Below are 72,089 nucleotides of genomic sequence, written 5' to 3'. Positions count from 1 at the left end.
TTATCCAGCAAAGCTTTCATTTAGAATGAAAGGGCAGATAAAGTGCTTCTCAGATAATATCAAATTCAAGGAGTTCATCATCTCCAAGCCCTTATTATATGAAATGTTAAAGGGACTTATCTAAGAAAAAGAAGATAAAGAACATGAACAGTGAAAGGACAGCAAACTCACAATTGTTAACAACCACACCTAAAACAAAAGCAAAAGCAAACTAAGCAAACAACTACAACAGGAACAGAACCACAGAAATGGAGATCACATGGAGGGTTAGCAACAGGGAAGTGGGAGGAAGAGAGAGGGGGAAAAGGTACAGAGAATAAGTAGCATATATGGTAGGTAGAAAATAGACAGGGGGAGGGCAAGAATAGTATGGGAAATGTAAAAGCTAAAGAACTTATGACACATGGACATTAACTAAAGGGGGGAAATGTGGTGGGAGAGGGTGTGCAGGGTAGAGGAGAATGAAGAGGGGGAAAATGGGACAACTGTAATAGCATAATCAATAAATTATATTAAAAAATAATAAATTAAAGGGAAGTGTAAAACTTTTACTGTGAAACTTACAAAACATTGTTGAAAGAAATTAAAGACTAAATTAGATGGACCAAAACACCCAATAATTCTGAATTAGAATATATAATAAGGGTAAGATGGAATTACTACCAAATTGATAGACAGATTCAATGTAATCTCTATCAAAATTGCCTTGAGAGAGAAGAACAGAGTTGGAAGATACACTTCTTCCAATTTCCAAGTTTACTGCAAAGCTACAGAAATCAAGGCATGATGAGAATATGTACATATAAAATGTTCCCAAATTGATTGTGGTAATGGTTCACAAAGATGAATATACTGAAAATGAATTAACTATATAAATAAGTAAATGGTATGGTATATGAATTAAATCTAAGTAAAACCATTAAAATATGATTATGATGTGGGAAAAAAGCTTCAAAACAAAAAAATGTATCGATAACATCTAAGAATGAAGCAAAATCTGAATTACGAAAGCTAGGAAGGGAGTTATCTGAGGCAGACATAACTTATAATTTGTGCTGGAACTCCTTTACCATGTTAAGATTGTTTCTTGGGGTTGGGGAGCATAGCGCGATGTGATGTGAAACGAGATTATCATGGAGACACAACATCCCAGTTGGGGTTCCATTTTAGAGAAGGAAAGCACTATGTTGAAACAGGGCACTATGGCCCTGTAGTGAGAAAAAGTGACAAATTCAAAGTTCTATCTTTCCAGAGAGGCCTAGAAAGTGGAGTTTCACAGCAAGAGAATTGGTAACACAGGCAGAGACGCTGTGACTGTGGACAAAAAAGAGGAAGATCTGAGAATCCTAGGTCGAAAAAAACTATACAAACATAAACAAGATGAAAATAAAGCAAATGGGGGTCAGAGCCCAGGGAAGAGAAATGAGGTACGGTTTCCTTTAAATTTCTATAAACAAAAAGGGTTCTCAAACATGGAAGGTGGTTTTAGCTTCCTCATTCACTGTCACAGCTCTGACACCACCTCTGACTAGAATGTGATTTCCCAGCCTCCCACCTTGCTTGTGCTCACCCCCTCACCTGGGCAGACTACATGGTGCGGGTGCAGTTCATCCTGTACTGCTCTCAGTTCTTCCCTTCCTTCCAACCTGGACAGTGTGTCTGGTTTGCTGGCTTGATATCCTGCTTGTGAAAAATGAAAGAAGACTTAGACATACTGAACTGGGTTGATGTCTGTCAAGAAGGGAGAATGTTACATTTCACAGAATGAACAGCTTCGCATATGTTCACATTAACAGCTTCTCTCTCCAAAGAGGGACATTATACCCTGTTGTCAGGGGCAAAAGAAAGGTCTCAGATTCTACCATTTGAGAGAACTGTAGTTATTCTGAAGAGTTAAGTACCTGAGAAAAAAAGAAAACACTAACAGGGCACTGTCTAAGTGACACTAAGGAGCTGTCCTCACCCACTGACACCAGGTTGCTGTAGTTCTCCAACATCACGTCCCTGTACAGGTCCTTCTGATTGGGGTCCAGGAGCTGCCACTCCTCCCAAGTGAAGTTAACAGCTACATCGTGAAATGTCAGGGATTCCTGTAACAGCATTGTGCTGCTCAATGGCATGGTGTCCTTTAGATGAAAAGGAAGAAATGTTAGTTTTTCTGCTCATTTTCATGTTATAGGCTGCAAATATATATATATATATATAAAGTGGGGTTTATTTTAATATACAGTTTAATCATCACCAGCCTAGTAAAATACTATTTTATAATTATTCATTTGTCCATCCATATATTCAACCAGTTAGAAGTTTTTTATAATGAGAAGTTAAATATTCTTATTTACCTAGAAATACCACATTCATACATTTGACAGACAAAAGGTATAGTCCTCAGATTAACAAATGTGTTTTTTCTTCTAGGCCTCTACAAATTTATTCATAAAAAAGGAAAAAAATAAATAAAACCAAAGTCACCTGAGCCTGGAGCATTTTCTTCTGATCTCTGAAAAGAGCTGGCAACAGGGAGGTTCTGTCTTGGTGTGTTCTAGGTCTGCTCTAAATTTCTGTTCAGATCTCTGTTTTCAGTCAGGTGTGTCCCCAGAAATACTTATACCCACCCGTGTAACTTCTTCCAGCTTCACATGATTCAATAGCTCTTAGAGTCCTCATCAGAAATGTCCAATCCTGTAGAAAATTTTTATGAGTTTACTTGAGCAAAATTGACAGCAATTGCTGGGAAACAAAATAACAACAGATTAAGAAAATGCTCCATAGCACTTTTCACCTTATTTTATACATTAATGTCAAAGGAATGACATAAGAAGGTTACCTGAAATCCATTGGTGATAGATTAGGGAGGTGACAGAAAGCAAGAGAAAAATCTCTGGGATTGGAGAAAAAGTATAAAGAATAGACACATATTTCTTTTACATAGGTGGAAATAGGACAGTTAACAATTAATGCAATAACTATAACCATGAAGGGTTCTGTAGAGTCTTGGGCTTGTGGGAGATTGTGCCCTGAGGGGACTGGAAGAAAAGAAGTTAATGTGACATTCTAAAGGTATGTTATTGTGGATACAAAAAGAAAATAGGCCCAGTTAAGGTAAAGATTAACCTTTGTCAAGGAAAATACTGCTCTAAAATATGACTACCCACCATTACTTACTTTCAGTTAAAAAGTTTTAATATCAGACCTGGCTGGTGTGGCTCAGTGAATTGGGTGCCTGCCTATGAACTGAAAGGTAGCCTGTTTGATTCCCAGTCAGGGCACACACCTGGGTTGTGGGCCAGGTCCCCAACTGGGGACTTGTTAGAGGCAACCATTTGATGTTTCTCTCCCTGTCTCCCTCCCTCCCCCTCTCTATAAAAATAAATAGATATAAAAAACTTTAAGTGCAGTGCAGGTATGCCTTTATTCTGCAGCATTTATGTGGAGTAACTGTGAAAAAAGATGAAGGGAATGATATTGCTGGAGGCAGGAAAAAAATTTTTTTCCCTTCTAGATTCTTTGGTCTAATAGTTAAATTGACAGAACACAGATTAACAGAGAAAAAATAACTTAAATTGTTAATAACATGTATAACTCTTATACTGATGGAAGCAACTCAGAAAACAAAGTAACGGGCAAAAATCGTAGCCACCAACACTTGAAATAACACTTTCACCTAAAGTCAAAAGATGTTGGCAGTGGAGAGTCACTTGCAGAAGGTTACCGATAAAGGCACAGTAAACAAACAGGAAGACTGTTATGCAGATATAAGTCCTCCTTCTTCCACTGATAGTTATGGGGAGTGTGGTATAATGAGGGAGATCCCTTTTGGTTAATCCCTTACAGATGAGACTGCTCTTACAAATGTAAATGTCCTACTTCACAATGGTAACTTCTAGTAGGTTTTCTGAGCTTCTCCCAGGGCTGCAGTTTCTTCAAATTAACCAGCCTAAAATAACCACTACCTTACAGAGGTATATTTTAACGTGGCAAACTACTCCTTTTCAGATTCAAAGAATTATATATTCAAAAGACAAAATTTTCTCCCCAAAACAACACATTTTCACATATACAAGGTTTGCCAACACATGCTCTCACCTCTTCATATTGATGCAAAAAGAAAATGTATATATGCTCCCCAAAATGGAATTTGTTTATAAAGGTGTATTTATTCTTACATGTTTAAACTTCAGTCACCTTCAAAGCATCCTCCATTTCATACAATACACTGACTGAGACATTTTTCTCTACTGCTCAAAACAGTTTCTGAACTTGTCGATTTTGCTATCTTTTAGTACTTCTGCTGTTTTTGTTTCACTTCTCCCACATTGGCAAAATATTTCCCTTTAAGCCTTTTTTTCATCCAGGAGAAGAAAAAATAGTCACTGGGGGCAAGATTAGGTGAACAGGGTGGTTGGGGCACAGGTGTCATGCTGTTTTGGGTTAAAAACTGCTGAACACTCAGTACAGTATTAGCAGGTGCACTAATAAGTCACTCATCATAAAATGGGCAAACATGTTGAAAGAGTCTTCAAAAAAAATTTTCAGTGAAGCCGAATGCAGCCTCTCACAACAATGCCAGTTGGTACACTGATACAGATAAGTTCCTAGAACACTCACCTAGAGGGGGAATCTTGTACTACAAGGGGTCCACCCTCCAGAAGTTAATTCCAGGGGGTTTTGGGGGTCCCTCCTCGTATCATTGGCTAAAACCACACAATGTATCTAAAATCATTTTACAGTAATTCAATCAGTGGTGATGGAAAATGGAATCCCTACGGTTGACTAAGACCAAAACTTACTAACACACTTGTATATGGGTCACCTTGCCAGAGGGATGGATATTAAACAAAATGGAAATTCTGTTAGCATAAAAAATGTATGAATGCATTTCAGGCAAATAAGCAACGATGTCCACTGCTCTATATGAAGAGGTGAGAGCAGGTGTTGGCAAATGTTGTGTGGAAGACACAGATAAACATTTTCCACTTTACAGACCAAAACTTATGTGTCACAACAGCCCAATTCTGCCTTGCCACAGGAAATGTGCCACAAAGGCTACATTATGAATGAGCATTTAGTCCCTGGATATGTAGTCAGTTGACTTCTGGATTAAAAATTGAAAACCAGATGGCTTGGAGCTAGTGCTCTGGGCCCTAACACCTTCTGTCCCCAGCAGCAGTGGAAGTTGTAACCTTAACCAAATACCAGTGGTTCTAAATGTTCAAAATTTAACATTCACAAGCATCTCCTGACCACAGACGCTGATCACACTTCCTAATTAATTGGAATCTAGGCCCTGATGGTTATGGCTCAGTTGGTTGGGCATTGTGGTTCAGTACATCCCTGGGTTGCAGGTTTGGTCCCCAGATGGGATGCTAGGAGAGGCTATCTCTCTCATAATGATGTTTCTCTTCCTCTCTCTCCACCCCTTTTCCTGTCTCTAAAAAAATAAGTAAAATTTTTTAAAAACAAAGGAAACGGGGCCAGACACCATGTGATGACCAGCGACACCATCCCCAACATCACTGAGCAGTGTATTAAACCTGACTCCGACTTAAACCTGACACTGTGTTCATCCTAAATGCCACCTGTACCCTGTACAGGCGGGGTGACATGCAGAAGCCTATACCCTGAAGGACCAAGGGTGTTACTGTAATGGGGGGATACACACCCCTGGATATGGGGGCAGGGTTTGGGCTGGGCATGACTGGCGACTTGCCCCCCTTGCTAAACCTGGAAGCCAGAAGAGGGGCAAAGGCAAATATGGCTGATACTGGCCCTCACTGGTTGGAGAGCCAGACACTTCCACTGGCTTTCAGCATGCATGGGGATTATGAGTGAAGACTTTTGAAATAGGGTGTGCATGGAAGCAGTCAGTTGATTCTTTCCCCTCCCCCTGCAAGTGGTATGCCAATGGTGGCCAGTGAGGGGCCTGTGAGCAGAGGCCTGGGGGCACAGACTCTAAAATACGCCTAAAGATAGACAGTGACTGGAGACCAGCTAAGCCACTTACGTTTATGATTTTTTTGGGTGGGAAAAGAGGTTTTCAGTGCAACCTTGAACTGAGCCGGCAAAGGGTGACAAGGCGACTTTTCTCTGTGTGTCTTAGAAGGAACAGGGTCTGAGGCAAAAACTTGCCATTATTTCCAAAGACATTGGTGATAATAGCACTGTGCACAGATTTATGTTCTTGTGTTATTTTCAGTTCTTGAACCTATGTGATAGTTGTAATAACAAATATTTAAGTAGCTATTTTTGATGTCATACTCTGATTTTCCTTTCCCCTTACTCTTGTAACCCAGATATTTTAGGCAGAAACTTATCATTAAATAAAATACTCCTTTACTTTCCACTGAACTCCATCTTTGGAAATTTGCCTGGTGGCCGCGGCGATAGTACTTCCCCCGGTCGCCCCCCCCCCCACACTCATTGGGTTGGGTAACATTATTTCTATGCATTGACCCCCAATCACAGACAGACACCTCTGGCTCCCCTCAAATCCGATTTTCACATCGTTCCCCTTCACTAGCTCCACCTATGTGCTTCTACCCTCCCCCTCCGACCCAGTGATGATTCCGTGCTCCACACGACACACCATGTGTCACCTTGTGAGAAACAAAACTTGCACTGTGACGAAAAAAACTTCCAGAGACAAAACCACATACTTACCTGAACTGTTCCCCAGATCCACGCGGAGAATGAAAACGTCGCACTTCCTCAACTCGTTCTAACTTCGGCACCAGTCCCGGTCCGTCTACGGTGGGTGAAGAGGGTCTCAGGCGTTTGAAGAAAGGCAGGTAACGATTTCCGGTATTAGATGGCAATATGTCCGCGCCCATCCGGAGGTGGCGCCCTGGGGGCTGCCATGTTGGAATGCTTGACTGCCGAGCAGAAGGAAGAGCCGCAGGTTTAGGGACATTAGTGAGAGAGGGCGAGAGTGAAAAGTTACTGACATTCTCCCTTTTTCTGGCACTTCCACCTTTTGGAAATTGGGTACAAATTCAGAGCTTCACGATGGTGCGGGCAAAGTTGCCTTCATCTCGCTCTGCAGAAAAGGACTTAAATCGTCAGAGTATTATCTCCACTTTGTGAATTTATAAACGTTTCCAGACAACTAGGAGTTTAGGTATAGCAGAGCGGGGCTGGGGATACTCCTAAAAAGGGACAAGATAATACAGCTGGTAAATAGCACCCACGAACTGGTAAGAGTTGCTGGAAGCGTCCTATAGAAACAAACACTGGTACATTGTGAGACTGACTACCAAGTAGAAGAGAAGACCGACTGGGAACAGCGAGCCTAAAAGTGACATTGAGGGTGTAGACTCAGGAAAAGGCACTAAGATTAGGCCAGTATAAGTCTGGAATCAATGGCAAGGGCATAACCTGAATTCATTCCATTAAAAGGTATATTGTAAGTGTGGTGAGGTAGATGTAACCCAGGATTTAAGGCCAAAAATAATCAAAATAAAGTGTGCATCAGGCCGTATTTAAAAAGGCACAGTCCTGGACCCCAGGCCAGGACTGGAGTTTCTGGTTTAGAGAGTATGGGATATGAGTGGGGATTTGCATTCATTTATGTTTCAGAGACAGGAAGGTTGTTACAATCGTTAGAAACAGCCCTGTGTTGGGGTTAATTGGAGATCATCTTGTAAGTTATATATACGCCTAATCACTATGTTGTACATCTGAAACTAATATAATTCTGTGTCAACCGTAACGGAAAATTTTTTTAATTAAAAAATCAAAAGAAACAGCCCAGGAATGTACTCTGGTTACAAATGTGATTGGTGACTCCTCTCCGTGTCTGTCTTGGCTCAAATCATTTCCAGGAAGCCTTACATTGGCAAGAGCAGGAATAACTCCCCCACTCCCATTACAGCCTATGCATTACTATAAATTACTATCTATGAGTTACAATAAATTATTAACTATTGTTTTTGTTATGGGACTCATCATATCCTGAGGTTTCATGATTCATTTTATAGTTTTCCTCACTAGATTTTAGGTCCACAAAAGCAGTTTTTATGCCTGTTTTGTTCACTGATGTAACCTCAGTGGGTAATACAATGCCTGGCACAGTGTTGGTGCCTGAAAATGTATTTGAAGAATTGAATTACCTAGAACCCAATATTGGAGATTGAATTCTGAAATAGCCACCACATGACAAAGCAAATTCCCATTTTTATTCTGATGAACAAGACTCACTGTTTATAAGTTGGATAGGTGGGAAACTATGGGACAGTTGTGAGATTAAGAGAAACTACACTGAATAGTGAGAGTACAAGAACCTCACTCCCAAGAAATAGAGAAGGAAAAATGAAGAGAAAGCACATGTCTCAATTCAGCAGCTAACAGTGAAGCTGGTGGCAGCTCTCAAGGGTGATGGTCCTGTGCACAGATGCAGAGGCTCTTCTCCATGACACCTCTTAAGGATTTCACCTTCCATCTCCCATATTCTTCATTCTTAGAGTCTAAGATTCCTGTCTTCTGTCTTATCCTACCAAAGATCCTTTCTTTTTTTTTCTCCTTTGCCCAGTTTATATTCAATTGAAGTCCCTAATCATACATAATTTGGGGAGGAGACAACCATATAGTTAGCTACAAAAGTTTAATTGTTGCACTGTCAGTGAGATAGCCACCAGTCACATATGGCTACTATGTACTTGAGGTGTGGTGTAGTGCAACTGAGGAACCGAGCTTTTATTTGTTTTTTTTTTAAATGTAAAATATAAAGAGAAAAAAATTGTCAAGGAATTTTTCATCTACTTGGAGAACACATGAGTATTAAAAAAAGTAACTTGTTGCCCTGGCTGGTGTAGCTCAGTGGATTGAGCGCGGGCCTATGAACCAGAGGATCGAGGTTCAATTCCCAGTCAGGGCACATGCCTGGGTTGCAGGCTGGTTCCCTGCAGGCCAACTCCCAGCAGGGAACACACAAAAGGTAACCATACATTGATGTTTCTCTCCCTCTCTCCTTCCCCTCTAAAGATAAATAAATAAATAAAATCTAAAAAAAAATTTTAAAAAAAGTAACTTGTTGAGGTGCTTAAAGTTTATTAAGAGTATTCCTCGCACTCCCTCCAAATAATAAGCCCCTTAATTTAACTCCTTAAAATAATTACTCCCTTTTTTGCTATAGAGAGAATGTTTGTCTCTCCCTCAAATCCATTCATTGAAGCCTAACCCCAAATGTGATGGTCCTAAGAAGTGAGCATTTCAGAGCTGACTAGGTCACAAGGAAGGAATCCGCATGAACTGGAATGCTAACCTTATAAAAGTCATCCCAGAGAGCTCCCCTGCCCCTTCTTCCACATGAGGACACAGAGAGGTCTTCTGTGAACCAGGAAGTGGGCACTCAATACACACCCATCTGCCTGTGCCTAGATTTGGCTCTCTGCAGCTTTCAAAACTCTAAGAAATAAATATCACCTTTTATAACCACCCAAGCTCTGGTATTGCTTTGTAGCAACCAGGACAGCCTAAGACTATGTCAATTTCATGAGTGTGCATTGACATTTTCTTAATAGATTCACTGGTGTGTATAGGTGTCTCTTACAGATAAGATAACCCAACTACTTTTTAACGTTCTCTCCAGGAAACCATGGCCGTCTTCTGTTTTTGAGCAACACATTGTCAGCTTGTGAAAGAGAACCAGATGCAACAGAAATACTGAATATTTGACAAAAACTCAATATAAATTAATGAATCAAGTCACTTTAACACTGGTGTTCTGTAACTCCCTCTGCATAATATAAACTTCTAAAGTTTATGGGAGACTTCCTGGCCAGTGCGGCTCCATTGGTTAGTGTTGTCCTGTAACCAAAAGTTTGCCAGTTTAATTACCAGTCAGGGCACATCCTGAAGTTGCAGGTTCAATATCTGGTCCAGGAGCTTATGGGCCAAAAATAGAAATGCCTTATGGGTACCCCAGTGCCTCCCTTTTCAAGAGATGGTCACAAGCGCAGAGCTACTACTTCAGTTTTTAGAAGCTGGTACCTATCCAAGGACAACTAGGCATGGGATGCATTGTATTCGTCAGTATGGGCAAAAATAAATAAATAAAATAAATAAATAGATTGACTGTGCCTTTGAGTTGTGAGACAGGGACACCATAGCCAGTTTCCACGAGGTCTAGTGTCCATATTGGCAGAGAAGACCCGAGACAGCTTTAAGATGAATCTTAGGTTGAATGAACTTCAGATGTGTTTTGGGAAAACCTACAGTTCAATCTTTCTCTTGTGTTTCTCCTTTACTCTCACACTACTTCCACCACCACAAAAAGGCACTACAAACATACACTACACCACATACACCACAAAATAGGGCTTTTATCCTGTATAAGTCTGCTGATGTTGGATGAGCCAGTGCTTATGTTTTACATCAGAAAAAATGTAGCTTTCTACATTTAAAATAAAATTCTATTGCTAGGCCGTAATTAATGTAATTAATGTAATTTTATGGCTTTAAAAGTTTTCATTTTTTGATTGAGCACAGATTTGCGAACCAAAGCATCACTGGTTTGATTCCCAGTCAGGGCACATGCCTGGGTTGCAGGTCAGTTCCCAGCAGGGGATGCACGAGAAGCAACCATACATTGATATTTTTCTCCCTCTCTCTTTCCCTTCCCTTATAAAGATAAATAAATTAAATTTAAAAATAATAATAAAAATAAAAGTAAAATGTATTGCTCTTTTATGTTATAGAAAAGTATAAAGAGTTAGAAAATAATATCATGTTCAAAACAGCAATAAAAGTACTGTATTTTTCAGACTATAAGACACATCTTTCTCCCATGACCCAAATTTTGGAGGAATAATGGTTGTTAATACTGCTGGTGAGTTCTGTTTACATTTACATTGGTGAAATATTATGTTATTTATGTTATTAAATATTTTACCACATTTTTTGCTTCAAAAATTTTTTCCTATTTTCCTCCTCTAAAACCTAGGTGTGTCTTATGGTACAAAAAAATAAAGTAGTCTAGACTATAGATGAAAAGCAGGGGACAAATCCATGGGTAAATGCAAACCCAAAAATGTTCTTAAAATTATATTTTTAGGGTTTCCAGGACCAGTGGCTACTGCTTTGGGAGGCTCGGCCACGGGGGCCTGCTGGTGGTGATGGCCTAGGGAGGGGTGGCAGCTCACAGGCAGGTATACTGATGCTGAAGTACTATGAGCTTTCAGACCTTCTGGAGAGACTACAAAGTTCAGGTTGTTAGGGTACCTTTAACTGGGTTCATACATTTGAAGTGGCACAGAACCAAAAGCAGCCCTGTTTTCCAAAAACCTAACATGGACAACATTGCTGAGTTACATAGTCTGGCAGTTACAAGTCCTCAGAAGGAATACATTCAGGAGAAATTGCAGGGTTGTATTCTTCAGAAAGAAGTGGCTTTGAATTTGAACTTGATATTAAAAGAAGAAATGAAAAAAACAACTTGGAATAGAAAGAAATATCTTCTTGTAATTGGAGTTTCTATCACAGGTGTCCAAAATGGACACCTACAGATAATTTTTCTTCTGCATAAAGTACATATGTAGTCCGGAGGCAAACAAAAGGGTATCAAAGAATGAAGGAAAATAAATATTCAAAATTACAAATGTCATTAAATCATTATATGCTGGTAAGATTTTTAAACGTAAACATATTTAACTTTATTTTAAAATGCTGCATATTAAGACTTTCACTCCTGAAAAATAGTTTTAAGTGTTAAAGAGGAAACTATGGTTAACAAAATAAGAGCTGTCTTCACAAATTACCACCTAAAGTTAAGATGTCTCATTTAGAAGCTAAAAATCTGTCACTGTAAAAGTGAACCACTGATTAGCGAGAGTCAGAATCAAACTTTCTGTCTCTAAATGAAGGTAACATTATACTATAGTCCTTCAGGTAGGCCAAAGCAGCTGCAACATAGCCTGGGGGGCTCTGTGTGCACAGGTTCATAGTTGTCAGCCGTGTCTGCTAACCTTTCGATCGCCCATTCCATTTTAAAGATCCTGACAACTTCCTTGCAGAACCATGTATGGTGCTTCAGGGACTATGGCTTATTCACAGCCATTCTTTGCTGTCCTCTTATTGAAAATGTTCAGAGAATAGGCTTGACACCCACCACAATCATTATATAAATACCTTTTGATCTCTGCAAAAGAAAAAAAATGTTATATTTAACATTTAACCTATATATAAATCTATGGAAATACTTAATGAATTACCTTATAATACCACCAGTTAACACATTACATATACGTTGCAAATGTTTTTCACATGGAAAAAAATCAGTGTCACTTATGCAATTTATCTGAATTATGAGTACTAGGCAAAACCTAACAGGAAAATAAGCTAAAATTTTGATAAGTATTATCCTTTCGGAACAGAACTTAAAGTGACACTGGTATCTTTTGCTTGTGTCAGAAAGAATCTGAAAAGAAATGGCCAAAAGGAGAAGAGATGCATCTTAAATAGAAAACAATCTACTACTACATATTTACCTAATAGATCTCTACATTATGCATCTCACCAAAAACTTTAATTTAAAAAATGTATATTTTAAAGACTTTATTTATTTTTAGAGAGAGGAGAAGGAAAAGAGAGAAAAAGAGAAACATCAATGTGCAGCTGCCTCTAAAGTGTCCCCTCACTGGGGATCCAGCCAGCAACCCAGGTATGTGCCTTGACTGGGCATTGAACTGGCAACCCTTTGGTTCGCTGACCAGCACTCAATCCACTGAGCCACATCAGCCAGGGCTAACATATGTATATATGTATATATTTTTTTAAAGGACCTTTTTAAAAACTATCTATTTATTTATTTATTTACCTTTAGAGGGGAAGGGGAGAGGGAGAGAAACATCAATGTATGGTTGCCTTTTGTGCGTCCCCTGCTGGGAGTTGGCCTGCAGGGAACCTGCCTGCAACCCAGGCATGTGCCCTGACTGGGAATAGAACCGCGATCCTCTGGTTCGCAGGCTTGTGCTCAATCCACTGAGCTACACCAGCCAGGGCCACATATATTTTTTAAATACTTATTTATTTTTCACTTACAGTTGACCCACAATTATTATATTAGTTTTAGATGTATAAAAAAAATCTTTCATTTCTGACAGTTCAAGAGTAAGGAGTGATTGTATTAATATAGGTAGTCATCTAGTTATTAATAAAAAAAGGAAAGAAAGAAAATAAGATATTAAGCTTCATTTACTAGAAAGCTGAATCAAATAGTAAGCTTAAGCCCTGGCTGGTGTGGCTCAGTTGGTTGGAGTGTCATCCTGCACACTAAGAGGTTGCAGGTTCAATTCCCATTCAAGGCACATGCCTAGGTTGTGGGTTTTATTCTTTTTGGGGATCCTACAAGAACCAACCAATGTTTCTCTCTCACATTATGTTTCTCTCTCTACCCCCTTCATTTCTTTCTAAAAGGAATTAAGAAATGTCCTCAGGTGACTATTAAAAAAACAAATGTTAAATTTACAAAACTGGGAAGCTAAACTAGATACTAGGACAACATTCCATTAAGCTCGCTAGGAAGCTATCCATAAACAGAATCATTCACACACTCCAAATTACCTCAGAGAAGACAATCCTCAGAGCACGCAGGAAATCTCCCCCAGAGGACTGCCAGCCGGTACTGGATTATCCCTGGAAGAGGAAGCAGAAAAGTCCTCTGATGGGCAACACAAGCCAGGTGGCAAACTAGAACTTTTTGACTTGCGCAATAGAAGTTGAGATGGCACAGGGAGAGGTAACCTTTGGTCTTGCGCAGTAAGAGTCAAAATGACCCAGGAAAAGGACTGGTTGGGAGGAGGGCCCAACTCGAATCCCAGAAGAATCAGGAAGGTGGGTTGGATGGTTTGAATAGTACCTTGTTCTTGCTGAGAACCAAGAAAATATATGGAGGATTAACAGGAGCTTCCTGGCTGTTGTTAGAACCTGCCCACCCGCTACACCCGCAAGGGTGTGTTATTTTCCTTAACATACAATAAGATTGAATACGATCTTGCCATCACATTTAAACTTTTCCCCAAATGTGCCATTTGAAATTCCTTATTCTGGACACTGCAAAAAAAACCCCACATCTTTTCACTGGCAACAATTGGGTGCCAGTACTACTGGTGAAAAATGGCCTTGGACCTCAAAGGCAGTAGGGAATGGTGAGTGTACATTAAATGTTTAAGCAGCCAAGGTTTGAGCTCTATACATACAGGCTCAGGTATCAGGGCCTCCGAACTATCAGCTCACAATGCAGCTGAACCCCAGGAGCTTACTCCCGGAGGCATTCGATCCATGTTTCTTTTCCCCTCTGTCTCCTTCCCTTCCCTTCTCTCTAAAAATAAATGAAATCTAAAAAATAGAAAATAAAAAAATAAAAATAAATGAAATCTGAAAGGAAAAAAAAGCCCTGACTGGTGTGGCTCAGTGGATTCAGTGCTGGCCTGTGAAACAAAGGCTTGCTGGTTCAATTCCCAGTCAGGACACATGCCTGGGTTGCAGGGGTGTGTGAGAGGCAACCACACACTGATATTTCTCTCCTTTCTCCCTCTCAAATTAATAAAATCTTAGAGAAAACGACTTGTGTGCACTGGCTCCCAGCAGCTAATGAGAAAATTAAAACTGCAGTGATGTTTACTCCATACAAATTAGGAAAACAGCCCAGTGGGACCACCATCTTACAGGAAGTGTAGGTGCCCCTACAACATGAACTTACTCTTGAGAATCTGAGCAGAGTTTCTGGCTGAATCTGGCTGGGAGGGACTTTTGAACAGAGAGTGTGGTTTGGAGAAGCTTTGATGGTAAAGGGGTGACAGCCGTGAGTGAGTCATGGGGAAAAGGCCACTAGAAACCAGTGAAAGCTAGGCAAGATGAGGTCCTAATGGGAAGGATGGCCCTTGGTGGAACTTTCCCTTTGGACCCCAGAGGAGACCAGTGGCCTAAAACTTGGGAAATATGCCAGTGTACAGGAGAATGTCATGTTATAGTACATGTGTCGATTGCTAATAGTGTCACCAAACTCAAAACATCAAGAGTTTGGAGTAAGGTTTATTAACTGAGGAGGCACCAACTGAAAAGAAGGGAGATCTAACAGAGCTTCAAATCCATAGTGGGACTAGTTTAAGGGTTTTTAAGCTGGAAAAGAATGGGAGGGGGAGTTAGGGTACGTTCCTGTGGTATTCAGCCTCTTGATATCTCAAGGAGCAGCTTCTAGACACCATCTAAGGTCACCTGCATCGGGGGTAGTCTCCAGTCTCTATTATTTTTTGCAAAGTAAGCTTGTAAATTATTGCCCTGTTGGCCACTTCTTTTCTATGAGGAACCAGACACATTGCACTAATATGTTCTCTAGTCCTTTAGAAACCATTGGTTGACCAGTAGGTCACAAGTTATTGCCTCAGAAAATGGTCACAATATTGCTGAGCTCCACAGTTTAAACATTAGGGTAGGTTAATATAGCTAAAGTTTAACTAGTCCTAGTTAGGGGAACAGCAGAGGGCCTAACTTGTGGGGTATGGTTACAACAGTATCAGCAAAGTCATAGCATTGTAGGTTGTACAAATAAACCAACTGAACTTGGCATATATATTGAAAGACTGGAGGGAATGGAAAGGAAATGCCTGTGTGCATGATACATAGGTATAAGGAAAGAGAAATTGCCAAACTACTTTCCAGAGTCAACATATCATGTTCAATTCCCACCATCAATATCAGAGATTCCCTTTCTCTACATACTCACCAGCAATTATTATTGTGATTTTAAAAGGAATAAGAAAAGATGAAGCTAAATTTTTAATAGCTAAATGAATAAACAGTCCACTTTTTAAAAATCATAAATACTCAAAACAATTTTAAATGCCAGTCTTACTAATATTTAAATAAATACAAAGTAAACATGAAACAAACTTTAACCCTAAAAATTCATAAAGATTGAGTGATGAATATTATTTAGAGTGGCAGGTCATGGAATAATAGCATTCTATTACACTAACCTCTTTAAGTCTTATTTTTTCACACCTATACAGTGTTGTTCACCACATTCACTTTTAAATGAAGATGTTATTATCATGCTTTTGAATTCAAAAAGTACACATTACATTTAATAAATATTATGCATTACATTTGGTGTGTTTTTATAGGGGCATGTTTGAGTCTAGAGTATATCTAAAGTAATAAAATTTGGGGGGGTATACAAGTTGAAATTACTCAATTTAAACTTTATCCCTTTGAGCCATCAATCAATTTAAATAATTGATTCAGATAATTTGAGCCATCAATCAAACATAAATAATTGATTATTATTAAGTAGATTTTTAAAAAAAGATTTTATTTATTTATTTATCTTTAGAGGGTAAGGAGAGAGGGAGAGAAACATCAATGTATGGTTGCCTTTTGTGCGTCCCCTGCTTGTAGTTAGCCTGCAAGGAACCGGCCGGCAACCCAAGCATGTGCCCTGACTGGGAATCAAACCGCGATCGTCTGGTTCGCAGGCCCGCGCTCAATCCACTGAGCTACGCCAGCCAGGGCCAATTGATTATTATTAAATAAATAATAATTTTAGATAATCTAAAATTATCTCTTTGAGAACAAACAGGTAGTAGGATATTCATAGCATCAATTTTAATAATTGTAAAAAATAATCTTGTGATTGCTACATGAACTATTTTAGCACTTCTGTATTCAAACTTTTGGGTAATATCCCCCACAGTGACTGACCAATGTATCCAACGGTATAACAGCAACACAATGCAACACAGAGAACAGAAGTTGCCTTGCTGAGACATGTTCTGTTTGTTTCTTGGAACTCTTGTAACAACAGAAACCAGGCTATCCTTTTGCAGAATGGCCACCATCCATTCTAGCAGAGGCTCAGATATGTGAAAAATCCCATGTAGACCATGCAGCCCCAGTTGAGACAGCCTACACCAGGAAATCCAACCCTCAGCCCACTAAGTAAGTAAATAAATAAATGTTGTTTTTAGGTATTAAGTTTTAGGGATGTGTAGTTTTGTGATGTAGTCAAAGGCAGCTAACACAGGTAAGAATGTATGTCAGGCAATTTGTTAAATAAATCATAGGATGTCTCTTCATGAACAATATGCAGACATAAAAAGAATAAGATATAAATTCATGTAGCAACTATGGAAGACAGTACAAAGATTCCTCAAAAAGTTTAAAAACAGGTCTACCATACAACCCAGCAATTCTAGGTAGAGGTGGTCAAAACATACAAACTTCCACTTATAAGATAAATAAGTTTAAAAACCCCATAACAACAAAAAAAGAAATAAATTGTTGACCATCATTAGCCATTATGAAAATGCAAGTTAAGCTCAAGATCATATACTACTACATACCTATTAGAATGGTTAATATAAATTATAATGATAACACCAAGTGCTGGGGAGGATGAAGAGCAATTGAAACTCATATGTGTTGCTAGTAGAATGGCTAAAATAAAATACACTTGTTTATGGCCATACCACCCTGAACCAACCCTATCTAGTCTGACCTCAGTAGCTAAAATAAAATACACTGAAAATATCAAATGCTGGGGAGGGTGTAGAGCAAGAAGACTTCACACTGCTGGTAAGAATGTAAACAGTACAGCCATCCTGGAGGAGAGCTGGGTAATTTCTTATAAACCTAAACATAATTGACCATATGTTCCAACAATCATCACCTGCATATTTATTGTAGAGAAATGAAAATTTACATTCATACAAAAACCTGTATGCAAATTTCATAGTATCATTATTACTTACAACAGCTGAAACCAGGAAAATAGAAATCTCTTTCAAGAGTGAATGCCCTTACACGAAATGTTAAAAAGACTTATTTAAGAAAAAGATCAAACTATGAAAAAACAATAAAATAGTGATAAATACATACCTATCAATAATTGAATCTAAAAAACAAACTAAGCAAACAAGAACAGAGACTGAAGCATGGATATGCAGAGGGTTTTGGTGTTTGCCTGATGCAAGGGGGTTGTGGAGGAATGGGTGCAGTGGGAGTATTACGAAGTACACACAGTTACAGAACAGCAATGGGGATGTAAGTACAGTATACGAAATGGAGTAGCCAAAGAACTTATACGCATGACCCATGGATGTGAACAATGGTGGGGAATTGCCTGAGGGAGTGGGGAGTGGGGAGTGCTGGGTGCGGCAGGCCAAGGGCAAAAAATTGGGACAACTGTAATAGTATAATCAATAAAATGTAATACAAAAAAAGTGCAGAGCTAAACAAACTGGTTCAACTACTATATATACTATTCACAAATACAAGAAAGACTATTTCAACTCAAATAATTCTTAAAAGCAATTTTTCAACTGACAAAAACATAAAAAACTTACATGGTCCCTATTTAAAAATATAAATTTATATAATTAAATACCTCTTATTTATATAAAATCCAGTTATAAAAATGATTTTTACACCATTCATGAAATCACAAAATTATACCGATGGAAAACAGGCCAAGTGGTTGCTGAGGTAGGTTTGGATAGAGGGTTGAACTTAAAAAGGGAAGCATGAGGGAGTCTGTCGACTGAGCAATTTTCCGTCATGGTTGAGGTTGTGGTTATATGAATGTATATCATAAGGTAATAAAGCTTGGAATTGCAAACATAAAAAAATACATGTAAAATCTAAAGAAATCCAAATAAGGAGTTTTGTAACAGTATACTGCCAAAGTAATTTTCCTGGATTCAATAAAATATGGTTTTATAAGATGTTTTTACTGGGAAATGTTGGGTAAAAGATACTAGGGAAGTCTCTGGATCATTTTGTAAGTTAAAATCATCTCAAAGTAAACATTTTACAAAAATAACTTTAAAGGTGGTTTGTAAAATATTTGATCATACTTATAAACTTGGTTAACCAAGTACAAATACGTGTTATAAATCTAAAATACTCAGTTTTCTTTTAAACTATTTCTGTATGATAAATTTATAATTAAGTTTAGAGTCAAAGAAAAGTAAGAGCTAATCATGTAGTGTGAGGTGGTCGTGGAACACTCCTGTATTGCATATAACAATAAAAATTAATCAGGAATAAGTAAAGCAGATGACTTTTTAAAACTATGGAATTACTGAAAAGGCAACTACAAAGGAGGCTCCAAGTATCACCTGAAAATGCAAATCAGGTGAATTACTTGATGTAAAATAAAGTTAGACTTATTTAAAAAGCACTCAAACAGTATCACTTCTCAAAGAACTTCTTTCCTTCATGAGTTCTCCAATACTTGAATAAAGGTGCTCCAAATTCAGCATTTTCACAAAGTTTTAACTTCTGTATGATTTCCTAACAATATAGAACTTATCCATAAAACCCTGTAAAATATATATTGTCCTCTTAATGTTTTTCTCCTACATGAACTCTGACTCTAATCAAGGTTTTCTGTCTGGGTAAAGACTTTTGCATGGCTACCCTATTTCTTTGGTTTTTTGTTTGTGTTTTCTTATTTCTACGAACAATGAACCCACTGATGATCTATGACAATCCCTGTTAATGAAGTCTATCTTCCTACTGAAGACTTTTTTCATCTCTGCATTCACAGAATTTGTCTCAGTATCCACTTTTCAAACATGTATTGGAGCCAGACAGTTTTGCTGAGAACTATAATGAAGCTAGAAAGGCATCTTCACATTGCATATATTAGAGTGTTTCCACCATATTTTCACTGACAGAAGATGTTATTAAGTAAGGATTGCTAAATGCACTACTACAGTTAGTATATTCACAAGGTTTATATCCTGGGAAAATTCCATAATTTCCTTAGGACATATATCAGACAATAGGCAGTACTATGTTTGCACTCTGATCTGCTAGAAACACTGATGTTAATGAGGTCTCGGTTGCCACAGAGGGCATTTCCACAAAGATTGCAATAAGGCTTTTATTCTGCATGAGTTCACTTATAAGTAATGTGCTGTGACTCTCCATTAAAAGAATTTCCAACTTGACTGTATCTACTTATTTCTCTTGTGTGCATTTTCTTATGTTTAAGAAGGTTTGACACTTGGGAGAAGGTTTTCTCACAAATGCTGCATCCGTAGGGTTTCTCTCCTGTATGAGTTCTTTGATGGACATTGAGCCCTGACCTTCTGGTAAAGGCTTTCCCACATTCCTTGCACTCATAAGGTTTTTCTCCTGTGTGACTTCGCTGATGAATAATGAGAGTGTGCTTTGTGGTGAAACCATTTCCACATTCATCACATACATACGATTTCCCTTCTGTATGAATTCGCTGATGTATAGTGAGCTTGCGCTTCACGGTGAAGCCTTTTCCACACTCACTACATATGTAAGATTTTTCCCCTGCATGAGATCGCTGATGAACAATGAGATTACCCTTCACAGCAAAGCATTTTCCACATTCATCACATAAATAGGGTTTCTCTCCAGTGTGAGTTCGCTCATGTACAACAAGATAGCGTTTCATGGTGAAACCCTTCCCACACTCACTGCATATATAGGGTTTCTCCCCTGTATGAGTTCGTTGATGCACAATGAGATTACTCTTCACAGTGAAGCCTTTCCCACATTCACTGCACACATAAGGTTTCTCTCCACTATGAGTTCGCTGATGTGCAATTAGATAGCGCTTCACAGTGAAGCCTTTCCCACAGTCACTGCATACATAGGATTTCTCTCCTGAATGGGTTTGCTGATGTCTGGTGAGACTACCCTTCACAGAAGTTTGCTGATGTCTGGTGAGACTACCCTTCACAGAAGAGTCCTTTCTGTAATCATTGGTTATATAGAGTTTGTCTTGTGATTGAGTTTTCTGACATTTAGTGAGTATGACATTTCTGAAGGATTTCCCCCATAGATCACACCCACGGGTTTTCTTTTCCGTATGAATGCCCTCATGATAAATGAGCCAAGGTTTTCTGATGCAGGCTTTCTCACCTTCAATGCTTGCTTGGGCCTTCTCTATTTTATGAGTCTTCTGATGCTTAACGACATAGAATTCACTGCTGGTGTGTTTTTCACTTTCAGGAATTTCAATTTCAGTGTAAAATTGTTCATGATTACCATGTAAAAAGGATTTCTCATCTGCATTAAACTCAACAGGGTTCTTTAGTTCATATCTTCTCTCCTGATTAATTAGACTTAACCTTGATTTAAAAGCTTTTCTACATAATTCTAACATATGATTTTGCATTATGGCTACATTTGTTTTGCTCAGATGAACAGTATTTCTAAGTGCATTCCTTTCACTGCATTGTTGCACGCTCTTCCGAATCCTTTGGTTGTGAGAATGCTCTTGCAGACGACTGTCAACTTTCCTGATTTCTAGGAAAAAAAGAAAACAAATTCCTTCATGAGAATGTCTTAGAATAAAAGTGCTTAAAAGATGATGTGGGGGGAGCTGGCTCTTTATTGTCAACCATACAATTCCATAAAGATGTAAGGTGAAAGACAATCAGATCAAAGAAGAAACAATGAGTATATTTATAGCAAACACCCACAAGAAAAACAGTTCTCATCTGGGGAGATATATATGTGGAGGAGATAAATGGCTACCTTCAGACATCTTCACAGTTGTGACTCCTTCTCTTAATGATTAGAATATGATTTGCATGGCCATGGCCACTTCCTTGCTGGTTCTCACTAACTCACCTGCATAGCTTATATTACAGATTTCATCCTCTATTATCTGTGGTTCTTCTCCACGTTCCAACTTGGACAGCACAACTGGTTTGGCAGCGTGATACCCTATTAATAAGAAATGACAGAAGACCTAGATAGTGACTTGGGGTATAGTATGTCAAGATGGGGAAAATAATACATTTTAGAGACAAAAGTTTCTTTCTTTCTTTTTTTTTTTTTTAGATTTTATTTATTTATCTTTAGAGGGGAAGGGAAGGAGAGAGGGAGAGAAATATCAATGTATGGTTGCTTCTCGTGTGTCCCCTGCTGGGAACTGGCCTGCAACCCAGGCATGTGCCCTGACTGGGAATCGAACTGTGATACTCTGGTTCGCAGGCCCATGCTCAATCCACTGAGCTACACCAGCCAGGGCAAAACAATTTCTTATATGCAAAGTAAAAGTTGTCTTTCAAGATACAGGAGATTATACCTCTTAGTTTGAGGCCAGAAACAGGACTGAAAATATGACTCTTCAGATGACTACAGTGACTGTAAAGCTTTCAACAAGTAAGAGAGTAAATAAAGTCTAATTGGCACTTCTAAGTGACACAGGGAGGTATCCTTACCCAGTGAAACCAGATTGTGATAGTTCTCCAACATTACGACCCTATACAGGTCTTTCTGAGCAGCATCCAGGAGCTGCCACTCCTCCCAACTGAACTCCACAGCCACATCCTCCAACGTCAGCAATTCCTGTAATAACACAGTCCCATTTAATATGATACCAACTCTCTTTATTAATATGGAATATATGTGAGGAAAGTCATTCTAATTTTTACCACATAGCCTTCATCTATATATCTTTCTCAAATATATTTTGGTAGGATCAAAATTCTATCTATCTATATAGTTTAGCACCTATTTCCAAATACTAAAAATACTTATGTACAAATAACACCAGGACAAATAGTTACCATGAAACTCTGCATCCAGAAATTATAAGACAAGTGTTTTTAGTTAGTGTAAAAAGCAACAGAAATTATACAAGGTATGTCTAAAGCAAAAACGAACATTAAAGCTGATTAGGAAGATTTGAGGGGAAAAAACCCTTATAATAAGCAAACATACACACATACATATATTAATGGACAGATGAACAGTATAAAATACTGTAGTGAACTGAAATATATAACTGCAGAAGTAACAGAAAATGTAGCAGAGGAGAAAAACATAAGGAAGAAGCTAATAAATATGAATATAGCATCAAAAGATTTAACATATGCCCACTTATAGTTTCTGAAATAGAAAATAGTAATAGAAAAGCAATATTCAAAGATGTAACTTTGAAAAATTTCAGTAATTATCAAATACTCCTAATTTCAGATTTAAAAATCCCAACAAATTCCAAGAAGGATATTTATACCTAGACACATTAGACTGAAACTACAATATACCAAAGGAAAAGAGAAACTCTAAAAGTATCCAGCCCTGACTGGTGTGGCTCAGTGGATTGAGTGCTGGCTTGCAAACCAAACAGTCAATAGTTCAATTTCCAGTCAGGGCACATGCCTAGGTTGAGGGCCAGGTCACTAGCTGGTGGTGTACAAGAGGCAACTGGTTAATGTTATCTCTCGGACATCGATGTTTCTCTCTCTTTCTCTCTCCATTCCCATCTATCTAAAAACAAATAAATAAAATCTTAAAAAAAAATAAAGTATCTAGCGACAAAGGGCCAGTAACCTAAACAGAAACAACAGAACACAGAAAAGAATAAAATATTATCTTCAAAGTTCTGATTTTTTATGCCAAAAAGGCCAGACATGAAGGCCATTTGGTACTGATACCTGTGACTCTCTTGGTGAAGTGCCAGACAGCCTAATCTCTTCCCAGCCACCACATGCGGCAGTCCTTGTGACAGTCACATGTGACAGTCCTTGCCCACCAAGGAAGGTCACCTACACTTTGGCATCCAGAGTTGTTATTGAGGGTCCATTACCTATGCATGATTTCCTGAATAACTGACCACGTGGCTGGACTCACCCTCCAGGTCGTTCCCCTTTCTGGAGTTCAGACTGATATCAAGTGGCTCACAGTTACAACCTTCCAATCACATGGCTGGCTTCGGGCAAAACACCTTCCATCTTGAGTCACCTCTTTAGCACAGACTATAAAGACTTTATAAAGTGTGATGTCAGTGGCCCAGAATGAATAACTCCTACTACATAGGTAATTCCAAGGACTTAGAGGTAACTTCCCAAAAATCAGAGGCAAAAGTCAGGCAAATTCCTTCTTATACACTAAGGTATTCATGCCCCTGTATAATACCTTACACTTGAGCATGGACTGGCCTAATAAATTGTTTCTAAAGCAAAGAATACAGCAAAAGTGACAGAATGCCACTTTTACAATTAGGCTATAAATGCATCCATTTTGCTACGAGAATCCATTCTTTGGTGACTTTGATGAAACGAGGTGGCACGTTGGTTTACATAAGCAGACAGGGAGAAACTGAGGATCTATCTCATCTGACTAGCCCTTCCGAGAGTGAATTCTGCCAACAACCACATAAATAAAATGCAAGTGCATCCTTCCCCACTTGAGGCTTCAGATCAAACTCCATTCTGGCTTACAGCCTCCTAACAGACTAAAAACAAAGTGCACAACAGTGATATGATTTTAAAAAATAAAGTTGATCTTTGTTCCTGGTTCCTGCAACACATCAGATAGGTTCTAAATGCTTAGAATCCCCAGAGTAGTAAGTCGTTTTTGTATGCTAATGAGATGACTCCCGGGGACAGGGGCTGCTTAGCTTCTGGAAGAGGACTGGTTGCCAGAGGAACAAAACATTGACTAAAGGGTTGGAACATTCAACTCCACTCGGGAAACCAAGGATAGAGGAGCTCAATACTGAATTCAAACCTAATGGCCAATGAATGATTTTATCAACCATACCCAACAAATGAGATCTCCGGAAAACCTCCAGAACTACAGGTTTGGTAACCTGGCTCTCTGCATCTCTTTCATTTCACTGTTTGAGTTGTAACCTTTATAATAAACCTACTGTAAATGTAAGTAAAATACTTTCCCGAATTCTGTGAGTTGTTCTAGCAAATTACCAAACCTGAGGAAGGACTTGTGGAAACTCCTGATTTATAATAGGTCAGTTGGAAGTAGAGGAGGCCCAAGAATTGTAAATGACATCTGAAATTGGGGGCATTTTTGCAAGTATGAACCCTTAAATTTGTATAATCTGACAAACTACTTCGTGCCAGAGAGCTGGAGAAGTGGTATTAGAAAAGACCCCACTTATTTGGAGTCAGAAAGAACCAAAACTTTCTCATTTGGTGTCCGAAGTATTTGGGGCAAAAACAACACAAACCAGCTAAACCATGGCAGTATTAAGTGACCCACAAAAAGTGTGAGATAAAAAACATATTTGAAGTTGCTAAGTTTAGAGTAATTTGTGAGGCACCTCTTTGGTAAAAACTTCTGTTTTCCTTTACACACATACAGAACAGTTCCGTGACCAGATGTGTGAGTTTTCCACACCAAGAAATTCTGGCACAAACTGCTTGGAGTTATTGCAGATACCGCAGGCTTGGTTCCATGAGACTGCTCACACTTCAGAAACCAGTCATTAAGTAGTGGGCCTCCAGGTAACCCAACTGTCTGAGTTGACTACAGATTGGAGGTTCCCATAACCTTTTCCTTGGGTTCTATCATTTGCTATCACAGCTCACAGAACTCAGAGATATTAGATGCAAAATGACAGCTAATGTGACCCATAGCATCAACCACACCACACATCATGTTTCAATATGTATGACCCGCAGGAACAATATTTTCTTGATCTCACTTTGCCCTGATTTTGAATTTAGAGTGTTAAGTTCATTTTTCCAAGAATCCAAACATCAAAATTTATACTCTTTTTAGTTGAACTAACTTTTTTTTCAGGGCACCAAAAACCTGTACAAAAACAAAGGAAAGGTAAAACAAACAAAAATTACCTGGGCTTCCATCATTTTCTTCTGTGCTCAGGGAATATTGAGTAACATGAATTCTCTGACTTTTGTCTCCTATGCATCTGCCAAGAAGTTCTGACAGGCAGAAATCTAGGTGTCCAGTTAAAGTTGTCCCCAGAAATGACGATATCCAAGTTGAAGGACCCTCCCTTTCTTCCCTTTCCTTCACTTGGTGTTTCTCGCTCCTGGGGAGCCAGGGCCTGTGGGCTGAGGAGCAAATTGACTTTGAGTGGACATTCCCTCTGGATATAGATGTTGTCACTATTGGTATATAATTACCTTGAATAAAGGACCCCAATATTTCCAACAGTTATTGTAAATGTAGTGCCCTAGAGGCTTTTACCCTCTAGGACAATGTCCATAGTTAGACACGTGTTAGTTTGGTAGTTTCTTCCAAAGTTAAACATACTCTTAAATGATCCAACAACCACATCCCTTGGTATTTACCAAAACAAGTTGAAAACTCATGTCTTCACATAAATCTGATCATAGACTTTTTTTCTTATTTTGATCATAGATTTTTATAGTAGCTTCAAACAAAGAAATATTATTCGGCACTCAAAAGAAATAAGCAATGAATCAAGCAACGAATATACAAGGGAAAACTTTAAATGCATATTATTAAGTGTAAGAAGCCAGTATCAGAAGGCTACAGAGTATATGATTATATGATTCCAACTGTATGACATTCTAGAAAGTGTAAAACTAAGGAGATAGTAAAAAATTATCAGTGGTTGGCAAGAGTTGTAGGGAGGGGAAACATGAATGGGCAGAACCTAGAAAAAAATTTTTTTTTAATTTTATTTATTTATTTACCTTCAGAGGGGAAGGAGAGAGGGAGAGAAACATCAATGTATGGTTGCCTTTCATGCGTCCGCTGCTGGGAGTTGGCCTGCAGGGAACTGGCCTGCAACCTAGGCATGTGCCCTGACTGGGAATCAAACTGCGATCCTCTGGTTTGCAGGCCTGTGCTCAATCCACTGAGCTACACCAGCCAGGGCTCTTTTACTGCTCTAAAATTTTTAGAGCAGTAAAACTATTCTGTGTGATACTAAAGAGTGGATACATATCATCATACACTTGTCAAAAACCATGGATGGTACACACCAAGAGAGTGAATAACCCTAATGCAAATTAATGCACTTTGGGTGATAATGTGCCAACATGTTAACTGAATGTACCAAATGTACCATTCTGGTGCACGATGTTGACAGTGGGGATAGTTGTACATGTGGAGAAAAAGGGATCTTAATGTACTGTGTAATGTACTCAATGTTACTGTGAAATCAAATCATTCTAAAATCTAGTCATATCTGTAGCTACACACACATACAATTCTTGCAGAAAACAGACATAAGAAACATTTCTCAAGACCTTGGGTTAGGCAGAACATTTTTAGACCTATCACCTCTATTCTTTAGAATAAAGGAAGAAAACTGATAAATTGGACTAATATTAAATTTTGTACATCAAAAGACACTACGAGGCAAAAAAACCCGATGAGCTACAGATGAAAATATTTGCAAATCATAATATGATAAAGGACTTCTATTCAAAATATCTAAATAACTCCAAAAACAATCTAAGAAAACAAACAACTGATTTACAAACTGAAAAAAGACTCGAATAAACATTATACTAAAGAAGACAAATGAATGTCTATAAGCACATGAAAAGATGACTGACATTATTTGTTATTAGGAAAATTAAGATGATAAAGAATTTCTACCACATACCAACTGGAATTACCCTATCAATAAAACTAACAATTGCAAATGTTGATAAGAATGGGGAGCCCTGGCTGGTGTAGCTCAGTGGATTGAGTGCAGGCCTGTGAAGCAAAGGGTCACTGGTTCGAGTCCCAGTCAGGGCACATGCCTGGGTTGCGGGTCGGGTCCCCAGTGGGGGGCACATGAGAGGCAACCACACATTGATGTTTCTCTCCCACTCTTTCTCCTTCCCTTCCCCTCTTTCTAAAAAATAAATAAGTAAAATATTTTTTAAAAAAGAATGGGGAGAAACTGGAACTCTGATACAATGACAGTGAAAATATAAACTAGTACATGTTCTTGGAAACTTTGCAAAACATTACACATACACTTATCTTATGAATTGGCCATGCCATTCAAAGGAATTTAACAAGCAGAAAGCAAAACATATCCAGTTTGTACTGGAATGTACAAAGCAACATTATTCATTAAGTCTGAAGCTAAAAACAATTCCAACACCTGAGATGTGAAAAACAAAACACACTGTATATATCCAGTGGGTCATTTAGGAATAAAACTGAAGAGGAGACTACATTCCCCAACCCACTTTATGAGCCCATTTACTTTTATTTTATTTTTCAATTACAGTTGACATTAAATATTATTTTAAATTAGTTTCATGTGTACAGAAAAGTGGTTAAACAATTCTAAAATTTACAAAGTGATCACCCAGAGGGCGAGAAATATGGTTGTGAGAGAAAAACCTGCAATCCAGGCATGTGCCCTGACCAGGGATTGAAACTGTGACCCTTCAGTCTACGGGACGATGCTCCAACCAAATGAACCACAGTGGTGAAGGCAAATTCAAGTATTCCCCCTCAACCATACAGAGATATTACAAGGCCATTTAGTTTTTTTAAATATAGTATTATTTGTAATACCATCAAAAAACAAAACACAAAAAATATTATAAAAATGTGAAAGACCACATGAAAACTCTATCACTGAGAAATTTTAAAAGATTTTAGTAAATAAAGAACTATACCTTGCTCATATCAGAACCTGGTTTTTCTGTAGAAATTAAAAGCCTCATTCTTAAATTCAGAAATGTAACAGGTCTAGAGTAGCCAAAACAACAAGGTGAAAAAGAACAAGGTCAGTAGGTTGACACTACCTGATTATGAGAATTTTTATTGAGCTACAGTAGTCAAGACGGGGTGTTTTACGACAAATAAAATGAAAAGAATAGACTCCAAATAAGACCTTCACATAATTTGTTAACTGACATTATACAAAGGTTGAAGGCAATACAGTGGGCAGAAAAAAAGCCTTTTCAAGCAAATGTTGCTGGAACAAGTATAAACACATAAGCAAAAAAAAAAAAAAAAAAACAAACCAAAAACCCAAGATGTACAAAAAAGACACCTAAAACTAATAAAATATTGAATGTCAACTGTAATTGAAAAATTTAAAGAAAGAAAAAATGACCTGGACCCTTACATTGTACTATATACGTAACTCAAAGTAAATAATAAACCTAAATGAAAAACCTAAAATAAACTCTAAAACTTCTAGAAGAAAAAAAAATAGGAGAAATCTTCTGATCTTGTAGTTAGGCAAAGACTTCTTAGTTATGACACCAAAAGAACAACTCATGAAAAATGTTCACACATTGGACTTCATAAAAACTAAATCCAATGTGAATACATTGCTAAGAGAACACATTGGATTTGTTAATCCACTGTTAACAAACATTGTTAAAAGAATGCTGAAAGGCAAGTTAAAGACTAAGTGAAAATCTTTGCAAAGCACATGACTAATAAAGGAAGGACTTATACTGAAACATATACAAAAATTCTCAACAATCAACAAAAAACACATCATAGAAAATTGCAAAAGACTTATTAAACCATACCAAGCAGTATATGAATAGCAAATAATGAAGACAAAAAGATGTTCAACATCATCAGCTGTCATTAGGTAAATGTAAACTAAAAGCACAAGACATTGCTACATACCTATTAGAATGCCTAAAATTGAAAAGAATAAAAATACTAAGTATTGGCAAGGACATGGACACATGGAACAGCTGTCAGCTTCTCCTGGGAATAGAAAACATAACCAGCTCAAGAAATGGTTTAACAGTTTCTTAAAAAGTTAAGCCCTGGCTGGTGTGGCTCAGTGGAGTGAGCACTGGCTTGTGAACCAAAAGGTCACAGGTTTGAGTCCCAGTCAGGGCACATGCCTGGGTTGTGGGCCAGTTCCCTGGTTGGGGGCATATGAGAGGCAACCAACTGACATTTCTTTTGCACAGCGATGTTTCTCTCCTTTTCTTTCTCTTTCCTTTCCTCCCCTCTCTGAAAATAAATAAAATCCTTAAGAAAATTTTAAACATACACCTATCATATGAGGTATTAATTCAACTCCTAGGGATTTACCCAAGATAAGGGAAAATACATGTAAATATTGGCTTGAAAATGAGTGTTCACAGCTTTATTTGTAACAGTAAAAAGTTGGAAACAATACAATTGCCCATCAATGGCTGAATTAATAAATGCTACAGAATGAATCAATATTAATATAATTAAATACAAAGGAACAAAAGAAAACTATTGATACAAGGATGAATCTCAAAATATTAATGCCAAGTGAAACAAATCAGAATAAAAATGAATACATTTTTTATTCCATTAAAAAATTTTTAAAAACCTGATCTATAGTAATAAAAAATTGATATGTAGTTGCTTGGGGATGGATTAAAATATGAGAGGGATGCTAAGCTGGTGAAGGAAGAAGACACATAAGTCCAGGAAGTGCAGAGAGTCCCAATCAAGATGAATCAAAAGAGAAGCCCTGGCTGGTGTAGCTCAGTAGATTGAGCGCGGGCCTGCGAACCAGAGTATCGCGGTTCGGGTCCCAGTCAGGGCACATGCCTGGGTTGCAGGCCAGTTCCCAGCAGGGGACACATGAGAGGCAACCATACATTGATATTTCTCTCCCTCTCTCCTTTCCTTCCCCTCTAAAGATACATAAATAAGATCTTAAAAAAAAAGATGAATCAAAAGAGGTCCACACCAAGATACATAATTAAAATGGCAAAGGTTAAAGACAAAAAAGGGAATCTTAAAAACAGCAAGAAAGAAAGAGTTACCAACAAGCGAGCTTCCATGTGACTATCAACTGATTTCTCAACAGAAGCACTTCAGGCCAGAAGGGAATGGCATGAAATACTCAAATGTGATGAACAGCAAGGACCTACAACCAAGACTATTCTATTCAGCAGGCCTATCATTGAAAACTGAAGGCAAAATAAAGAGGTTCCCAGGACAGGAAGGAAAGAAGGGAGGGAGGGAGGGAGGAAAGGAGGGAGGGAGGGAGGGAGGAAAGGAAGGAAAGCTAAAGGAGTTCATTATCACGAAACTGATACTGCAAGAAATGTTAAAGGGCCTTCTTTAAGAAGACAGAAAAAAGAGCCCACCCTGTCTGGCCCTGACTGGTGTGGCTCAATGGACTGAGTGCTGGCCTGTGAACCAAAGGGTTGTTGGTTCAATTGCCGGTTCAATTCCTGGTCAGAGCACATTCCTGGGTGCAGGCTAAGTACCCAGTTGGGGGTGTGTGAGAGGCAACCACACATTGATGTTTCTCTCTCTCTCTCTCTCTCTCCCCCTTCTTCCCCCTCTCTCAAAAAAACAAAATATTTTTAAAAAGAACATAAAAAAGAAATATATACATAGAAAGAGGAACATAAGCAATAAAATGGCAATAAATAAGTACCAATCAATAATAACTTTAAATATAAACAGATTAAATGCTCCAATCAAAACACAGATGGTAGTTGAATGGAGAAGAAAACATGACCCACATAAATGATGTCTATAAGAGACCCACCTCAAAACAAAAGATATACACAGGTTGCAAGTGAAGAAGTAGAAAAATATTCCATGAAAATGGAAACAAAAAATAAAAAGATGGGAGAACAATATTTATATCAGACAAAATAGACTTCAAAAGTCCATAACAAAAGACAAAGAAAGACACAAAAAGGGGTCAATCCAAGAAGATGATCTAACTCTTGTAAATATAAATGCACCCAACACAGAAGCACCTAAATATTTAAAGAAAATCTAGGTGGGCAGAGATCTAGGTAGAGATCGATAGCACTACATTTCACAGTAGGGGATTTTAACATCCCACTAACATCAGTGGACAGATCTTCCAGACAAAAAATCAACAAGGCAACAGGACCTTAAATGACACAGAGGATCGGATAGATTTTTTCTTTTGGACTGGATGAATTTAACTGATGCTTACAGAATACTTCATATCAAAACAGCAGAATTTACATTCTTTTCAAATGCACATAGAACATTCTCTAAGATAGACCACACGTCAGAACACAAAATAACTTGAACAGTTAAAAATATAAAATAAAACAAAAGGTAACTCTCCCTCTGAAGAGATGAAAAAAGAAAAATGGGGAAAAAAAGAACACAAAGTAAGTCTTAATAAATTTAAGAAGACTGAAATTATATCAAGCATCTTCTCTGACCACAATGGTATGAAACTAGAAATCAATTACAATAAAAAAAACACCTAAAAAACACTTAAATACATGGAGGCTAAATAACATGTCATTAACCAATAAATGGGTTAACAATGAAATAAGGGAGAAAGAAGTTACATGAAGAAAAATGATGACCACACAACACCCCAAAATCTATGGGGTACAACAAAAGCAGTCCTGAGAAGGAAATTTACAACATTATAGGCCTGTCTCAAGAAGGAAGAAAAATCTCAAACACTCTAACCCTACACCTAAAAGAACTAAAAAAAGAACAACAAACTAATCCCAAAGTAGAAGGTAGGAAATTAATAAAGAGTGGAAATTAATGGCATATAGACAAAAAAAACCCCAACCCAAAAGATCATGAAACTAAGACTTGGTTCTTTGAAAAGATAAACAAGATTGACACACCTTTAACCAGACATATCAAGAAAAAGAGAGCACCCAAATAAATAAAATCAGAAATGAAAGAGGAGAAATAACAAATGACACCACAGAAATACAAAGGCCTGTAAGAAAATATTACGAACAACTATATGCCAACAAATTGGACAACCTGGATAAAATGGTAAATGCCTAGAAACACAAAATCTCCCAAAACTGAATTAGGAACAATCAGAAAATCTGAATAGAGCAATTGCAATGAATAAAATCAAAGTAGTAATAAAAAAACCTCCCAGGAATCAAAAGTTCTAGAACAGATGGCTTCACAGGTGAATTTTACCAAACATTCAAAGAAGCATGTTATTATCCTCTGCTTTGCACACTATTTAAAATAATTCAAGAGGAGGGAAGGCTTTCAAGACAATTTTATGAGGCCAGCATTATCCTAATTCCAACCAGATAAAAACACTACAAAGAAAGAAAATTATAGGCCAACATCGCTGATGGATATAAATGCTAAAATCCTCAACAAAATATCAGCAAACCAGATCCAGCAATATATTAAAAAGATCATTAATCATGATCAAGTGGGATTTACTATGGGATGCAAGGTTGGTACAATATTCCCAAATCAGTAAGTGATGTATCACATAAACAAAATGAATAAAAATTACATGATCAAATTACAGATGCAGAAAAGGCATTTGATGAAAATCCAGTACCCATTTATGACTAAAACTCTCAGCAAAGTAGGAATAAAGGGGTCATACCTCAACATCATAAAGGCCATATATAACAAACCTACTGCCAACATCATACTCAATGAGCAAAAACTGAGAGTTCCCCATAAAAAAATCATGGTGCAGGCATAAGAACAGGTATATAGATCAATGAAAGAAAGTAAAGAGTTCGGAAATAAACCCATGCCTATAAGGTCAATTAATATTTGACAAAGGAAGCAAGATCATACAATAGGATAAAGGCACTCTACTCAATAAATGCTGTTAGGAAAATTGAACAGATACATGCAAAAAAAAAAAAACCCAAAACCCCAAAACCAGACCACCAACTTACACCTACACAATAATCAACTCAAAATGAATCACAGGCTTAAATGTAAGTCGCAAAACCATAAAAAATCCTAGAAGAAAACAGGCAGTAAAACCTCAGACATTTTTTGTAGCAATATTTTTGCCAATATAACTCCTTGGGTAAGGGAGACAAAGGAAAAAAATAAACAAATGGGATGACATCAAACTAAAAAGCTATTTGCACAGCAAAAAAACACCCACCAACAAAATGAAAAGGCAACCCACTGAATGGGAGAACATGAGTATTCACCACTGATACATCTGATGAGGAGTTAATTTCCAAAATATATGAACACTTGGACATCAAAACAAACAATCCAGCCCTGGCTGGTGTAGCTCAGTGGATTGAGCACGGGCTTGCGAACCAGAGGATCGCGGTTCGATTCCCAGTCAGGGCACATGCCTGGGTTGCAAGCCAGTTCCCGGCAGGGGACACATGATACGTTGTGTGTCCTCAGCAGAGGCAACCATACATTGATATTTCTCTCCCTCTCTCCTTCCCTTCCCCTCTAAAGATAAATAAATAAAATATTTAAAAAAAATTAAAAACAAAAAACAATCCAATTAAAAAATTGGCAAAGGACCTGAATAGATACTTCTCCAAAGAGGACATACAAATAGCCAATAACAAATGAAAAAATGCTCAACATCACTAATCAGCAGAGAGATGCAAATTAAAATAACAATGAGGTATCACCTGACACCTGCCAGAATGACTGCCACCAATAAATCAACAAACAACAAATGCTGGCAAGGATGTGGAGAAAAGGGGACTCTAGTGTACTCTTAGTGGGCATACAGACTGGTATGGCCACTGTGGAAAACAATGTGGAGTTTCCCCCCAAAATTAAAAATGGAACTGCCTTTTGATCCAGTGACCTCACTGCTGAGTGTATATCCTAAGAATCCCAAAACACCAATCAGAAAGAACATATACACCCCTGTTCATAGCACCGTTATTTACAATGGCTGAAATCTAGAAACAGCCCAAGTTCCCATCAGTAGATGAGTGGATAAAAAAGCTGTGATACATTTGCACAGTGGCATACTATGCAGCTGTAAAAGGAAGGAACGCTTACCCCTTTTGACAGCATGGATATCCTGGATATTATTATGCTGAGCAAAATAAGCCAGTCAGAGAAAGATAAATACCATGTGATCTTACTAATATGTGGAATATAACGAACAAAATCAACTGACAAAAGAGAACTGAGGTATTGTGGCTATATGGAACAAACTGACAAATGCCAGGAATAGGGGGGACTGTATAAAAAAAAAGATGAAGGGGTTAGCTAAAGAACATACATGTACAGTCCAGAGACATAGTCAATGTGGTGAGGCCAGAGGAAAGGAGGGCTGGGTGGAGGTGGCAAAGGGAGGAAAAATGGGGGGCATCTGTTATAGTGTTAACAATGAAAAATTAAAAAAAGAAAGAAGACCAGTCCATTTGGATGCATTTCTTTTATCTGCCATGGAACACCCAACAGACCTCTAGTACTGCCCATTCTTCACCGAAAATCTCAGCAATAATACCATGGAGTTAGGGCATGATTTTGTGAATTTTTTCGACCTTTTGGAAAGCAGTTTAGTAATCATTAACAAGAGTCATAAAAATGTTCATATTCTTTGACCCAGATTTCCAGAAAATTATCCCAATAAAATTGATTCCAAAGAAAAGTGACATTCATACACAATCAAGTTCTTCATTGCCATTTTCTCTAGAACTAAAAATAGAGAAACAGCTTAGATGTTCAATAGTATGGAAATGGTTAGCTAAGTTACGATACACACAAATACTTGCTGGAGTATTATGTTTCCTAAAATGACAACTATTATCACTATATGACAGCATGGAAAGTTTTAAAAATAAAATGCTAAGTGATTTAAAAAAAATGGGCAAAGGATGTGAATAGACACTTCTCCAAAGACGATATACCTATGGTCAATATGAAAAGATGCTCAGCGTCATTAATCATCAGAGAGATGCAAATTAAAACCACAATAAGATATCACTTCATGCTGGTCAGAATGGCTATCATCAATAAATCAACAAACAAGTGTTGGTGAGGATGTGATGAAAAGGGCATCCCAGTATCCTGCTGGTGGGAATGCAGACTAGTTCAGCCAGTGTGGGAAAAAGTATTTCCTCAAAAAATTAAAAATGGCCCTGGCCAGGTAGCTCAGTTATTGCAGTGTCATCCCATACATCAAAAGGATGCAGCTTCAATCCCTGGTCAGGGCACACACCTCGTTTGTGGGTTTGATCCCCAACATTTCTCTCTCACACCGATGTTTCTCTCTCTTCTCCTTCTTTCCTCTCTAAAATCAATAAACATATCCTTGGGTAAGGATTTTTTAAAAAACTATAAATGTAAATGCCTTTTGACCCAGCGATTCCATTTCTGAAAACATATCTAGAGAAACCTGAAACAGTAATTTGAAAGAATACATGTACCTTTAGGTTCACTGAAGCATTACCTACAATAGCCACGATCTGGAAACAGTTCAAGTCTCATCAGTAGATGAGTGGATGAAAAAGCTGCTGTGGTACCTTTGTACAATGGAATACTACTTGGCCATAAAAAAGGAGGAACTCTTTTTGTGACAGCCTGGATGGACCTGGAGTGTATTATGGGAAGTAAAATAAGCCAGTCAGAGAAAGATAAATACCATATGATTTAACTTACATGTAAAATCTAATGAACAAAATAATTTAACAAACAAAATTGAACAGAAGCATAGATACACAGAACAGACTGGCAGCTATCAGAGGGGAGAGGTGGTGGGGGACTGGGTGAAAAAGGTGATGATTAAGTAAAACAAAAAAAACATATATAGAGTTATATAATACACAGACAACAGTATGATGATAGGGAAAGGGGGGGGAAAGGAAGGTGGAAAAGGGCAAAAGGAGAATAAATGGGGACAAAAAGAGACTCTACTTTGGGAAGTAAGTACACAATGCAGTATGCACATGATATTTTATTGAATTGTACCCTCGAAACCTATATGGTTTTATTAAGCAATGTTGTCCCAATAAATTCAATTAAAAATTAAAAAATACAATAATATATGAGAGAGATGGATTAGAAGGGGCATTAAGAAACTTCTAGATGTGACAGGTATGTTGACTATCATCATTGTAGTGACGGTCTCATGAATGTATATGTCAAACTTAGCAATATGCACAACTTAAGTATGTGTAGTTTACTGTATGTCAATTTTGCTTAAATAAATTACTTTAAAAAAGAGCTTAGTGATAATAATACAAATAAACTTTAAAATTATGCTAAGTGAAACAAAGCAACCACAGCCCTGGCCAATGTGGCTCAGATGATTGGAGCACTGTCCCATAACCAAAAAGTTATGGGTTTGATTCCCAGTCAGGGCACATACCTAGGTTGCAGGTTCGGTCCCTGGTTCGAGTGTGAACCATCCCTGGTCCAGGTGTGTAGAGGAGGCAACCAATTGAGGCTTCTCTGTTGCACTGATGTTTCTCTCTGTCCCTTCCTCTTTCCCTTCCTCTCTCTCTAAAAAGCAATGAAAAAAATGTCCTCAAGTGAGGATTAAAAAATAGCAATAATAAAAAAGTAAATAAGCAACCATAATCAACTATGTATTTTGTGATTCTGTTTACATGAAATGTCTAGAAACTGTACATTAAAAGTGCCAGGAAGGTGATGAGAGGTTTTGCACCAAAAAAACCCCTGGGAGTGGGAGTGGAGGCTGGGTGGACAGAAGGCCAAGATAACTATTCAGAATGACGAAAATGTTTTAAAATTGGATTGTGCTAACAGTTGCATAACTCTAAAAATTCCAGGAAAATCACTGATGTATTTATATGTGGTGAATTTTATGGTATGTAAATTAAACCTCAATAAGACTAATAACGAAAAAAATACTTCCTTTTTCACAGTACAAGAAAAAGAAGACATGAGAAAACGCCAATTGTAACTGCAAAAAAGTGTCAAGGGGAAAACCGCAGGTAGGAAAAAAAGACAGTAAATTTCTAAATGGAGTGGGAGAATCTGTGTGATCAGAAAGTCAAAATGGATTACTGAAATTATAATTAAGTACTTGGAAATATTCTATGTCACTACTACTTACATGAATGAATACATTTGATTCCAGACAGCATGCCATTGGTTCACCACCCTGTGCTGCTGACCGAGGTATCAGCACAGTAGTATCAGCACTGTGCTATTTATATAATTTATATAAGTATAAATTATATTATATAAACCCCAGAAATGTAATTTATATTAATCTCGTATGCAAGTATGTTCATGAGAAAGTAAGTGATATAATCAATTGTCCTAATGTTTATACAGTTGATGCCAAATATAAATAAAAAGTAACATTAAAAAAAAGGTTCTCACCACAGGAACAGAATACAGGGTAAAGGGTAAAGGAGATACTTTTACTTGAGTCACAATGATCCTAAAAGAAAATATCCCCCTCCAGGAAAAATACAGTAAACTTGGAGGCAAGAACAAGAACTACATCTTTAAGAGCAAACACATCACTAGATCATTCAGAATCACAATGAACTTTGAACTGACAGTAAGAACAGTGGTGATGTAGGGAAGGGGCATGAAAACTAAACAAGTAACATAGCCAAGCCTGTTAGGAGTCAGAGCCAGTAGCGAGGAAACCACAAGAAGCTTACAAAAAAATTCTTGCAAAGATTACTATCAATAGCTTGCTCATACCACAAGCATTTACTCATACTGTAAAAGCAGACCAAAAAATATACCTTGTAAAGGTTAAAGTTAAACCCAACTCCCCCCACCCCCGCGCCACTTTCTTATTTTCCCATACTAGTAATTTTCCATAAAACCTACAAACAGGTATAAACTCAACTTCTAGGGATCGTTGAGTTGTCTCTTCTCTTGTAAGGAGAGATCTACTCTGACTGTGGAGTGGCTTTTCTTGCTGGTCCTCTCTGCTCAATAAAAGCTGCTTTTCCAAGCATGCTCTCCTCCCTTGGTTTATTCTCTTGCCCCTCTTCTTCCCCCACAGGCCGTGTCTCCTAAACTCTGAGGGTCACCAGAGAATTGCAACCAAGGAAGCAATAGGCATCCGCAGCTCCACCCAGGCTAACCCCCTGAACCTATCTCCAAGGCCCCCCTTTCTCTGACTTCTCAGTGAGTTAAAGCAGCCCTGCTCATGTATGATCTCTTCTGTTGCTTCTATCTTAAGCCCTTTCTTGTTTCACTGTCCCCAACTTTAATAAATGTACTCTCAAAACAGACAAACGAATAAACCAAACTCCCCTGCTTTTCCACTTCCCTCCTAGGTTCATACTTGAATTCTTTCTTGCGAGCAGCAGCTGTTTCACAGTCTCTACTAGGAACTCGCCCCTTGGGCATCAGTGGGACACACGAAAGTTTTGGTAAGGTCCTCAGGAGGACAGACTTGAACTTGAAGGAGAGAACAAAAATGAAACCTTCATGTCTGTTTCTGGCATTCAAGGTTTGAGCCGGAAGCTAATGATTGTCCCAGGGCCCACACCTCTCAACAGTGACAATCCCACCGGGGGTCTCAATGCCTGAGTCCTACACTAAACAAATGCCATATTAAACTCCAAACATGCTCCAGAAACCAAAAGGGACACCCCTGAACTCGGGCTTCTCAGTCACTAAGCACCGCGTTCACTGACACTTTCCTCCCCAGCTCTCAACCCCTGAGTCCCACAAACTTAGCGACCCACGTGGACCTCAAACCCTGACAGAGTTGGACTCTCGGTGGATGATTTCTTCAGACTCATTCTCTCCCTGTCAGAGGCTTCGTCACCAATGCCCAGATTTGTCAGTGACAGAATCCAAAAAAAAATCCCAAACAAGGTCCGCCACACAGGCTCGGGTTTCAGGGGCCCCGAAAGCCCAGAATCAGAGCTCAGCCCGGCTCACCTGATCCTGAGCCTCTCCGAACACCACCAGCAGTGACAAAAGGCTGAGTCCGAAGTGGAAGTCTATTTGGCTAAGCTACTTCGTGGTCCCTAGGGACGCGGACCAGCAGGCACCAGAGACCCCGGCAAGGGGAGCCCCGTGTGGCAGGACTTCCGAGTTCCGACTGGGCAAGAGAGGCTCTATGACGTAACATAGCCACGCCCACAGTGGGTTTGGTGCTGGAGCGGCCAAAACAGCTCTAGGGAGAAATCACGATTATTCCCGGCTTTGTCAATGCTTTTACCACCTCGTCGCAAGGGACCTACAACAATGTTGTGTTATTCCCGTAAGATTTGAGTGAGGGTGCCTATCCAAGGCCGACTTGGCGCGCTCAGCCAGCTGGAGAACAAGGAAAAATGGCGACGCCCTCTAAGTACTGTGGGGCAGAGACCCTGGGCGGGGCCATTGTAGACGCACGGCAGGTTTCCGTACGGCAAATTTGGCTGGGATGCGGCCGCTTGCAGAAGCCAGGTACCACCGGAGAGGTGGTGGTCAGAGTTGACAAAGGGGCAGTCATTTAAAGGCTTAGGTCTTTGGATGTGGCGGTAGTTTAGAAGGAAGTAAGACAGCCCTTGAAAGGACGAAATCAAAAGGGCAAAGCGCCATAAAAATGATAATTCCTTGGTGGGAGTGGACACAGCTCCCGTTAGTGGGGAAGGGCATAAAGGGCAGGTGCAAATGTCCGTGTTTCCTAACTAAAATAAATGAAGACGATGGTGGGGCATTTGAGAATATGAAATTAGGACATAACACAATTATTGCACTTTGCATAGTTCCCAACTAAAAAAAGGAGCACACTTTAAAATGTTATTTTAATGCAGATGCGAGAGGTTTGGTTGTAGGAGATTTAAGTAGATATGGGTACTTCTTTTATGGAAGGCAACCTGAATCCATTTTAAACTTTTCATTTTCTTTGACCCAGAAATTCTAATGACAGCACTTTGGTAAAAAGTTTTCTTAATATCAATCAGAGTGGGCTTTTGTAATTTTCTAAAAGGGAAAAATCTGAAAGTATAATGATAAATGAATATTTTGGTAAATTAGGAAACATCCCCTTAGCATAACAGTATACAACCATTAAAAAGAATATATTATTGTCATTATAAGTTAAAGAGATAACTGTTATTCAGAGGACAAAAAATCAGATCTGCAGGCCAGTATGTATACATTATGACCCTGTTATGGGAAGTTACGTTTATCTTTTTGAAAATTGTGATTAAATAACTTATTTACTTTGGATTACTTCAGGATTTGTACTTATGAGTAGAAAATATCAGAAGTTTCACATTCTCAGGTTTTGCAATTCTGCATTGTAAATATCTTTATAATTACATGCTACTTTAATATTATAAAAAGAGGTTGACTTTATAATAGTTTTAGAATACTTAATGATATTAATAATACAGTCAAATAAAATGGTCTCATTTTTCATTCAAAATATACTCATGCATTTGAAAAATTTGGAAGAATATAGATAACAATGCTTGGCTCAGGTAAAAATATGTACCTTGGCTCAGGGTGATTTAAAATGTTTCCATTTGCTGCCTGGCTGGTGTAGCCAGTGGATTGAGTGCAGGCTGCAAACCAAAGGATCACTGGTTCAATTTCCAGTCAGGGCACATACCTGGGTTGCAGGCCAGGTCCCTAGTGGGGGATGCGTGAGAGGCAACCACACATTGTTGTTTCTCTCCTTTTTTCTCCTTCCCTTCTCCTCTCTCTAAAAAAATAAATAAAATCCTTTTAAAAAGTCTTCATTTGCTTATATGTTTTCTAATTTATACACATTAATTTGTTTTCATAATATCTTAATAGTAAGAGTATTATATTCCTTTCGGGAATTAAATTCAGCCTTATTTACCTGGGATATCAAGTTCTGAAAGGTGAGCTTAGCATCTGGTCCAGAAACCTCAGGGCAGCAGAGGAAGCCCATTCTGGGGCCCTGACTGATCAGTTTCAGGAATGAGCTGATGTGATGCCATGATGGGCAGCATGTGTAGGTTCCACAGGACAAGAAGTGGAAATGATCTGAAGGCCTGGATGGTGGAGCACTGGTGTCTGATTCTTTGCTGTAGAATATCTGCCCAGAATCCATCCTGATACAGTATGGGGGTGGTGATGATAACACTAATCCAGGAATTAAGGCAGGGATGTTCAAATTTAAATATAAATGGGAAAGCTCATTTTATCAACCCAGAGTCCTGGATTCCAGTACCAGGGGTTCCAGTTTGGGAGGTCTGGGGTGTGACTCAAGAATTTGCATCTTTTACACTCTTCTTGGAGAATCCTGAGGCAGAAGTCCTGAAAAAACATTTAGGAACAGTCACAGAGTATTTCTGGCTTACGAATATGTGGGCTGGCTCCCCTCAGTACACTTAGGTGTAGTTCAGATAATATCTACCCAGAAAATCCTTCCTTGAAACTTTACTAAAGTAGCTCCTCCATTACAATCTATGTGCCAGGCTTTATATTTCTTCATAGTAGTTGGAAGAACTGACATTCTATTATGTATTTATTTTACTCAGTCTCTTTCACTACACTATATGTTCCATAAAGGCCATGAAGTTGCCTGTTTGTTCCCTACTATGTTCCCATTGTCTACAACAGTGGCTGGAAGAGTGTAGATGCTCAAAAAATATTTTTTAAAGGAGTGCATTACTCAATACGGAGTTGGAGATTGAATTCTGCCACAACACTGTATAGCAAATGCCTACTTCTTTTGCTATAAGCAGGACTCACCATTTATGAACTGGACTGAATATCTTTATTATTTGAAGGGAAATACTCTGGATAGAGACAAAAGAACAAGAAACCTGCTGCTAGGAAAAGTAAAAATTTGTCAGCAGACCTGCTTAAAATGAACTGATAACAGTAAGTTCTAACAAAACGAAGTAACAGAAGGAAACATGTAACATCAGGAATAAAGAAAAAGGAATGGAAAGGATAAATATATCATCAACTATAACAGGATGTTCTCCTTTGAGTTTTTAAAATTATGTATGATAGCTGAAAACAAAAATGATAACCTGACCCGATACAGTTTTCAGTGTGTGTAGGACATCATTTGCTGTTAGGGAAATGAAAGTTAAGACCATTATTATGTACTACCACACACCTGATGGTATGGCAAGACTCAAAGATGACAGTGGCAAGTGCTGGGAAGGACACAGAACGACTGAGGCGTTCATACACTGCTGCTGGGAGTTGCAGTAAATACGTACAGCCACTATGAAAAAGTTTGGCAGTTTCTTAGGAAGTTCAACACTAACTTAGCATATGACTCCTTGGTACTTATCCCAGAAAAAGAAAACTGGGCACCCAAATGTTCATAACATTTTTATTCATGACAATGAAACACTGGAAACAATCAAAACGTCCATCAAAAGTGAACAGATAAACAAACTATGGTACATCCATACAGAAAAATACTGCTCAATAACAAAGGAAAACTATTTATACACCCAACAAATTGGATGTATCTTAAGGGCAATTTGCTGAGTGAGGAAAAAAACAGTATCTCAAAGGGTACATACATTTCATTTTAAGAGCATTCTTGAAATGACAAAATTAGAGTTACAGAGTACTGATTAGTGGTGGCCATGGGTCAAGGTCAAGGGACAGTGTGACTATAAAGGGGTGGCAGGTAGATGTTTCTTTGGGTTGACACAATTCTGCATCCTGACTATGATGGGATTTACAAAACTCTATATATGATAAAATTTCTTAGAACTCCACACACAAAAAAACACAATCACATACAAATGAAAGCATGAATAAACTAGTGAAATCCAAATAAGGTCTATCGTTTATTAACAGCATTGTGTCAATGTCATTTTATTGGTCTTGATGATGTATGATGATTCTGTAAGGTCATACCAATGAAGAGGCTCAGTAAAGGTACTCAGGAGCTTTGTATAATTTGTAAATTCCTGTGAGTCTAAAACTATTGCAAAGCAAATTTTAGAAAAATCACACTTAAGATGTTTTCTAAACTTATATGCTTGGTTAAATACATAAAATATGTGGAATTACATTTATGAGTATATTTCATTTACTTTTGAAGTACAGAGTAGTTTGAAAGACATGAATTCAGAGCCTAAGAAATGCAAGAGCTAATCATATAATGATATGAGGTGGGCACTCCTGCTTGTAATAACATTACAATGTAATAACATTACATTACAAGTGTTGAAAATTGCTACTTAAAAATTATGGAACCATTGAGAATATGGTTCAAGGCATCCTGTCCTAGAATGGACATTGGGTTTACAGTAAGTTTAGAGTTGGCTTAGAAAACTCAATTATACAACATTTTCATGAAGTTTCTTTCCTTCATGAATTCTCTTATATTTTGCTGAAGTCACTCTATGTTAACTGTATTCCTAACAATTTTATTTATGTATTAATTCATGAGAAATTATGAATTCTGTAATATTTTTTGTCATCTGAAAATTATTCTCCAGCATGACTGTAAGGTGACTATTATGATTTATTTCTAGGCAAAGTTTTTCTTGTGATCATCATATTGCTACCACGTATGAGCTCACTGATGATCTACTATAAGCACTCATGAGATAGTCTTTATTACCATAGAAGGCCTAACTACTCTCTCCATTCTTAAGATTTATATTAACATACACTTTTCATAAATATAATTACCTAGAAATGTTCCAAGACATTTTCTGCATTGAATGTATGTTTCTTTCCTACATGTTAATTTTGACATACAGTGTGAGGTTCTTGATTGCTGAAGGCACTAGCACATTCTCTGCATTCATTAAATTTCATTCCTATGCAAATTCCATAATTCCCCATTGCTGAAAATCTAGCAGCAGGCTAATCTACACTGACTATATTTAAGTATGCTAGGAGCACACTACACTGAACTATCATAGTTTGCCCCTTATACGAGTTCACTTGTATGTAATAAATTCGGACTCTTCAAAGGATTACATACCTTGACCTACACATTTGTTGTGTGTATTAATCAGAGTTGACCAGTAAAAAAAAGGTTATCCCAATCATTGAATCCACAGATTTTATCTTTATCTTTTATTTTTATAAATTCTTTGATGTACAGTGGATGCCAAATTCATGTTAAAGGTCTTCTCACACTAACTGCATATATACAGTTTGTCTCCTGTGCAACTTCCCTGGTGGGTCATGAGATCAATACTGGATGAACAGGGTTTTCCACAGTCAGTACATATAAAATAAGTCCTGTGTGAAGTGTCTGATTTTGTACAAGGCATATTTTCTTCCTGAAAGTGTGACATAGTCTTTGCATTGTTAGGGTTTGCTCCCAGTATGAGTTCTATGATGCACCAGGAGATTTCTCTTTGAAGAGAAGCCTTTCCCACATTCACTGCACACAAAAGGTTTTTCTCCTGTGTGAGTTCGTTGATGGACGACTAGACGACTTTTCACAGCAAACCCTTTCCCACATTCATTGCATGCATAAGGTTTTTCTCCAGTATGGATTTGCTGATGTAAAATGAGCTCAGTTTCCATAGCGAAGCCTTTTCCACATTCACTGCATATATAGGATTTCTCTCCTGTATGAATTTGTTGATGTACGATGAGATAGCGTTTCATGGTGAAGCCTTTTCCACATTCACTGCACGAAAAGGGTTTCTCCCCAGTGTGAGTCCGCTGATGTACCACAAGATTGCTCTTAAAGGCAAAACCTTTTCCACATTTATTGCAAATATAGGGTTTCTCTCCAGTATGAGTTCGCTGGTGTAACATCAGCCCACTATTCACAATGAAGCCTTTCCCACATTCACTGCATCTGTACGGCTTCTCTCCAGTATGTGTTCGCTGATGTACGACCAGCCGACTCTTCAAGGGGAAGCCTTTCCCACACTCACTGCAGGTGTAGGGTTTCTCTCCAGTATGCATTCGCTGATGTATGATAAGCATGCTCTTCACAGTAAAGCCTTTCCCACATTCACCACATACATAGGATTTCTCTACTGTATGATTTCTCTGATGCACAATGAGGTTACTCTTCCTGGGAAAGCCTTTGCCACATTCATTGCACACATAGGGTTTCTCTCCAGTGTGAGTTCGCTGATGTTCAATCAGACGGCTCTTCATGGTGAAGCCTTTCTCACACTCCTTGCATACATATGGTTTCTCTCCTGTATGATTTCGTTGATGTATAAGGACGTAGTGCTTCGTGGTGAATGCTTTGCCACACTCACTGCAAGTGTAGGGTTTCTCTCCCGTATGAGTTCGCTGATGTATGATGAGCATGCTCTTCCCAGTGAAGCCTTTCCCACATTCGCTACAGACAAAGCATTTCTCTCCAGTATGATTTCGTTGATGTACAATGAGATTACGCTTCCCTGGGAAGCCTTTTCCACATTCACTGCATACGTAGGGTTTTTCTCCAGTGTGAATTCGTTGGTGTTCAATCAGACGGCTCTTCATGGTAAAGACTTTGCCACAGTCACTGCATATGAAGGATTTCTCTTTTTCATGAATTCTCTGATGTTCATTGAGCCTGGACTTTCTGGAGAATACTTTCACACAGAGACTGCATCCATAAGGTTTCTCTCCTGTGTGAACTCTCTCGTGATCAGTGAGCTGAGACTTCTTAACGAAGGCTTTCCCACATTCACTGCACATGTGGGATTTCTCTACTCTATGAGTTCTTTGATGTTTAATGACCTGGGACGTATCGCTGACGGACTTTGCACTGACAGGGAATCTAACTCTAAGATGAAAATCTTCATGCTTGTCATGCTGAAATGATTTTCCATCTCCATTCAGTTTAGGAGAGATCTTAGTTTCACAGCTTTTACTCTGTTTGACCAAACTTAAATTTGAATTCAGAGTTTTCATGTAAAACTCAAACATACCATGATTTTGCCTGAAAGGAAAATGACTTTTGCTTTGAAGAACATTATTTTCAAATGTATTGTGTTTGTGGTTTTGTTCCATACCTTTCAGCATTCTTTGATTTTTCCAGAGACCCTGGAGATAATTATCAACTTTGCCAGTGTCTAGGATAAAAGAAAACAATAAATTCTTTTATGAACTTATTTGGAACAAAACTGTTTCTTTTTAAACTGTTTCATTTTCTTTTCCTTGGTGTTTTCTTAAATTACAGCACTTCAGTGACAACCCTGTGATAACACTAAAAAAAACGCTGTGTATAAATGTTCTTTATTTCTTGCACATTAGTAAAAACACAATAATATAAAAAAAACCAAAAGGAAAAGGCAGTTAATATACCATTAAGGATACACAGTTGTCAATTTATGTGGATTTGTCCGCTTTTGGAACTTGCAAAACACATACAGGTAGTCAAGTACAAGCAAGTCAGTGTTCACAGCAAACTACAGGGTTTGGAGGGACACCATTCTACAGAACTTGTAAAGACCCAGATCCCAGAGGTAGAAGAGAAAATTAATCCAAGTTATGAGGATTGCATTTGTTCAACCCCAAGCTACTTACTGAATGGCTCCCATGTACCAGCACTGTGCTGGTGTTCGGAATATATAAAATATGCCTGACTTTTACTGATCTTAAATCTAGGGAAAATAGAATAAAAAGGAAAACAACAACAACAAAAGAATGGAGTTGAGATTGCCAAAAATGGATTAAAGGAGCAATGGAGATGGTGGGAATCAGGATATACTACATAAAGAAAAGAGAAAGTTGAATGACAGGTTCTGTGGGGAGAGTGGTTAATGAGAGTGAGGAATTTCGGATTACTCTGCTAACTATATGACTTGAGCCACCGAGTAGGTCGAAGCATTTCAAATCAAATATAGAAAGTGTAGAAAAAGTATGCATTATGGAACATAAACCATGGGATAATGATTAGATTTGTACTACAGACATCAAGATCAGTTGGAGGTATAAATGGAGATTATGTGGAAATAATCATTATATACCTATATTCAAGAAAAGGACATGGTGATATGTTGAAAAAAGATGTAGTATGAAAAGTGATAAAGGTATAAACCAAGGTAGACATTACAACAGTTAGAGTTTTGGGATTCATTCATTCATTCATTCATTTATTATTTATCTTTAGAGGGGAAGGGAAGGAGAGAGGGAGAGAAATATCAATGTACAGTTGCTTCTCATGCATCCCATGCCGGGAACTAGCCTGCAACCCAGGCATGTACCAACTGGGAATCGAACTGCGATCCTTTGCTTCGCAGGCCTGCACTCAATCCACTGAGCTACACCAGCCAGGGCAGGGTTTTAGAATTCTTTAAGATCCACTTAAAGGCACCAAATTCTGAATATAGAGTCAGAGAAATGCATATTGAAGTACATAGAATAAACATATATGTTATCTAGCAAATAAGAATGGAAGGTCTTCAGAATTTGAACTAAAGTGAGCTGAGGCCAACTCTTACATCATAATTCTGTTCCTAAATTTGCCCTTCTGTAGACCACCAATCAGGCTCACTTTCCAGAAACATCAATCATGTTGAGTGACAACTCATATAATCAACTTGCCAGTCTTTAGTATAGCTATGTCATGTTTCTTGTTTGTTTTGTTTTTTAGCCTCATCTGAGGACATTTTTTTCATTGCTCTTTTAGAGAGAGGAATGGAGAGAGAACCATCGATGCAAGAGAGAAGCATTGATTGGTTGCCTCTAGTACATGCCCAGACCAGGAATCATACACACCCTGACCAGGGATGAAACCCGCAACCTAAACATGTTCCCAGACTGGGAATCAAACCTGCAAACTTTCAGTTGTAAAATGATGCTCAAACCAAGCCACACCAAACAGGGCCAGCTATGTCATGTTATCATATATTCCACTCATAACAAAATAAGGCAACAGTGATTAATAGGAAAACTTGAAGCTGGCCAGTGTATCACATAGTCATCTTCAGAAGCTAATATGCTGCATGGGGTATGGAAACTGTCACCTTTTTCAATCACATTCTGCACTCAGCACAAAAATCACATCCAAAATTTTACCATTCTGATGTCTCTAATGTACTTGTTCCCTCACTTGCCACCAGCAGCACCTACTTCAGTAATTTTAGAATTGATATCTCCTTGGCAACAGTTAGTTTGTACTAAAGGAACAACTTCCTTCTTGAAGATCTAGATTGTGTCAGCTTTATCTTCAGTTTTTCTCAGAACGTCTGCTTGTTCCTTATTAATGTTATACTACCAACACCCAGGTGAAAGTTAAGACAATGTAGAGCTACAAAAATACAAAACCAACCACCTCTCCACCACGCTATCTCAACTACATTTGAAATGCAATCAATCATCCTGGCCATAACAGTGTATATCTCCGTGAATACTCCATTGACACATGTTTCCACTCCACTCTTCCTCCTGCAGAAACTTTCTAAGAGTGGCTTTAATTTGCCCAACTTTAGGCCACTCTTTCAACTGTCAACCCCATGGCCTCACATGTTTCCTCATGTGTGTCATGCCTCCCTTCCTAATGCACAGCATCATCTTCCTAATTCAAAATGCAGACATACCTGGTACATATCATGTCATAATTCCTATTCTGACTACCACTATAAGCTCTATTTCCTCTATTTTTCTAAATTAGTCCCTTTATTATTCACATTTACAGTTACCTTCAGGAAAGAGTTGACCTCACCCAAAGAGAGGTCTGGCCCTTACCCTTGGCTATTGGGAGGTGATCTCTAGACCTCTGGAATGTCCCACCTCATAGAAGTGTCTTTGTTTGCCTGGTGGCTTTGGCCACCAAACAGTCTGACAGTGTGATTTTTAATAGGAGCTTTGGGCTAAACCAGATCAGTTATGACCTTTGGAGAAACTGGAGACTGTAAATATAAGCCCAACTTCTACAGAGACTAAAGGGCAGCCATGGAGGCAATATGTATCTGAGCCCTAAAACAAACTCTGGACAACAAAGGCTCAGGTGAGTTTCCTTAGTTGGCAAAGTGCTGTGTGCACTGTCACACATCACGGCCAGGAAAAGGTAATCCTGTCCATCGGTCAAGAAACCCCACATTTAGACACTTCCTGGATTCCATGTGTTCCTGGATTCCATGTGTTCCAAGGAACATTCCTAGGTATATATCTAGAAAAACTGAAAGCATAAAAGCCAAAAAGTGGAAACAACTGACAAGTCCATCAATAGATGAATGGGTAAAAAAATGTGGTAGATACATACAGTGGATTCTTATTTGGCCATACAAAGGAATGAAGAACTGAAACTTTCTAAAACATAAAAAAAAAAATTAAAAAAAATGACAAAAAGAAGCTAGACTCAAAAGACCACATATTTTATGATTCCATTTATATCAAATACCAAGAACAAACAAATCTATAGAGGTAGAAAACAGATTAATGGTTGCCTAGCCTGGGACTTAAGAGAAAGCATTTTTTAAAATTTTCTTATTGATTTTAGAGAAAGGAAGCGGGGGAGTGAGAAAGAGAAATATCAATGTGAGAGAGAAACATTGACCACTTGCCTCCTGTATGCTTCTCAGCTACTAGGGTTTGAACCTGTAGCCTAGGTATGTGCCCCGACTGGGAATCAAAACCAAAACCTCTTGGTGTATGGGATGACATTTCAATCAGCTGAGCCACCCAGCCAGGGCAGAAGTGGTCTTTATAAACTGATAAAGTGATGAAAATTTCCAAAGTTCACTTTGATATGGTTATGTAACTGTTAATAAACTACAAAACACTGAATTGTATGTTTAAGTTGACAAATTGTATGGTACATATCAATAAATTATCTCAATATAGGACTTCCGGCCAAGATGGAGGTGTAGGTGGAAATGCTGTGCCTTCTCGCACAACCAAGTTTAAAGACAACAAAGTTTTAACAATAAAAATGCAGCCAAAACACAGAAAATTGAACTGTACAAAAGTCTGACAACACTGAACCATTTAGCCAGACCAGTAAGAGGGGCGGAGTCAGCAGCGGAGCCAGGTCAGCCAGAAGGGGCTGGAAAGAAGTATTCCAAGTATTGAAAGGCAAGGACCTACATCCAAGATTGCTCTATCCAGCAAAGCTTTCATTTAGAATGGAAGGGCAGATAAAGTGAATCTCAGATAAGGTCAAATTCAAGGAGTTCATCATCACCAAGCCCTTATTATATGAAATGTTAAAGGGACTTATCTAAGAAAAAGAAGATAAAAAGCATGAACAGTGAAAGGACAGCAAACTCACAGTTATTGACAACTACACCTAAAACAAAAGCAGTCTAAGAGGACAGCTAGATCAGGAGTGGAACCATAGAAATGAAGAACACATGGAGGGTTAGCAACAGGGGAGTGGGAGGAGGAGAAGTGGGGAGAAGGTACAGAGAATAAGTAGCATAGATGATAGGTAGAAAATAGACAGGGGGGAGGGCAAGAATAGTATGGGAAATGTAGAATCTAAAGAATCCGTGACACATAGACATAAACAAAAGGGGGGAATGGTGGGGGAGGGGTGTGCAGGGTGGAGGGGAATGAAGGGGGAGAATAGGACAACTGTAATGGCATAATCAATAAAATATATTTTTAAAAATTATCTCAATATAGCTGTTTAAAAAAACAACCAAGAATATATTTGGAAAAACAAAGGAAAATTAACAAAATGCTGACACTTAATATGAACGAAAGGAAAATCAGATATATCAAAGGTACAAAGTAAGTAAACTAAGGCAGGCCTAAGCTATGATTTGGGCTAGAACTGATATAGGATGTAAAACTCTCTTTTCAAGTTAGACAGTCAACAGAAACACATCTTAAGGGACCCTTAAGATGAGGGCACCATAGGTGGAGAACAGTCTCGTAATGCCAGCACGGACAGGAAAGAAGATACATCCCACACTAAAAGAGACAATAATTCTGAAATAGGTGGTGGAGGGGGTTTTTTTTGTGAAAGGAAGACGATTCCTATGAAAAACTTGGAAATCTCAAGCCAGTAAAATATTGAAAACTAACAGTACATGTTAGACAATATTCAAGGAGATATAAATTTGGAGTCTCCATCAGAGAAAAGAAAGAACTTTATTCATGAAACTGGAGGAAAATGTTAAGGATTAAGAATACAGTGGAAAGGGCTTCCGGTCAAGACGGCAGTGTAGGTAAACATGCTACTCAAAACCTCCTACGACCACATCAAAATTACAGCTGAACTACAGGATAACCATCATTCAGAATTGCCTGAACTCTAGTTGTAAGTCCTATAACTACGGATATAAAGAACAAGCTACATCAAGAACAGTAGGAGACATGGAAACTCACCATGGGTTGGTTCCATACCCAGGTGTGGTGGTTAAAAATTGGAAGGCATATCTTAGCTGTAGAGGCCTCCTCTGAGGAGCCAGGGGTCCCAGGCATCCCTGGGTCCCCAGCCCAGGGTTCCAGTCCTGAGAAAAGAAGTCCCCATAATGTCTAGGTGTGAAATCCAGGGGAGAATGTCCCTAAGTGAAACAAAGGGCTCCTGGAATCCCAGGCAGCTTCTCTTAAAGGACTGACATGGACCTACCCGGACTCACTCCTTCTGAGTTCCAGCACTTGGGCTCAAAAGGCACCAGGGACATACAGGGCTGAACTAAATTGTCTGTCATCAGGGCAAGAGCTGAAGGGGTAGCTTTCTCCCCAAAGAAGTTATTGCAGAGGTCACTGTTCCTTTACTGAGCCCTCCCCCCACAGAGCTGGCAGACAGGCACCATCTCCGAGTCTTCATCAACCTGGCTAACAGTGATCACCTGTGATTCTAACAGAGCTCACCCCACCCAACTTGTGGGCCCACTCAAGCCCTTTCCCAGGGCTTTCTATACAAATGGCCAGTCTTGGCTCATACTGCCAACTTTCCTAAAATCTCTCCAATAAGCAGCATCTAGCCTCTGTGTACTATGTACCTCTTGCTAAGTGGCCCAAGGCCAGACACTAGTGACAGCTAGCCTTGGTTCACAGCTTGGCCTCTCCCAGATGCCTCCAAACCCAGCACAAGAAGCAGTCATCAGCAGATCGCGTTGTAGCTCCTGTCGGGTGGCCCTGGGTAGGGCACAGGTGGCAGCTGACATTGGCCTGTACCTCCCAGGAGACCCCAGAGTCAGCACACCTGGTGGATAATATCAGATCACACAAAGAACCAACCAACCATTTCCATGAGCAACACCCTCAAGGAATAAACTCAGCAAATACGGGGACCCCACTGAAGTGAGTTCTCCTCTGTAGGGCGGGACCCTGCACAGTGACTGTGGCCAATCCTTACAGCTGACTGACCTGGGGGTAAATCCCTCCCATTGATGTGCTGTAGGGAACCACTTCACATGGCGTGGAAATGTAGCTCAGCACTCACATGGGAAATCAGTGGGGAGTGAGCACACAGGACCATGCCTGTAGAGAGGTTCTCCTATGGAGAATCAGGCCTGCATTGTAACCTAAACTGACATGAGGCTTGCTAAAACTCTTTCACCCTGAATTGAGGCAGCAAGTGCTTACTGTAACGTCCTAAAGTCTGTGCTAAACCTCCCAAGTATGGAGTATAACCAGTTCAACCACTTTTCCCCCTGATCTACAACATCCTTCTCTTTGAAGTAATCAGCAACATTCTTTCCTTTGTTATCTGTAAAAGGCAATCACCTGCAGCAAACCTGTGCATAGTAAATGAGGACCATCCTCCATGTAATGTACCCACAAAAGCAATAACAGCCTGTCCAGGCAGGGGCCGGGGCCCTCTCATCCTCTCTCTCTCTCTCTGAGAGTGGCCATGCCGTCCCTGTTTCTCCACAGGACTTCTGTTGTCTATGTGTATTTGTTCATTAGCAACCACAACACACGGATCCTGCAGGCCAGGATCCGAATCGATGTGTCAACAATGATCAAGGCTCAGCTACAACAGCAGGCTGCACACAGCTCACGCAGGGGGTGCACCTGAAGCGCCCAGCTCACGTGACTGGGGAAGCTGCACCACTGGGCCCTATAGGACACTGACTACATAGGGCCACTCTACCAAGACTAGAAGACATAGCAGCTCTACCTAATACATAGAAACAAACATAGGGAGGCAGCCAAAATAAAAAGATAAAGAAACAGGTCCTAAAGGAAAGAACAACACTTCAGAAAAAGGACTAAACCAAATGGAGACAAGCAATCTACCAGATGCAGAGTTCCAAACACTAGTTATAAAGATGTCAGATAAACTAAGCAAGGTTCAGTTCCCAGAAAAGACAAAAAAGGGTTTATGTCCCTTTAAAGACCTAAAGAAAAGTTCTCCTGTGGGGAGGGATACGGAAGCACCGTTTATGTATCCTCAAATACACAACTCCCCAGCCTACTCTGACTAGAATATGACTTCTGCACTGACTCATAAGGAGAAGCAGATTTTGTCATCCCAAAAGATACCTTATGAGATATTGATTACTTTTAGTGATATTCAAAATACAGAACTCTTGAAAACTCAGGAAAAACCTCTGATGCCTTTAAGAATTTAGATGGAGACCCTGCTCCAGGAAGGGCTAGATCATCACAGACACACGTGGTTTACTGTGAGCGAAGTGTGACAGGGAGGAACCTAGCGAGGCCCTGTTGATCCACATCCTCGCTGGGGCCCAGCAAATGTTTATTTACCAAATACTGGCTTTTCCATCTCCACGTGAACTGACTTCCTCTGCGTGCAAGTCCCAAATCACAACCCTCTCTGCCTCCTTATCCTTACCTCAACGGCCTGATTTGTCTTTGGGCCCCATATTCTTACGGAGCCCCTGTATGTACATAAATAAGAAATTTGGTTATTTCCTCCTATTAACCTGTTTCATATCAATTTGATTGTTAGCCCAGCCAGAAGAACTTAGAAGGATACAAAGAAAATGATTTTCCTCCCCTACACCTGACTTGTTGGTTCTCGCCCACTCACCTGGACAAACTAGACGGTGGAGTTCATCCTCTGTTGTCCACGGTTCTCCCCCGAGTTCCAACTTGGAGAGGACATCTGATCTGCTGACTTGATACCCTGTTCATAGGAAATGAGGGAGGACTTGGTTGGGGTCTGTCAAGATAGGAGAACATTGTATTTAAGTGACTATAGACAGTTTGCACATGTCAGAGACTTTTCTCTCAGGAGAGGGCACATGTGACATCAGTTCCAGGCACAGAGCTCCTGAAGCCCTAATAACTTCCTAAGTGAACAGCATGATAGGAGCATCTTTCTTCACAGTCTAAATTCCAGTTCCTGACACAGAACTTCTAACTTTCCAGGAATCTCAGAAAAGAGAGTGAGAAGTGTCTTCTGTGTGCTAAGGAGATGACTGGGGCTGAGGGCCCCTGGATACCTTCAGGGTGGAGGCTGATTCAGAAAGGCAAAGGTATCAATAGAGGGCTAGAACCTTCGGCTCCAACCCTTCCCTTCATTGTGGAGAGGGAGGGGGGCTGAAGGTGGAATTAATCACACGTGTTCAAGGATTTAAGCAATCAAGCTTGTATAATGGACCGTCCATAAATCTCTCTAATCAATCAGGTGGGAAGAGCTTTCCGTTTGGTGACCCTGTGGACGTGCTGGGAGGGTGGTGCGCCTGGAGAGGGCCTGAAGGTCTGTACCTCTTACTCCACACTTTGCCCTAAGTATCTCTTCCATTTTGGCTGTTTAAGAGGTTTTTTTACTTTATAATAAACTAATAATCGTAGTAAGTGCCTTCCCAAGTTCTATAAGCCATTCTAGCAAATTATTAAACCTAAGTTGGGGCTGGGGGTTGTGGGAACAACCAACTTATAGCCAAGTCGGGCAGATTCATAGCCAACTTCCACAGAAGCGTGGGTACCCTGGATACCCAATACTTAAAACTAGCATCTGAAGTGAGGGTGGTCCTGTGGTACTGAACCCTTAAACCTGTGGAGTCTGATACACGCCCTCCTTGGGTTTGATCACTTTTTGATATTAACTCTGCATGGCATCAAAACTGAATTGAATTGAGCCGCAGGACACCCAGTTGGTACTTGGAAAGTTGGAGAACTGGTTGTTGGTGTAGAAAGACCCCACACATTTGGTGTCAGTTGTGTTGGTACAGCTGATAGTATATTAAATCCTTTTATCAGGAGGCACTAAATATCTGCAGATTTCAGTGCACCTGTTCAGAGCACTGCAATGACTCCCAAGTGTAAGCACCTGGGAAAGGAGAGACCACGGACTGGGTGCCCTATGAGTGACACCGGGAGCTGTCCTCACCCACTGACACCAGGTTGCTATAGTTCTCCAACATCACGTCCCTGTACAGGTCCTTCTGGTCGGGGTCCAGGAGCTGCCACTCCTCCCAAGTGAAGTCCATGGCCACATCCTCCAGCGTCAGCGACTCCTGCAACAACATGGTCCTGTTTAATAGTGTTTTATTTTACTGGTTCATAAATAATATAAAGGAAGTTGTTCAGCTCATACTAATGATGATCCTTCCTTCCTTTCTTTCAGCAAGAGGGGAAGGGAGGGAAAAAGAAAGGGAGAGAAATATTGCTTGGATGCCTCTTACATGCACCCCAACCAGGGACGTTTGCAAACTTGCAACCTAGGCATGTGCCCTGACTGGGAATTGAACCAACAACCTTTTGCTTTGCAGAACAACGCCCAACCCACTGGGCCACACCCATCAGGGCTTAACTAAGATTCTGACACCAATTCCAAAGTGGTTTTTTTACCCACCACCAAGCAATACTCCAACACCAGCTGGGTTTCCTACAATTCATCTCAGCTCTGACGCTCTCTACCTGGAGACCGCATCGGATTCCACAGGTTAAAGGCTCAATTCTGTAAGACGGGTCCCCTAACCCCCACTTCAGTGCAAGTACAGGTTGTCATCTGTGCTTCTGACTCCCCGGCTATCATTGAAGGTTCCAACACCCTCCTTGGGTTTGATTCATTTTCTAGAGCAACTGAGGAAAGACCGTTTACTTACTGTTTACCAGTTTATTATAAAAGGATAAGCTAAAGGATACAGATGCGCACCCAGATGGAAGAAAGGCACAGGGCAAGGTGTTTAGCAACCCAGAAGCTGTGCAACCCCTATACTCTCAGGTTTATGTGGAGGCTCCATCACGTGGCCACAACTGACCATTAACTCTGTTTCTAGTCCTTACCCCCTTTCTGGATAATGCAGTGCAGAGCTGAGAATTCCAAGTTTCTGATCATGGCTTGATCTTTCTGCTGACCAGCTCCAATCTGGGAACTCCCCCCAAAGTTACCTCATTAGAACAAAAATGAGAGCAGTGTCTACTGCTGTGACCCAGGAAATCTGAAGGAGTTTAGAAACCCTGTTAGGAACTGAGGTCAAAGACCAAATATTAGAACAAAAGATGCTCCTAGTATCTTATCACTTGGCAAATTTCAAGGATTTTTAGGAGCCCTGTTTCAGAAACTAGGGGCAGAGACCAATATACATATTTATTGTTATTTCACAAAAGGTTAACATATTAGACACATTAAAGAGATAATCAGGAAACTGGAATATACATTTTAAAAAATAACCCAAGCCCTGGTCTGGCAGTTCAGTTGGTTAGAGAGTTGTCCCATATACCAACGTTGCAGGTTCAATCTTCAGTTGAGGCACATACACGAATCAATCAATGAATTTGTAAATAAAGTAGAACAACAAATCTTTCTCTCAAGCCAATAAATTAATGAAAGGAAATAGAAATCAAAATAAAAAATACCCCCCTACATGAAGCAGCCCCCACAAAGAGACTGAAAATACAAAGGGGCATTTAATTAATACGGAGGATAAAGAAAGGTCTAATAAAGGCCTGTATGTGGTTTTTGGAAGAGATTATACAGAAACAGAGAAGCATACAAAGATCTCAAGAATGGGAAATTTTCAGAACTGATTAAACTTCCTATAACTAAGATTTAGTAAGTCAGCAAAGCTAGGCAGGAAATCTGCAGGTAGACACATCTGGCTGAAACTACATACAGCAGACCAGTTGCAAAAATCAGATTATGAAAACAACCAGAAAGAAAAGATGCATCACTGTCAAAAGAAAAACAAAATTTACTGAAACAAAGACAATAGAAGCCAGGAAAAAAATGATAAACATATTTGGTCTTTGTCCCTGGTTCCTGGCACAGTTCTAAAACTCTTGGACTCTCTGGTGATGACTGTCCTCTGCATGCTAATGAGTTGACTAGCAGCTAGGGGAACCTAGACGGTTTTAGGATGAGGGCTTCTCCAGAAAGATCCCCAACCTCGAGGGACTAGAGGTTGAGTTCAATCACCAATGGCCAGTGGTTTAATCAATCACATTTACATAATTAAACCCCCATTAAATTCCCTAAACAACAGGTCTGGAGAGCTTTCAGGCTGGTGAACACACCGAGGTGTTGGATGGGTGATGCTCCCGAGAGGACCTCTGCACACTCCCCCCATGCCTTGCCCTCTGCATCTCTTCCACGTGGCTAATCCCGAGTTTCAGCCTTTATAATAAACTAGATGTACATAAAGTGCTTTCCCGAGTTCTGTGAATCATTCCAGTAAATTGCCAAACTTGAGAAGGGAGTTGTGGGAACCCCCAAATTTAAAGCTGGTCATTAGAAGTAGAGGTGACAACCAGGGATTTTGACTGGCATGTAAAGTGAGGGTAGTTTTGTGGGACTGGGCTCCTACCCTGCGGGATCTGATGCTGCCTCCAGGTAGTTAATATTGGAATTGAGAATTATAGGACACCCAGCTGGTGTCCCGAGAGTTGCACAGTGGGTACGTGTGAGAAGAATACCTACATATTTGGTGTCAGAAGTGTTGTGAATAAAAAGAGCTCAGAAATGTGGAATATTTTCAATGTCCTGATCCTGTGGTCCTGTAGTCTGGGCCCAAAGTCACCAGAAAATGAATTGAGATCTGCTTGTCAACTGGATGGCCAAACAGCAGAAAACTATGGGATAGTCTATCCCCATGTCATTGCAGAAATTACTACATAGAAAAGAGAACAGAATTGGTAGGGGCTGCAAGTTCTTAACCCTGCTGATCTAATCACATCTGATCTGAGTTACTTCATGTGAGATGCAGATCCATTTGGAAAAACAAAAACTTAAGTTCGAATACCTTTTTCCTGTTTAAAGTTCTAACCATAAAACAGAAGAATCTATGAAAGCAATAGAGAGAGGAGAATATGAATGAAGTATGTTCATGTCACAAGCCAAAAATAATCACAGAAAATAAGCAACAAGTTTTGTGACAGGAAAAATTAAAACATCTGAGTTGAAAAGAGCATGGGCAAAGCTGTAAGAAAACTGACAAGCTAGAAAAATATCTTTAATAAACAAAAGGATCAACATATAGTGGATATAAACAACTCTTAATCATCAGTAAAAGAATTGTTTCACAAGAAACAATTTCACAAGAGAAAAAATTCAACTGATCGAAAAATATACAAGGATTTCAACCTCACCCATGCTGAGAAAAATGGAAAATAAGGCTAAAGAATATCCGGCCATACCCTGGCTGGTGTGGCTCAGTGGAATGAGCAGTGGCCTACGAATTGAAAGGTCACCTGTTCAATTCCCAGTCAGGGCACATGCCTGGACTGCAGGCCAGGTCCCCAGTTTGGGGCATGTAAGAGGCAACCAATCTATGTTTCTCTTGCATATTGATGTTTCTCTCCCTCTCTTTCTCCCTCCCTCCCCCTCTCTCTAAGAATAAATACAATCTTTAAAAAGAAAAAAAAAGAATATTAGGCCATCCAGATGACTGAAAGTTGTGCAATTTTGTAATGGCCTCTTATTAAGTATGGCAAAGACTGAAGGCATGCATGACCCCACATATCACTTAATATGTAGCCAGCACTCATTTAGATGCTTCACATAGTGTGACTCTTTTTTTTTAGTATGACTGTGGACAACTGGAATTTTATATAGTTAACATACACCAATCAACTGCAGTCATTATTCCTTTAGATGCTTAAATTATACCACCATAGGCAAACGGGTTATATTATTTGAGGTATGAGTCCATTGATACACACATGTTGTAACACATGTGTTGATGTAGTCGGATATGTACATAAATCCACATACATTTGTAAATTAGCACATACATATATATATGAGTATATATTTATGTATTGAGATGGCTACATTTAGCTGATTAAAAAAATATATTAGCCCTGGCTGGTGTGGTTCAGTGGACTGAGTGCCAGCCTATGAACCAAAGGGTTGCCAGTCTAATTTTGGCAGTTTATATATATATATAAGTACACACACATTTAGTGACAGCAAGACACACTAGCAAACATCTGTTAAAGCAGTTTGAGGGGACGACAAGGAAGGATGCTATGAAAGGGGAAGTCACTTTTTATGCCCATGTGCACTCACTCCATCATTAACATTTTTTCTTTAAAATGGAAATGGAAATAAAAGTAAAGAAAGGAGTGCAGAATTGGGTTTGAAAATGGGGAAGGATTCTGTGTTTTATAAGATGATGTGAAGTGATAAAGCAAACACCCTAGAACCCAATTATCCAAGCTCTTATCAGACAAAATTTCTTACAGCTATCCAAGGCCAAACCCGAACTTTCATGTCAGTTCAGCTACCTGTTGATGGAAGACCATTTGAAAGCCCTACAATCCTCCCATTTTCCTAGGCCATTTAGGTTTTATTTCAGAATAAATCCAAAGAGACTCAATGCTGAGTGAGACCTTTAAGTGACTTGCATTGGCTCCCTAATAAAACTGTCTTCACTGAGTTTGTGTGGTTTCTTCCCACATGGATCTCTGAGGAACCCCAAAATAAACAGCAGTACAAAATCTGCTTCTGCCTTTACTAGAAGTTCAAAACACTGTCCATCCCATTGCCTCTAAGAAGAACATAACAGCCCTGGCTGGTGTAGCTCAGTGGGTTGAGTGCCAGCCTGTGAGCCAAAGAGTCACTGGTTCGATTCCCAGTCAGGGCACATGCCTGGGTTGCGGACCAGTTCCCAGCAAGGGACACAAGAGAGGCAACCATACATTGATATTTCTCTCCCTCTCTCCTTCCTTCCCTCTAAAGATAAATATATAAAATATTTAAAAAAACAAAAGAACATAACATTTTTCCTGAGACTTACATGTCACGAAACATTGACACCCCCTGAGGAACCATCTGCAGTCTCCTCACCGCATATGATACATATCCTGTAATATCACAATTCTCTTGCTGTGTTGGCTGCCACAGACACTAGATACAAGTTGACAGCTAATGTAATTACAGAATCCTTCAGTTACACAATACATTCTAATGTTAGTTATTAACTCAGAATCATATGAATACTATATTCTTTGCCATGATGTTAGAGTTAGATTCAATGTTTATTTCACTCTTTATAGTGAGCTAATTTTTACAGGTCTCTACAAATCTATTAGGAAATAGAAAAGAGAATAAACCTAAAGTCACCTGAGCCTGGGTCATTTTCTTCTGTTTTAGGAAATGGCCCAGAACTGGTACACTCTTATCTTTGTCTTCTTTGATACGCCCTAAATTTCTGGTTAGAAATCTCACTATCCGTTCAACTGTGTTCCCAGAAGGGGCAATATGTAAGTCCTGGAACCTCTTCTCTCTTCATTCTTTTATTTCTTGCCAAAACCTGTGGAATGAAGAGCAAAATTACTTTCAGGGTTACATCCCCCTTGCTGTGTGCTGACCTTAACACATAGTTCCAAGTACTCCCATCTCTTTATTTGGTTCCCTAGAGATCCTACCTCAGGTAATAAAACATAAGGCCCTCTAAATATAAAAGTACCTTGAGCCCTGGCTACTATAGGCCAGGGTGATCCGCGAAGACCCTGAATTCTGACCTCCAGACTCTCTGTAGTTGATCTGTTCGGAGCTTTTAACACTGACTACCACAGCCCATGATTGAGCCCAAACACATCCTGATCACGGACACCCAGTAAACTCTTCCGTGTTCTCCGCCACCGCGCAACCTTCACCAACCCATCTGGGCAGCCACCTAACTAACGGTGGACAGACACACCCACGCAGGGACCTCACTCTCCCAAACCTGCAGCCAGAGACCTCTCCAGGGTCTAACTCACTTGCCTAACTTTTCTCCTTTCTGGCCTCCTCTCCGGAGAAGTCAGACTAAGGCTCTTGGCGTTGCTGCCGCGTTTCTATGGAGAATGGAATACGGGTTTCTGCTTTCCTTTATGAGGTAATATACCTGGCTACTTGAGCTCAGTGGANGTCCTGGAACCTCTTCTCTCTTCATTCTTTTATTTCTTGCCAAAACCTGTGGAATGAAGAGCAAAATTACTTTCAGGGTTACATCCCCCTTGCTGTGTGCTGACCTTAACACATAGTTCCAAGTACTCCCATCTCTTTATTTGGTTCCCTAGAGATCCTACCTCAGGTAATAAAACATAAGGCCCTCTAAATATAAAAGTACATTGAGCCCTGGCTACTATAAAAGTAGCTCAGTGGATTGAGCGCGGGCCTGTGAACCAGACAATCAGGGTTGGATTCCCAGTCAGGGCACATGCCTGGGTTGCAGGCCAGTTCCCAGCAGGGGACACACCAGAGGCAACCATACATTGATATTTCTCTCCCTCTCTCCTTCCCTCCCCCTCTAAAGGTAAATAAATAAAATCTTTAAAAAAAAAGTACCTTGAATGGAAAAGGGAAAGTGGAAAGTAATTTTCAGAATAATTATAGAAATGAAGCCATATGGACAGTGAGGAACTGTAAACCTTTCCTTTAAATTATGTTTCCCTCATACTTATTAAAAGTCTTCATATACCCTGTTTATATACACACTTCAATAGAGGAAAAACAAATATGGAAAAAAAGAAGATAAGTAACATGAGCTATAAAATAAAAATTTTTTAAGTTAAAAAACATTAAGTTCTGGGAAAATAGCAGGTCTTGTATATGCATACATAGACCCTAAAAGGAAATACACAGTAAACTTGCAGGAAGATGAAAACAATCTTTAATAAAATGCTGATCATATTTTGCCACGTGGAATGCACTCTTGTGTATAATGCACACCCATGACTTTTTGTGGTGCCCATGTATAATGCGCACTTATTTTTTCATCAAAATTTTGGGCAAAAAAATGCACATTACACATGGCAAAACACAGTAATTTTAAATATGCTGAATGGTTCACCTTCCCCCAAAACTTTTATTTCTGTGGGTTGAAAAGGACAGGATGATGTGGGAGAACCAAACGGACTAGAAATTTTGGAGGAGGGACTTGGTTCAGCAGCTGGAAATGAAGACAGAAGCAACAGGGCCCCTGGGCCTCCGAGCTTTTGCTGTCACACATCTTGCCACTAAACCTTGTGTCCACCGCCCCCTCCCCCCAAACCGGATTAATCCCCAAAACCAGACCAGATACACGCACACAATGAACTCACTTAATGGTTCCTCCATGACTGGATCCAAGTTATTCCAGGTCCTGACCCCGACGCCGCGGTCACAGACGAACACCCACCCACAGGCAGGGTGATCCGCTAAGACCCTGAATTCTGACCTCCAGACTCTCTGTAGTTGATCTGTTCGGAGCTTTTAACACTGACTACCACAGCCCATGATTGAGCCCAAACACATCCTGATCACGGACACCCAGTAAACTCTTCCGTGTTCTCCGCCACCGCGCAACCTTCACCAACTCATCTGGGCAGCCACCTAACTAACGGTGGACAGACACACCCACGCAGGGACCTCACTCTCCCGAACCTGCAGCCAGAGACCTCTCCAGGGTCTAACTCACTTGCCTAACTTTTCTCCTTTCTGGCCTCCTCTCCGGAGAAGTCAGACTAAGGCTCTTGGCGTTGCTGCCGCGTTTCTATGGAGAATGGAATACGGGTTTCTGCTTTCCTTTATGAGGTAATATACCTGCGTCGCCATCTCCTCGGCACACTGGGGGCCGCCATCTTTGCGCGCGGGCCGTACAGGGGCTTTTTGCATAGGCGGTCGTACAACGTAAAGGTGAGATCACAACCGAAATTCTCAGGTTTTGGCACATCCTGATAGGAATTGGAATGTGGAGAGGTTTTGAGAGGCTTGAGGTCACAGAAGGCAAACGTGACGTGAGGGTAAATTTATTTTTCTTTGGAGGGGAAGGTGAACGACGCCTTGTTTTTCATCAAGGCCGGAGCCCACCAGGACCAAAAGGGCGCATATTACATTCTGAGCGGCCGTTATGGCCGTGATGCCTCAGATCTATAGAACATTAAGATTTCTGGACACCTCAGTCACTAGTCTAATTGAGAAGAGATTAAGAGGCTGTATAAAAACCTAAGCACGCTTGACAAAAAAAAGCGGGCAGGAGACACAAAAATACTGTGTTTGCATAGTGGGCGCGGCCATTTTGGGGGAAGTCCTGAGTCTGTACGGAAGAAGTGGTCTCTGGGGAGCTCCGGATCGGCAGGTGGCAGTGCATTTGGAACAACAGCAAGGTTTGGAAACATGAGGTGGTATGGGGGAATGCAGTGATCAGTGAGCGGAAACGATGGACATTATGAGCTTCTTTACACACTCATTCTAACAAGCCCAAGCATAAAACATGCTAGGGAGACACTGAACTGCCTTGTTACCATAGATTGGCCTGCATTTTATGAATACACTCTTACTGTATGCACTCCCTACCTGGCTTCTTTCACACCACTAGTAGTTTTGAAGCATCAGTAAGTTTGTTCCTTTTGTTGAGACTGAATTTACAGTATTCCACTGTACGGGTATTGCAGAATGGGTTTAATCATTCATCAGTTGGTGGACCTTTGGGATGTTTCCAGTTTTCTTTGGATATTGCAAATGAAATTTCTATGAACATTAAAAAATTAAAACGATCTCAAAGAATTGGATTTCCCATTGTCCTGTGCATCTGCATCAGCTCACCAAGAGGTCTTTGCCAGCCATTTGCAGGCCTACTGCCCATTTCCGACCCTGCTCCATCTCCCATTTGTAGTGGCCCAAGCCCTGAACTAGAGCCAGAGATCTTGAGAACATGGGCTGTGGCACAAGCATCAGGTTCATCTATTTGCTCACATTATGTTCAACCCATAAGCCTTTATAATTCTCAGGATGTACCAGATAAAATCAGTTTCATCTTCGGACTCCTCCCTCAGTACTATGCTAGTCTAGTCTCTGCGGTGAGATGCTAGAACTGTTTCTGCTTACACCCTTGGCCTGAAGCACCTCACCTTCACAAGGTGATCGTTGTAAAATACAAATCAATCATGAAATTTTGCTGTTGTCGATTATATAATGATTGCATTACAGAACCAAGTAAGTATTGAACTCTGGCCAGAGGTTCAGTTGGAGCATCACTCTGTACACAGAGGGTTGGGGGGGGGGTTCAGTCCCTGGTTGGAGTGGTTTTGGGAGGCAATGAATTGATGCTTCTCTCTCACACTGGTGTCTCTCTCCTTCCCCACCTCTCTCTAAAAGCAATAAGAATATATCCTCATTGAGGATTAAAAAATTGTTTTAAATAAGTATTGAGATGGCTACATTTAGCTGATTAAAAAAATATATTGGCCCTGGCTGGTGTGGCTCAGTGGATTGAGTGCCAGCCTGTGAACCAAAGGGTTGCCAGTCTAATTTTGGCAGTTTGATTCCCAGTCTAAGGCACATGCCTGGGTTTTGGGCCAGGTCCCCAGTAGGGGCACATGAGAGGCAACCACACATTTGATGTCTCTCTCCTTCTCTCTCTAAAAATAAATAAAATATTTGAATACACACACACACACACACACACATACTGGAGTAAATTGACCCAATAATCCAGGGCTTGTGACAAATATATAAGGCATCAACTGCATAGCAAATTTCCTATTTCTTATTCCCTAAGCAGGACTTAGATTTTTTGTTTTTAAGCAGGATGTCTTTATTGGATCAAGAGAATGACTGGGTAGAGGAAATATGACAAATGCCCCACTTATAACAGTAAGAAGGTATGAAAAAAATAGGAAAATCACATGTCCAATGAAGCACATCACAGAGAAGATGGGATCTTTGAAATGATGGCAACTCTTAAAAATGACAGGCCTAGCTCTCCTCTTAGAGAGAGATAAGAAAAGATCCAGAGCTCATGAGGCAGAAGCAACTCTGGCAGAACTGGGATATCTTTGAGGGAACTGGGAGTGGGGAGGAGGTTGGATCCAGGAACATTCCTGCAATTAGAATTAATATAAGCAGTTTTATTAAACAAGAACTCCAATAATCTCTGAATGGATTAAGAATTAGAATGTGAAATTCTGCCCTGGCTGATGTAGCTCAGTGGATTGAGTACAGGCCTGTGAACCAGATGATTGTGGTTCGATTCCCAGTCAGGGTACATGCCTGGGTTGCCCAGCAGGGGACACACGAGAGGCAACCATACATTGATATTTCTCTCCCTCTCTCCTTCCCTTCCCCTCTAAAGATAAATAAGTAAAATCTTTTAAAAAACGATAGGCCTGTAAACAAATACAAATAAGGGTTCTTCTCCAATATATCTTAAGGGGATTTGACTTTTCATTTATTATACTTCCTCCCATCTTGGACCAAAGTGCTCATGCTTTTTAATTTACTTATCCTGGGAATCCTATTCCTTTTTCTGTTCTATATTCAGGCACTTTTGAGCCTCTCAACACACATACACCCACTGTAAGAATGGGAAGAAAACACTAAATCTTCATACACCTGTCCCTTAGTTCAGACCTTACTTCATGAAGTGCCAATTGAAGATAATGTTTATGACTATATCTTCCTTGAAATACATTCTTGTTCTACTTCTGGGGAATCTGCCTTTCTTGGGTCTTCCAACCTCACCACTTGTTTGTGAACTCTCTACCTCACCACTGCTCTTTCAAGTTGGTATTGTAACATTTATTAAAATAATGCTATAGGTTAATAGAAACAGCAAAGAACCAAAGAATTAACATGCAAGCTATGTAAAATCTCAACTAAAAACCAAAATTATTGAATGTATTCATACATTAGCTAACTTAAAAAGCCCAAGAAAGACAAGACACTGAATATAATGAAGGACTACAAAACAACTGGTAATTTTCAGTTATCAAAATTGTGGATTTTCCATTTTGTACCTTTTCCTCAATTGGGAAAAAAGTTCTTTTTGAATGTTATATACATTATAAGCTTACAACAATGGCTGTAAATACAATTTCTTACATGTTTCTCATAGGCAATAGATTGGTTATGGTACATGCATTGCATGAAACTACTAAGATAATAAAAGACAGACAAAAATACACGGTAGGTCTACCACTGCTTTTTCTTAACCTACTTTATTAGATATTCATCTTTCTAAGCTGTTAGAAGACCCTAAACTTAGAAAAAAACGAAGCCCTAGCTGGTGTAGCTCAGTGGATTGAGCACGGGCCTGCACACCACAGGATCGGGGTTCGATTCCCAGTCAGGGCACATGCCTGGGTTTCAGGCCAGTTCCCGGCAGGGGGCGCAAGAGAGGCAACCATACATTGATATTTCTCTCCTCTCCTTCCCTTCCCCTCTAAAGATAAATAAATAAATAATATTTTAAAAAAGAAAAAAAGGAAGGTGGAAGATACTTTCTTGTAGGGAAGAGGATTTTAGTTCTTTGAACAAAAAGTCTGAATTCATTCAGGAGTTTCTGTGGAGAAAAAAAATATGGCACAAGTGTGCAAATCAGAAAATACTAAGATGTGAATTTAGGAATCTTTATAGAGAATATGAGCTTATTCTATAGAATGGAAGAAAGATGAAAGGATTATGAGATCAGGACAAGAAATGGAAAACAGAACTTTTGGACAATATCAGAGAGGGGCAAAGACAATTAATTGTCTTAGTCTATCTATTATAACTCAAAACAACAAAAATTTATTTCTCACATTTCTGGAGGCTGAGAAGTCCAAGATCAAGGTACCAGCAGATTCAGTTCTAGTGACGGCCTTCAAGACCTAATCACCTCTCAAAGGCCCAATCTCCTAAAATCATCACTTTGGGAGTTAGGATTTCCACATATGAATTTTCAGGGGACACAAACATTTAGTCCATAGCAAGATGCTAAGAAACCATATAAACATAGAGGTCAGGTTAGGGTGTGGGCAAAAAGTCCAATGTCGGGTTGAATGTTAGGAGGGGGGATCGCTATTTCCCAATGTAGCAAGGAGATGCTCTAGTTAAAGACTATGCCAGGGGGGTGGGATGGGATGGGAGTAATAGACAGAAAACTGTACTTGAAAAATAATTAAATTTTAAAAAGACTATTCTAAGACCTCTGTTTTGAACAAGGCCCGGAGGGTATAATTTCAAGTAATGGAGGTGGAAGAAATAGAAGCACTGTGGCAATGGACAAAAAAGGAGATGATTTGACAAACCTAGAAAGATGAGGCCTTGGCAAACAACAACAAAAAATCAAGACTACATAAAACAAACAGGATCAGCTGGAATCAGATCTCAGAAGAGGAAAGAGGTATATTTTCCTCTAAACTCCTACAAAGAGTTAAGTCTCAGATGGAAAGAAGGATACAAGGGGCTGCTGTTGATTTCCTCAGACACTCACACTGTGACACCTCCGACCAGAGTATGCCTTCCCTGGTGGCCTACTTTGCCAGTTCTAAACTGGACAGGTTCGACTCTGGGTTTTGCCTTCCATTGTCCAGGGTTCTTCCCTTCATTCCTTCATTCGCTTGAAGAATGTATCTGGTTTGTTGGCTTAATACCCTGTTCATAGTAAATGACAGACTTTGACACATGAAATTGGGTTAGGACAGCAAGATCGGAGGATGCTATATTTTAAGGATTCTACAGTTTCCACATCTGCAAGTCAGAGGCTTTTCTCCCAGGAAAGGGAACACTGTATACTGTTGTCTGGAGCCAAAGAGGAATCTGAGAATCTACCACTTGAGAGCACTACAGAGACTCTGGAGCATTAAGCAGCTAAAAGGAAAGACCACTTACTGGACACCCTCTGAGTGACACTGGGAAGCTGTCCTCACTGATACTGAGTTGCTGTAGTTCTCCAACGTCATATCCCTGTAAGGTCCTTCTTGTCTGGGTCCAGAAGCTGCCATTCCTCCCAGGTGAAGTCCATCGCTACATCCTCCAGCGTCACTGATTCCTGTAATAACATGGTCCTGTTTAATGGGAAGTGTTTCCCTTTTACTGATATACAGTAGGAATGTATAGGAAGTTATTCTGCTTATTTTCATCATACAGGCTGCATCAACAGTAGTTAAAAAAACACTTTGTAGTAGAAGGAAAGTACTACTGGAATATTCTGCTGTTATTATCTAGTCTTCGGCAAATTAGACATTTGTATAATACATAGCCATTGAATCCTCTAGCTAACCAAGAATCGTATATATGTATATGTGCACCTATTGACCAACCACTATACATATGTGGGTGATATCAAGATTAATAAAACAATACTACACTTCAAGGACCTTCCCAGGCTTGGTGGATGAGAATAGTGGCAGAGACAACAGATGCCACAATTAAGATACATGTTGCCCCGACCAGTATGGCTCCAGTATGGCTCAGCTGATGGGGTATCATCCTGCAAAGCAAAAGGCTGCTGGTTTGATTCCCAACCAAGTCACATTCCTAGTTCGGTTCCCGGTCAAGGTGCCTATGAGAGGCAACCAAGCAGTTTCTCTCTGACATTGATATTTCTCTTCCTCTCTGTCTCCCTCCTTTCCCCTCTCTCAAAGAAAGAAAGAAAGAGAGAGAGGGGGGGAGGGAGGGAGGGAAGGAGGAAGGGAAAATGACATGTTTAATAAGTGTGTTTAAAATGTGAAGGATAAAGAATTTTAATATGCCTAAAGAAAAGGAAACCAAAAAAGAAAATTTAACACATACATAAATGTTAAAAGCAAATTAGAGGCATAGGAAGGGATAATCAGTGAACTAGGAATTACCAAATTAGGGTTCATTATGGTTAAAAGCTAGAGATTAACATCAGCCCAGAGAAGAGGCACAAAGGGCAGAGTGTGGGAAAGTTCTAAGCATGGAGCTTCCAGTCGTCCTCCCCAAGGGAATCCCCGGCCGTGTTCTTTTCTCAGCATAAGCGTGGAACAGTTTGCAGGGAGTTCTGCCAACCAGGGAAGCCCAGCTGGGCCTGATGTCCAGTCCTTACTGGGGCTCCATCATGTCAGCCTGGTAGGACACCATGTGGCTGGCCTCAGTCCCAGCACCCCCAGATTTTCAGTTGACACCATGTGATCCATAGCCCCCACCCTAAATCACATTTTAGGGGTGGCTTTGACCTTAACCTTTGATTTCAATTTCCTTTCTGCAACAAATGTACCTTGAGGAAAACAAGTGTTCTGAGTTATGAGTTCTCTAAGCAAATTATAAAACCTGAGGGAATCTGCAACACAAAAGGGAACTTCCTTCTTTGGTAATTATATACATAATATATAGATATTAAATATATGCATATATGTTACTGAATGAACCTGTTTTGGAGGCCCAGGTACTATTACTGAAACAAGCACTCCCCCGGGGGCCTGTCACTGTGGGGTCTTTGCCCGCCACCAGGTGTTATGAATTTTAGATCTTAATGCCAGAGTTTGGAAGAAAGGAAAGGACCTATTTATTCAAAAGTTATACAGGTTTAGAGTAATGGTAGCATGCAACCGTTAAAATCCCTACGTCCCTTAAAACACCAACAGACACACACACAGTCCTTCCTTCCCCCATTTGCCCAACCAGGCCAGTTGGGGTACTGTATCCCAGGAAAAAGAAATACAAGTCTGTAGCTGGACTAGACTCCCAGTTCCTCCCAGTAATCCGTGCTCAGCTGGGCAGGTCTCCAGCAGTCCCCAGCCATCAGCCGTGTCACTGAGATCTCCAATTCTTAATCCCAAACCACATGGCACCTTCTCATGGCCCACCAGCAAGAGTCCTTTCCTTTTCTTCCTGCACGGTTTTGCATTGTCCTCTCTGTATTGTCTCCCGTTGTCTTTCATTGCCTCTGTCCCTAGTCCTACACCATCTCTCTGTGTTCTTTCAAACCGCTAAGAGAGACCTCTGCATAGCTACTACATCTTGCTTTCCTGCTTCCAAGGAAGCCACCTCTCCACTCCCCAAACCACGTGGTTAAGAAACAGCATGGCTGCTGCACACGGGGTTAAAACCCAGTATGAGTCTTCCTCTGACTCCTCCCACATTCCTGACTCCTTCCACAATTGGCCACACCTGTTAGCAATCCCGTATTCTCAGCCTTTCTGGGCTGCCATAGTTAGTTCAGACAGGTGTGGCACCAAGATGTGGCTCGAACCATCTCCAAGCCCTCACTCAGGCGCTGTAACCAGGGGTAGCTGCCTCCCAGTTACATCGTAGGTCAGTTATGCGTACTTTCTGGCTCCATTCAGGATGGAAGACATTCAAAATAGCTGTTAACTGAAAGGTTGGTGGTGGTATGAAGGTGGCCTGCTATTTACTGATATGCAAAATAACTCTAAATGGCCCTGCTCCATGTCCCTCCCTCGGCCAGACTTGTGTGGAGGAGGATATCCTATATCCTGGGACACCCCAAATTCTGGACCCTGTTACAAATCCCCTTTGGGGGGAGGCCCTGGCTGTACCCTGTTACATATATGTTGTCTTTACTTTTAAAAAATTACCTACTTGACTCATGGATACATTTTCAAAATGAGATTCCAATGATATATAACTATATATCATATATGTTGATTATATGTATATTTCATTGGACTCTCATCCATATATCTGTATATCATGTAAATGAATCATTGATTATTAACTAAATCTCTAGGTCCTCTTCCTTCCCTAGAGAATGGGGACGGAGTTGAAAGTTCTTAACTTGTAATCATGGCTTAGCCTTTCTACCAGCCTCTATCAAGAAGCCCACCCACAGTCACCTTATTAGAATTAAAAAAGCTCTTATCGCCACCGTTACTCAGGCAATAAAACTATACATAATATATAGTATTATATATGTAAATATATGTGTATATAAAACTGGCCCTTGAAAAACTTAGACTTACTTGAAAGACTGAAGGTAATGTTCATCGGTTCTGTCCCAGCAGCATAAGGGTCCTGGGCCTCAAAAGCTTCAGCCTCTTAATACAGACACACATGGGCCTCCCCAGATATAAGCCATATGACCCTATAGTCAAACCTGGAAAAGACACCACCATTTACTGATGACATGTGAGCTCCATTAGGTGGCCCAATATAAGCTTCCAAACTTGAATGGCATTTGTTGATAAATGTGGGCTAAACTGTGTTCCCCAAAGTCCATGTGTTCAAGTCATAACCTCCAGAACCTCAAGACCTCTCCTGTATTTGGAGATTGGGTCTTTAAAGAGGTAACAAAGCCAAAATGAAATCATTAGGATGAGAACTGATCCAATCTGACTGGTGTCCTCATAAGGTGGCATGAGGACACAGGTACACATAGAGGGACAACCATGGGAAAACACAGAAAGCAGAGGCCATCTACAAGCCAAGGAGAGAGGCCTTAGAAGAAACCAGCCCCAACGGATACCTTGACCCTGGACTTTCAGCCTTCAGAACTGTGAGAAATAAGTTTCTGTTGTTTAAGTCTCCCAGTCTGTGTTGTTATAACAGCCCTAGCCAACTACTACAGCCACTCCCAACTCCAGTTCTCCATCATTTAGCCATACAAGGCAGAGTGACCCACTAAGACCTTAAACCCTGACCTCAGTACTCTCAGCTGTTGGCCACATACTACTGTATATAATACAGTAGATGGATACATGTACTAAGGAGAAAGGAATGAAGATTACCTGTATACAGTAAATCCTCACTGAATGTCATCAATAGGTTGTGACTTTAAGCCAAGTGATATATACCGAAACCAATTTTGCCATAGGCTAATTGATATTAATAAACAAGAATTAAGTTCCTATGGCATCTCAACATTATAAAAGGATAGTGAACA

At 39.7% G+C, this 72,089-nt stretch overlaps 2 protein-coding genes across 8 annotated transcripts in view; both read right to left on the bottom strand.

Moving 5' to 3' along the window:
- Positions 1 to 6,855, bottom strand: part of LOC118999818 (zinc finger protein 615-like) — a 15,600-nt gene extending 8,745 nt beyond the window's left edge. The window contains exons 1-5 of one of the 4 annotated variants that reach the window (XM_037064552.1): positions 6,005 to 6,306; positions 3,851 to 3,937; positions 2,473 to 2,682; positions 1,964 to 2,126; positions 1,579 to 1,680 (exon numbers count right to left, since the gene is read on the bottom strand). In XM_037064552.1, coding sequence (XP_036920447.1) covers positions 1,579 to 1,680; positions 1,964 to 2,126; positions 2,473 to 2,487 — 280 coding nt within the window. In that variant the 5' untranslated portion in view covers positions 2,488 to 2,682; positions 3,851 to 3,937; positions 6,005 to 6,306. Of the gene's footprint in view, positions 1 to 1,578; positions 1,681 to 1,963; positions 2,127 to 2,472; positions 2,683 to 3,850; positions 3,938 to 6,004; positions 6,307 to 6,660 lie in introns of those variants that run through there. The other 3 variants (XM_037064549.1, XM_037064551.1, XM_037064550.1) reach the window with 3 other exon arrangements.
- Positions 6,856 to 17,655: 10,800 nt separating this feature from the next.
- On the bottom strand, positions 17,656 to 58,297 carry LOC118999838 (zinc finger protein 432-like). 4 transcript variants are annotated; one of them, XM_037064588.1, is made up of 5 exons: positions 57,571 to 58,297; positions 55,442 to 55,568; positions 54,137 to 54,232; positions 44,601 to 46,310; positions 17,656 to 20,637 (listed from the first exon to the last, which is right to left on the bottom strand). In XM_037064588.1, exons 1-5 carry the CDS (start codon positions 57,637 to 57,639, stop codon positions 19,898 to 19,900), a joined length of 2,742 nt encoding a protein of 913 aa, XP_036920483.1. In that variant the 5' UTR covers positions 57,640 to 58,297; the 3' UTR covers positions 17,656 to 19,897. The 4 variants fall into 4 exon arrangements, with proteins under 4 accessions (XP_036920483.1, XP_036920480.1, XP_036920481.1 ...); XM_037064585.1 differs by lacking the exons at positions 44,601 to 46,310; positions 54,137 to 54,232; positions 55,442 to 55,568; positions 57,571 to 58,297 and adding exons at positions 21,613 to 21,708; positions 22,209 to 22,335; positions 25,590 to 25,811; positions 39,265 to 39,486 and having other exon boundaries at positions 17,656 to 21,285; XM_037064586.1 differs by lacking the exons at positions 44,601 to 46,310; positions 54,137 to 54,232; positions 55,442 to 55,568; positions 57,571 to 58,297 and adding exons at positions 21,613 to 21,708; positions 22,209 to 22,335; positions 25,590 to 25,811; positions 36,749 to 36,790 and having other exon boundaries at positions 17,656 to 21,285.
- Between the last annotated feature and the right edge of the window lie 13,792 nt (positions 58,298 to 72,089).

Source organism: Sturnira hondurensis, unplaced genomic scaffold (assembly GCF_014824575.4).
Source record: "Sturnira hondurensis isolate 20B ecotype Veracruz unplaced genomic scaffold, ASM1482457v3 Scaffold0015508, whole genome shotgun sequence".
Lineage (NCBI taxonomy): Eukaryota > Metazoa > Chordata > Mammalia > Chiroptera > Phyllostomidae > Sturnira > Sturnira hondurensis.
Note: the sequence above shows the minus strand (reverse complement) of the source record. Positions and strands in the feature narration are given on the sequence as shown.

Bases quoted from the DNA above. Each gene is read 5' to 3' on its own strand.
- LOC118999838 (XM_037064588.1), bottom strand. From the start codon at position 57,639: ATGCAGAGGGCAAGGCATGGGGGGAGTGTGCAGAGGTCCTCTCGGGAG. The intron at 54,233-55,441 runs GTGAGGACAGCT...TCCTATGAACAG, and splicing joins TAGCAACCTGGTGTCAGTGG to GGTATCAAGTCAGCAGATCA. The intron at 46,311-54,136 runs GTGAGTGGGCGA...CTTTTATCCTAG, and splicing joins CCACCGTCTAGTTTGTCCAG to ACACTGGCAAAGTTGATAAT.